The following is a 67,669-nucleotide window of genomic DNA, read 5'->3' on the forward strand; positions in this document are numbered from 1 at the left end:
GAGCAGTCCCTCGACTCAAAAATGGCTTAGGCGGCTCGATTTAGCAAATTGGACCTCTGATCCCTATGTTTTCTACCCTCTTAGAGCTGATTTTGACCCCGATTAAAGTAATTGAGGTCGTTTTAGGGCCGTATTTCACATTTACTAGTTGAATTATTATTAAGTTGTAAAATACTAACGAAAGGTGACAAACGGTGTGATAGAAAACGAACCCCGACAACATTTGGAATAGCTCTCGAGGAACGGGAGCTAATGTTAATAAGTAGGGAGAATTCTGGCTAAGGTCAACCAAGTAAGTGGCCTTACTATAGAATAGACTAGTAATTGTATGGGCTATGATGTATGATTGATTGTGATGACGTACGATGACGTATACAATATTTATGATTTATGATGTATGAGTTATATCATATGATGCCTTACGTGAGTCATATTACGATGTATGAGTTATGATGTATGATGATATATGAGCTATGATGCATGATGATATACGTGAGTCATATTACGATGCATTTAATGACATTATGATGAGTATGATGTTTTTGCATGACGTTTACCTTAATATGATGATATTTTCCATACTAAGCATGTTGTGCGATGATGAATGTCATATTGTATCATGTCGATAGATCGACGTAGGATACAACCCTAAGAGCATAAATAACGATATTAATATAAATATTTAATGAGTATGTGTTACTAAACGTAACAGATAGACGAGACTAGGGTTGTGTTAGAAGAGATGTTAATAGGAGTATTAGAGGGACCTCATGTATGTTGTGTGTACATAAGCATCGGGATACTTCCCCTTTATGACGATGAGTGCAGACGCGTATAGTTTGATGATGACGGTGATCATGGTGAGCATGACACTAGGGATCTGCTAATCTCTGGACATCGCTACGGACAGTTAGCTCGACCAGAGGGTCCAGCGGGTGTGCGAACCGTCTGCGGATTCACACTCGCACATGTGGGTTGTGTGTAGGAAAGTACTACACATCCATAGTAGTCGAGACTGGAGGCCGCCCCTAGTATGAGAAAGAGATAGACATAGGTCCCTAGAGCATATTTGCATGTGATTGCATTTAGAATAACCCATACAGTAGGGTCACTTACTGAATATTCTTCAAAATACTCAGGCCGTATGTCACATCATTTTTCAGGTAAAGGCAAGGTGCCCATGTATCGATGACAGTGGCATCGCGAGTAGGACCATGACACGTGCATAGGTAGATGCATATTTAAATTTCTAGTCTTAATAGGTTGTTTTGCATTTGATTGTTTTAAATTATTTTGTATTTTTTTTATTTCGAAATTTAGTATTTTGTATGAAACACCTAAGAGCATGATTGTGTTTTCGAGAGATGAAGTTGTTTAAATGTTTTTGACATTTATTTTAGAAATAATATTTCTTTTATATATTTGAATTTCTAATATACATTTGTGTCCATTGATTTAATCATTACAAGTCGATTCTTCACAAGTTATTCATAATTACTATTGGAACAAACGTTTGTTTTACCCATATACTTATATCTTACACCTTAAATACTACTAAATGAATAATTTGTTTATAATCCAACCATACACCAAGTCCCTCTCGGGCTATTGAGAGGGTGGGTTTCATTGTTCAAGTGTTGAATTAGCACTTAATGGAACTACATCTACTTACATTACATGAAAAGAAGTGAATTCTATCTCGTGAAATTATGTTACCAACTCCCTATTTAGTCGGTCATCAAAATGGTAGATATATTGAATCGACTATAAACGTTATTCTCACTCATGCAAATCAAAGGACAAACCCTCACATGTAGGATTTCATAACTCGTAATTAATGATCATTTTGTAAAATATTAATCTCCTCAATTAACGAATCTATAAGGAGAGATTAAGTATTTCATGGTCCAATGTTATACAAACTCATTATATAAGATACCACCACTCATGTCTCCATATAAACAATTTGTATTAAATCATTTGTAATAATTATAAAGTGCGTCATTTAAATTGTGTTACAAGGATAAAACGTAATTTTATCTATTACTATAGACTTTTTTAGATTATCACATACTATTCAAAATTATATTAATAACTTTAGATTTTTCATACGGTATGGTAAACAAAATAATCAAAATTATTATAAAAAAATTTAAATAATTAATTAACGGACTGCACAAATTCCAACCTCTTAAACTTTCAAAATATTAAAAAAAAAAAAAAAAACTAAGTTTGTTTTAGATAAAGAATATTAAAAAATATTATTAAACTTTAAAAAAGAATTTAAAAAATGCCTTGAGCTTTCAAAATTTTTATTAATGTTTTATTTATATTTTTTTTTCTAAACTTCAAAAGCACTTTTAAATTTTTTTGAAAACTTAATAAGTAATTTTATTATTAGTATACAGATCATAGTTGATGTCCCACGTTGGTCGGGAAGAAGAACAAAAGACCCTTTGCAAAAGAGTGGAAACCTTCCCTAACAGAAGTGTTTTAAAGCCTTGAGGGGAAGTCCAAAGAGGATAATATCTCCTAGCGATGAGGAGAACAAAACACCATCTTTTAAGGGAGTAGAAACCTTCCCCTAGCAGACGCGTTTCCCACCTTTGAGGGAAAGCCCAAAGAGGACAATATCTGCTAGTGGTAGGTCTAGCCCAAAGAGGACACTGAGTGGAAAAGCCTCGAGGGAAAGCCCAAAGCCCAAAGAGGACAATATCTGCTAGCGGTGAGAAGAACAAAACACCCTTTATAAGGGAGTGCTAGCGGTGAGAAGAACAAAACACCCTTTACAAGAGAGTGGAAATCTCCCCTAACACGTTTTAAAGTCTTGAGGGAAAGCCCACCCTTTTTATAAGGGAGTGGAAACCTTCCCCTGACAGACACGTTTTAAATCCTTGAGGGAAAGCCCAAAGAGAACAATATTTCGCTGTAGATCTAGATCGTTACAAATTGTATCAGAGAAAGCCGGAAAGCCCAAAGAGGACAATATCTGCTAGCAGTGAATCTAGCCCAAGCCCAAAGAGGACAATAGGACAATATCTAGCGGTAGATCTGGATCATTACAAATGGTATCAGAGAAAGCCGGAAAGCCCAAAGAGGACAATATCTACTAGCGGTGGATCTAGCCCAAAGAGGACAATATCTGCTAGCGGTGGAGCTGGACGTTACAAATGGTATCAGAGAAAGCCCAAAAAGGACGATATCTGCTAGCGGTGGATCTGAATCATTACAAATTGTATCAGAGCCACACACCGGATAATGTACCAGTGATTCTTTTTAAAATTAAAAAAAACGGTAAAATCTTGATTCTAATTTGTAATATAAAACATGCTAATTAGAGTATGATTATCTGAGGAATATTAAAATATTAAAATCATTCCAACTAAAAACTTCCATAATTCAGGAGTGGGGTCCACCGCGGGAAGGAACCCAATTTGAAAACCACACCAACTTCGAGGCCCATTAAATTTAAAACATTGTCAGACCAAATATCCACCGTCCGATCACCAAGTTTGCTTCATCTCGAGGAATCCAACAGCCCACGTTTAAATCTGACCATCTTCTCCTCTCCCTTCCAATTCCCTTTCAATAATTTACTTCTTCAAAATTTCAATATTTCTACTTCAACTCCAAATTTTTGTCCCAACAAATTCATTAATCTTCATTAACTAATTTAATTATGATTAATTTGTAAATTTACATAAATAAAAAATGGGAAATTTTTTAAAAATTCAAATTTGGAAAAAATTGAGAAGCTTAGGAAATATTATTATTATTATTATTATTATTATTATTATTATTCCTTGTTTCAAACTATGAGATCATTTATGATATTATTAATATTATTATTAGGGTTCCACGTAGGCGCAACCAAATAATTCGAAATCAGACTATTTATTTATTTCCATTTGAATAATTATTTTGAAAAAATCTGAACGGCCACATGGGGCGAAGCCGCGGAGTGCTGAGATAGTGAAATACTGCAAATACTTTGACAAACAGAGAGAATCCAAAGCAAACAAGATTCACTTCATCTCTCCATTCCCGTTTTCTCGATCTTCACTGCTCCACGCCGACGCAATCTTCCGATTCAAGCCCCACCGGAGCATCACCGGCGCTGATAAATGGTAATCCTTATTATTTGATTGCTATGATTCATGTTAAGTAATTAGTATATGCTTGTGGTTAAGCTTCTTGTATTCGGTTTGTTGATTTTTCGTTGGATCTGTTGGTCTCGTCAATGTTGAGGAGAGGACTGAGGACTGAGGATTGTTTTTTATACCTGCGGTTTTGTGTTGTTCTTCTTAACGGAAGATTTATGATCAATACTCAGATTCGGACCTGAGATTGAGAGAAAGGACCGGCGGAATCGTGCTTTGTTTCTTTTAGTTAGAATTTCTGGAATGTTCACGAACGGGACGGAGGGAGAGCTTGCAATGTTGCTCGATATGCGAACGATTGAGAAGGAGATGGATAGTCAGACTCTGCTACATCGGAGCTATTCGGAGGATCTTGATCCTAATTCAGAAACCGTTTCGTTTTCCAGTTCCGGTCCGTCATTTTTTCTTCCTACACTTTTTAGAAATTTCCAAGTTTATTATCGATCAGCTTTTTTAGAAGATTTTGACTCATTCTTTTTTTGGCCTTTTCTGATTCGTAAACTGCAGAACCTAACAATAATGGTGTTTGTTCACCCGTCTCCAAGAATGTTGTATCACCCGTTCCACCGCGGAAGATCAGAGCGGAGGATTTTATGGATTCAGAAAATGAAAAATCTGAGTACGAATGGTAAGTAAATCACATTTTCTCTGATTTCATACTTGTAGCAACTCATATCTCAGTGATGAATCGGCTTTTCTTTTCAATTTGCTGTACATGAATTTTGAATACGAACCATGAAATATCCAATTTAAGAGTAGCATTGACTGGTACAGTGGGGTCGAATGCTGTTCATCAACGGATGCTTTTTCAAATAATTTCAAGAATTCATGTAGCACTAGGATGTAAACAGTACCTCACTGAGTTTTCTGGTCCTACTCGAACCTAAACAACGCGCCTGGTTCTTGTTTTCTTCATCTACATGGGGTTCCAATACGTCGTCTTTGTCAGCGAGATTCCCTTTTATTTTACCCGTTAAAGCGGAATGATATATTTGAAAAGACAAAAGATGACTCGTGAAAGTCATTTTGTTCCTCAACGTTATCATTCATTCCCCTTTCTTCCTTTATCGTAGAATAAAACAAAGCTCTGTTATACTGTGTACTTCCCCCTTCCCTTTAACTTTATTCAAAGGTTTTCACAAAATCGATTTCATCAACCGCTTTGTTTTTTTAAAAAAACCTTGAACGTTTTCAAATCAAGAAAGTGATATTTGAATTTCTTCACTATTTTCATTGAATCCCTTGTTTTGGGAGTTTTATTTTTAGATTATTAGCACCCAAACCTGCCTTAACTTTCTCCTTTATATCCATATTGATATCATCATTCAAGGACCAAGGAACAAGGACCATCCCCTGCCCTGAAACACTTCAGTAGCAATTTTTGAATGTCTTAGAACATGAATAGAGCCATGTAATGATGTTGTTGTAGATGTGGTAAATATTTGGTTATTATTGTTGATATGGGCATAATTATTATCAATTTGGATGCTGATCCATTATTTGAGTTCATACTTTTAAAAAGTGTTACTTTGTTATCAAATTCACTATTCATTGTACTCTCTTTTGTTTCTCAGGCTCCTTACACCACCTGGCACCCCACTGTTTTCATCAATGGAGTCGGAATCAGAAAAAAATCCTACAAGTAAGAATGATATGCTGAATTCTCGTTCCACTGCTCTGAAACCGAGGGTAAGAGCTCTCAACAAGTTTGATTAACCGTTTGAATAACTGCAAATTGTATACTTTCCAATCAAAACTGTTGAATTTGAAATTATTCAAACTCAATATTCCCCATCTGTATTTGATTAGCCTTGCACCTTTTGGGGTTGCAGCTTGTAAACATCCAGGAAGAGTCTAACTCGGTGAGTAACATAGCGAATTTGCAATCTGGACAACTGAATTCTTCATGTGCTAGCAATAGAAAGCCCTCATCAAAGGCTTCTGCAGCTACTGCTTCCAGATCTGCGACACCAACTTCACGGCCTACTTTAACTAAAAGTACAAAGCCTACAAGATCAGCCACGCCAACTTTACGAGTCAATGTTAAAGCTTCAGTCCCTCCGGTGAGACCTTCGACGACGGCGAAAACCACTGCTCGGTCGTCAACACCGTCTGAAAGATCCGTGTCGACTACAAAGAAAATATCAAGGTCAGCAACGCCTAATCGTTGTCCATCAAATCCAACATGTTCGTCTATCACTTCACGTCCTAATGAACGATCATCTTCGACCTCGAAGTTTAATGCTAGAAGCTCTAGTAATCCAAGACCTTCGAGGGGCACCTTTCCATTGATTATGACCAGACCTTCAAAACCCTCTGAGGTGCTAAATTTCCCACTTGATGAAGCTGCACGTCCATTATCAGAAAGGCCAGCTTCAGCCACAAGGGGAAGGCCAGTTGCAGCCAGTAGTGCTAAATCATCATCCCTTAGGGCTATGTCAAATGGGAAAACTCGGCAGAAACCAAGCTCTCCTTCGAAGCAACTTGCCTCAAACAGAAGTAGTGCATACAACAGTGGCAAAGTATTTCCATTCAAGCCGAGAATACGTTCCTCTGATGAAAATGAGGTTAGCCCGGTGGTCATGGGAACAAAGATGGTTGAAAGGGTAGTAAACATGAGGAAGCTCGCCCCTCCGAAGCAAGGCAGCTACCGCTCGAGCAGTGGTGATCCTTCCAGCAAGTCGTCTATTGACGCCACTGGCTTCGGAAGGACACTTTCTAACAAATCACTAGATATGGCTTTGAGGCACATGGTATGCCTCTCCTCTCTTCCATGATGGTTAATTACTACCATAGATAAACATGATCTTTGTTCAACATAACATGGCAGCACCTGATGTGGACTTTTCTTCTTTTACAGGATATAACACTTAGCATTTCTGGTAAAGTACGTCCAGTGGTTACAAAAACTCAGGCCTCCTCCATCGACAGTGGCAGTTCGAGGTCTGCAAAAGTCGGAACGATTGGAGTTTCAGACTCTCCCCTTGCTACAAGCAGCAATGGCAGTTCTGCTCAGAGCGCATGGGGTAGTTCCATTCGTCTGGAGGGCAGTGAAACTGAAGATACCGACATTGCCACCGAGACATTGTCGTCGTAGGGAATCCTCTCCTGGCGAGCTATGTAGGCAACATTACCAGGTTCGTTCTCGGCTGCAAGTTTTTTTAGCAGTTTATATAACTCATGGATCCATTCTAAGGGAGGAGGTTGTAGGGAAGCAAATACATATTAGCGATGTAAAATCTATCAGTAGTGTTAGAATTTATAGTAATTGTCCGATAATTCTATGAGTTATCAGAGTGTTGTGAAGAAAAAGAAATTGTATTTTAAGATTTGGAATTTGAAGAGCTCCTTCATATGAAATTTGTTGCTGTGTTGTGTAGGAATCTCCATGTTATCAATTATGGCTTCAGTTACCCAACAAATTAACTTTCTGTTAATAATTTTGTTTTTATTTGAAAATTGATTCTATTAACATTCTCTATTTTTAGGTTCTCATTTCTCAAGAAACATTCTTAATTTATTATAGTCTTGAACAAAAATGCTATATATATATATATATAAATTGCTCAACAAAGATAAATTTTGTATTTTTCTTTTTTGTGGCTATTTTTCCATTTTTTAAAACCAAAATCTAGTCCAATTTAAATAAGAAGCAATCTTTTTTAATTGGATAACTTGTTGATTTTTTTTTATTGTTTTTACCCAAAAAAAAAAAGTTTGTTTTTCTCACCATTTCTTTATTTTCTTTATTTTGGATCTCATCTTTCTTGCAAAAAATATATATATATATAAATTCTTAATAAAAATACAAAGACAGACATTCTTCGCTCGTTATCATCAGACAATCACTTATTCACAAATCTGGCTAATAGCAAAAAAAATTCATTTACAAAAAAAAATAACAAAAAAAAAATCATAGCGGACAGCTCACATGTTTCATATTTTAAATATGAAGCAAATGAATATTTTATTTAAATTCACCTAACTTTCTCGACTATAATTAAACATATAGTAAAATCTACATTTGTTTTTTTTTTTCTTTTACTCAAAAAATCATCTCGTTCCTTCGATTTAAACTCTAATTTATTCGTCTTAATATAATACCTAATGCAATTTCTGAAATGATAATAATCAAATCGAAACTAAACTCAAAACACTAGAGGAATTAAAAAAAAATGGATGACTCGAGAATCGAACAATTTGGATTTTAAAAAATCTACTGAAAGCCCAAAAAATTATTAACTTTTTTTTTTCTTTCAAATTTTGGTTTCGTTCAAACTAGGAAACAAATATGATTTATAATTAAAAAAAATAAAAATAAACAAATTTTGTAGTACACACCAAAAATTATCTAGGCTCCATTGGTTGTATAGCATAGAAACACTATATATATATATATATATATATATTCACTGAACAAGAGAAAAACTAAGCAATATTCGTGCACGGATTATGATTTTCGAAGCCTTTTGTGTCTCTACCTACAAAGATCGCTACATTTCTGATGTGCTTTATTGACTATATATGACTGACCGTTACTAGACATCAAGATCCATGAGAGGTAGCTACTTGTTCTTGAACATACATAACAGGGAGTATGATATCTAATTTCAAGCAGCAGTTGTACCTTCAGAAGTTGCAACAGCAGCAGTCTTTGTTGAAGCTGCAGAAACCGACTTAGCAGTCGACGTTGCGCCAGCAGCGGAAGAGTCCCTTTCAGGGTCTGCTTTAGGCTTCATGTGAACTGGGGTGTTATGTTTGAGCTTCAAATGTATTTGGCGCATTCTCGAGAGATCGGTCGGTTTTCCGGGCTTGGGACCCTGAATAACAACAATACCAGGAGGCTTCTTCTCCTTGTCTTTCTTCCCCCTTTGTTCTATGGCTGCAACCTCATTGGGGATTAGTTCTGCAATTGCCTTCCAATAGTTCTTCTCAGCTTCGGCGTGGAACCGATCTCGGTTTGCTACATATTGCTGCCATATGATGTTCAAATCTGAGTTAGGATTCAAGAAACATGGATGAATGGGGATTTTGTAAATGTTTTTCATTCTATATGCACTAAACACACACAGAAAAAGTAATCATAGTTGAGCTGTTACAACAACAAAATCTTGTTCAACAACGAGTGACTTTAGGATTTGAACCGTTGAACTCGTGGTCGAGAATATTGTTCCTCAACCCCTGTTGGGCATGTAAATGTATTTCACACAGTAAAATCTCACACAATGATGTGAATATACACCTAATTAGTGATTCTAATATGATGTTGTGATAGCAAGTTTTGGGCTCAAATTCCTACAAACAACATTCCACAAAATCCATCATAGATTCAGAAGCCAAATGGATTCAACATCCCACAAAATGATACTAGTTTTTGTTTGATTCTATGTTAAAGAAGAACAAGAACAGTTTTCATTATAAGAATGGGGAGAAATTTAACCAAGTTGTAGGATTATAGCAAATTCACCTTCTCCTTATCCCGATTTGAAGCTTTTCTATTATCTAGAGCAATCTTTTGCCTTCTGTAGAAGTCAATTTTGTACTCATCAGCCTCATCAATTATGTCTTGCAAAAGCTCCTTCTCCATCTTCTCCTTTTCTTCCAATCGAATCGCATTCAATCTGCCATTCACAGCTTAAATTTACCAAAAAAAGAGAAAATACGAGTAACAATAAGAACAGAATTACTTGCAAAATTGCAGTTCAGTTCGCAGGGGATTTAATCTCAGAGAACATGCAACTCGACGATGCCGATGGCTCTCTAATTCACAGATTGACCTAAAAAACTTACGAAAATCTTCAAATCGCGAACAATTTCAAACTATTTCTCACCTGCGCCATTCTCTTAAAGGAAATCCTTCCTCCGGTTCCATCACCGTCGGAGAGGAGAGGATCGGGCGGTCCGATTCGCCAAAACCTCCATCGAAGCCCTCGCTGTTCTGCTCAGGCGACAAACTCGAGAGTCCTCCACCGGCCGAGAAATTCGTAGGCGGAGTCGGCGGAACGTCGTCTCCCTGGTTATACGACTGGTTCCCGAAGATCAGTGGCGAGTCGCCGGTCGAATCGGCAGCAGCGGACTCGGCTTCGAAGCTAGTAGAGGATTCGAATCGATGAGAAGAGAGGCCAGATTCGAATCCGATGGCGTCGTCGTCGTCGAACGGAGGAGTTCCGGCAATGGTTGACATGGCGTTGGCGTTTTCTGTTTCTCCCTCCGGCGGCCGGCAACAGTCAACCGCGCGAATCTTTCTCTCTGCAAGTCGACCGTTTCCAGTCGTTATTACAAGAAGCGAAGGAAAAAAATGACTTAACGGCGTTAATCTCCCGCTACAGCGACCAGCCAGTCCTTTAAAAAATATATATTTATTATTATTATTATTTATTCTTAAATTTCAAATTTGATGTCTATTAACTTTAATAAATTTATAATTTAGTTTTAGGACTAAATAAAACTATAATATAAAAAAAAAAATTATATAAATAATTTTATCAAATCATAACAAATTTTCACTTTTAAAAGCATTAAAATTCAATTTTTTAATTAAAAATTTGTAAAAACCAAATTTATAATTTAATTACTTTATTTATTTTTATTTTTACCGAACACTTAATTATGAATAGTAAAAGGACTTGCTTTATATAATTTGGCCAATATCCTAATTTATCATTTTCTTTATTTTTTTCTTGATAAGAATGGACAATTTTTTTTAAAATTTTTTTTAAAATTTTTTTTTCTTCCGAAAGAACGCGTAAAAATCAAACACAAAGGAATAAAATATATTTTCTGACTTTTACCAAAATCAAACATAAAGTTACCGCGTTTCTTCCATTTTTTTATCCATTTTTTTAATCATAAAATAGAAAAGTTACCGCCTCAAAAAATTTCAAAAGTTTCAAGAAAGGTAAGGATTTTAACTTTGTGTGATTTTTTTTTTTTTTGGCTAAATTTATTTACGATTCTACTTAGTTTAGTTTAGATGGCATGTTTAGAATCATTAAAACTTGATATGATCAATTTTACTTATGGAGTGATTCGAATCTCAAATAAATGTTTCAGTCTTAGATTTTGATCCATAAGTTAATTTAAATCTTACTTTCCCTTAGAGTGATTCCTTTGAGTAATCTTACCTTTCATTTAGTCGAGTGCTAAGTTTGTTTGCAATTTTATGCAGTTTAAGGTAAGAACACTAATCGTGCAACTTATCAATCCAGTGCAATTTATAACAACTTAATTCATTACTAACGTGCAAATATTCAATTCTAAAGCTCCAAATGGTTTTTTCTTAATCGAATCAGCCTGTAACACATGAAACAATGGTTGAACCGAGCCTATCCAATTTTGTAAATGAAGAATGAATACTTGTTTATTAGGAACAATATGATCCTTATCCGTTAAGATCATGTGCCTTTTTCTGGAATTCAACCTATTTGTTGTTCAAAACATTAGGAAATTCCAATAAGTTTTTAAAATAAATTTATTTGAATATATATATATATATTAGTGATAATTTTTTTTAAATAAATTTACATTACATTATTCAATTATTTATTATTTATATAATAATATATAATAATAATTTTTTATAATATAAAAAAAATCTTATTTAAATAATGAAAATTATAAACAAACTAGATTTTTTTTTTCTTTTTTTTTTCTTTTTTTTAAGTAAAAAGGATTCAAATTCTTCTGATCTTTTATTATTTATTTGATTTTTAAAAAAAAAAAAAATTGTGACTTCGTGGTTTAAATAGATTATGATGGCAAAAAAATCTTTCAATGCTGCCGGACGCCTTTTATTTTTCCATATCCATTTTTTTAATATAGAAATGCACTTTTTAGCATAATGGTCAAGTACATAAAAAGCACCAACAAAAGATCGATAGAGAATAGAATCAGATAAAGGAGAATCATCAACAACCACGTGTTGAGAAACAACCATGGAGTGTGGACTATAGAGACGGGAGATAGAGGTTATAGAACTAGAGCGACGATTCTATTCTAAGAAAAGAGCAAGAGGTAGCGAGAGAAGGTTTGATACAGAAGGAAGGGTGGATGTGGTGGCAGTCTTTGGCTATAACGTTAGAGCTAATACACAAGTCTTACGTTAATAGTTCTGGTTCTAGAAGATCCGTCATAACAAAAATTAAGTGCACAACCTCAGCACACGACGCTCTATATTGTTCTTGATTGCCCTATTTCAAAACATGCATATAAATTTTGTATCCCAAGTCTCATAATTAGATATTATGTAAAATTTCACGTTGTTTGGAGTTCATCTGAGGCATAAACATAACAGAATGTCTAATAGGGACATTTTCGTCATTTTAACCTTTATCATTGGTTTAAATCCTAAATAGGCACAACAAAATTCATTTCACTTCGGTTTAGTTTTTGTGGAAGAATTTAGTTTTTTAAGCCTCGAATTGAAATTCCAATTTTTACCTACGCTCACCCTCGAGAACTAAATTAGGTAAATAATAAGGCAACTCTAATCTTTAGCCCAACGATCCAAACTTTTGTTGAAGCAAGAACCCGTGAATTCAAGTAATTAACACATGCTTGTACAAAATTCGGATCAACCAAGAGATAATACTAGAATTAAATTATCTCTTACGATCGAAGATCTAGGAGCAAGATTTGGAAACTTTCTCCTAAATTGAGTCACTCAACAATCGAACTTGATTAAGACTTGATTGAATGACTCGGATGCAATTCTACCACAAGAATTGCTTCAAACTTATAAATGGCAAAGATGATGACGTCTCAATTTGAGATGAATTACATTCATCCACCAATCTAATTTTTACCTAACATATTATGGGTATTTATAGTCTCCCGATGTTTGTGGCTAAGATTTAATCCTGATCCCCTCTAATCTTCACCAAAGACAAAAGACGAAGTCAAATTGACCTTTTGGCCCTTACAAACTTTATACCATTAAAAATAAAACTTTCTAACAGATCCATTCTACAAAATATATGGGTAATCTCCGCGTAACTTGTATGAACAAGTTTTAAAGAGTTTAATGCTCCGTAGGTCCATTATTTGTCCAAAAAACAGTATGCTCGATATCTAGAAAATAGTAGCTTGGTACTCGAGTTTGGACAAGTCTTTTCTCAGATTGGAAACAGGGTTGGATAGCCCGCTACTTGCCTTAGAACTTTTTTAAAAATTAAAGGGTATTAATTTTTTTTTTAAGTCAAATATATATTTGAAATAAAGTCTAAATTCTTTTATTTTTTTCAAATTTTTTTTAGTATTTTAATTTAAGAAAAACAACAAAAATAGGAAGTCCTTACTGTGGCCGGGCAGGAGAAGGAAGGGTAGTCATTGTCGTAATTTCCACATTCCCTAACAACTTACAAATACGAGCTGGACCGTGGCGCCTATAAATACGAACCCGCTACCGATTTTCTCATTTGTTTGAAACCAAAGGGCTGAGGCCACGAAGAGAGAAAACTGGGAGGAGAGAGAGAAAGAGCGGAAGAGAGACTGGTGGTGGGGCTGAGATAGAGAGAGAGAGAGAGAGACTGACGAGAAGAGTAATAAGAAGAGACAGAGAAACTCCATGTTCAACCACTCTTTCTAACAATTTCTCACACATTTTTCTCTCCTCTTCTCTTTCTGATTTCTTTGCACGTTTTCCTTAATTTGTGTTGGAATGAGCCGGTTAGGGTTCAAATCGGTGGTCTATCATGGCGACGTGCGTCTTGGGGAACTCGACGCTATTCCGGCGACGGACCAGGATTTTCAGTTTCCGAACAACGAGATTAGAATCCACCGCATATCGCCGCCCAGTGAGAGATGCCCTCCCCTTTCAGTTCTTCAGACAATTTCTTCATTTTCTCTCAGGTGTAAGCTCCAATCTTCCTTACCTGTTGAACAGCCTCACTTGATCCAGCTTCATTACTCCTGCTTCCATGAATTGAAGGTCAAGTCACTTTCTTGATTTTTTTCCCCTTTTTGAATGTTTTGTTTTGATTCTGAGAGGAAATATATGTATGAAAGTGCATGTGTGATGTGAATACTGATTTCTGGTTCTGTTGATTTCTTTTAAATGATGAAACTGTGAATTTGGAGTAGAGGACGTATGAGAGTGAAGTTAGTTCGTAATTTGGATTCTGATGTTCTCGTCTGAACTTACAGACAGCAATTGTGATGGTTGGGGACGAAGAAATTCACCTGGTTGCAATGCCGAGCAAGCAGAAGAATTTTCCGTGCTTTTGGTGTTTTGCGGTGCCCTGTGGTCTATATGTATCCTGTTTAGGAATGCTAAATCTCAGGTGTCTTGCGATTGTTTTTGATCTAGACGAAACGCTTATTGTAGCAAACACTATGAAATCTTTTGAAGATAGAATTGAAGCTCTTCGAGTCTGGCTTACGCGGGAAACAGATCCCTTGCGTGTATCTGGAATGTCAGCTGAACTCAGGCGGTACCTGGAAGATCGGTTGCTGCTAAAACAGTATATTGAGAACGATACTGTAAATGATAATGGGAGGATTTATAAGGTGCAGCTGGAGGAGGTTCCTCCTCTAAATGGGACCTGCGAGAAAGTAGTTCGTCCTATAATTAGATTGCTGGACAAGAATATTGTTCTTACTCGCATCAATCCAGAGGTTGGCTCTATTCTCGTGTTGGGCCAATAGTTCCTATCTATTATCGTTATTGTTATTGTTTTCATTTCCTCCCCTTTTCTATAAACGTAATTATTATTTTTTGATCCATTTTGGCATTGCATTTCAATATATACTGATTTAAGATGAGAAGAATAGAACTGACAAATTTTGATTCTAAATAATGATTAGTTATCTTGGAAGCAATCTGAATAGAGGACATCTAGCTCAAATCTCCGAACAGTTGGAGGATACGTATCTGTAGCCTGTTTCGTCTTTGCGTCCTTTTTCTTTTTTGAATAGGCAAAACGCATACATGCTTTAACCTTTAACATCGGGTACCTAACTTAAATAGTTAGGAAGAACATGTGGACATAGTCTTTTCAATGAATCATGGGATGTGTTGCTCAAGTGGTGAAGGCATAAGTAGAGGTTTGAATCCCTACCTCCTCATGTTGTTGAAATTTTAAAAAAACGAACACAAGAAAACTGATATGATATGAGATTCACAGAGATAATGACTGGGATGAACCTATCCACCGTAATGACTCAAGGAAATATTTTGTCATTCTAAAGTCGTATTTTCATTTCAGATTCGTGATACCAGTGTTCTTGTGAGGTTACGGCCTGCATGGGAAGACTTAAGAAGCTATTTGACTGCTAGGGGACGTAAGCGATTTGAAGTTTATGTATGTACCATGGCTGAAAGAGATTATGCATTAGAAATGTGGAGGCTTCTTGATCCAGAAGCACACCTGATTGCAACAAAGCAGCTTCTTGACCGTGTTGTTTGTGTCAAATCAGGTAACAATTCTAATTAATCCTATTCTGAACCAGAAGTCACTGATTGTATAAGTAGGTAACTTGGAACATCCTACAGCATATGGGTTGTAGATTCACTTATGATACCTGATGGCTGATGCCAGCACTCATACCCGCCTTGTGAAGAAGACTTTTGCAATTTTTATGATGATGCTTTTAATATTATTGATTATTTAGAGATGTGAGAAATCCTTTTCTTAATAGCTAATGTTTTAATAAGGGTCTTGAGGTGTACGCCTAGGCATTAGGCACAGATCTGCCTCGCCTTAAGGTGCACTGAAGAAGGTGCTAGGCGCAGCAAGGCGAGGTGCACTTAAGAGGCGGGGCGTTAAGTGTGTGCCTTCCTATGAAGCCCTGAGGCGCAAAGTTCAGCACCTTTCTTCTTTATTAATTAAAAATAAATAAAATTTACTAATCCTTGCATTTATGTTTTTTTCCCTCATATTCCCACTTCCACCATGCTCTCTCTTTTCCTTACTAATCCTTGAAGTAGTATGAATCCTGCGAGTAGAAGAGAAGAGTGATCTTCATTTTTTCCTTACTTTCTTGGGGGAACCTAAGACCAATAACTTAGGTTGGGGGACTTGGCAGGTTCTAAGAAATCTTTGCTGAATGTTTTCCAATCCGGTACATGTCATCCAAAGATGGCGATGGTTATTGATGACCGTTCAAAGGTTTGGGAAGACAAAGACCAACCACGTGTACATGTAGTTCCAGCATTTACTCCTTACTATGCTCCTCAAGCAGAGGTGTGAAAATGTTCTCTCTTATTTCAAGTAAAGAAATTAAGATAAAGACCAATTGAGTGTTTAATAATGTGATATTTCTTTTGGATAGACAGCAAACGTGGTCCCTGTCCTCTGCGTGGCAAGGAATGTCGCATGTAATGTCAGGGGTTGTTACTTCAAGTAAGTGTAAATAGCTGTGCTAACCTACGAACACACGAACACCTGCCTTTATCGTTTGTTAAACCTAATCATATCTTATTGCCCTTATGCAGAGAATTCGATGAGAGTTTGTTGCGACGGATTCTTGAAATTTCATATGAAGATGATGTCATTGATCTACCTCCTGCTCTTGATGTGAGCAGTTATATGATGTCAGAGGTATTTGAGACGAAGAATATCCACCCTTACCGTTATAATCGTTGGTGGAATAAATTTTTATTAATTGCTTCATTGATGTATTATTGATAGGAAGCTGGTTTTCTATCCAATGAGATTGTGAACGCTCCAGTTGGTGAAGGAATGAATGGTGTTGAAGTGGAAAGGAGATTGAATCAGCCGGTGAGTTTTTCGTATGTGCGAGTCTATCAAACGTTTCATATTTTGAGAAATGAGTAATGAAGGGCTTTTTATATAACTCTTGACACTTCAGGATGATAAGCATGTAATAGACATGGCTAATAATCCTATTACAAGCCATACAGTTGTAAGAGCAGATACTTCTCAGTTGCTTACTCCAAATCCAAATGTTGTTGGACCAAAATCTTCAAGACCTCTACTGCCTTCTCAAAGTATGGGCCTCTAATATTTTTACTTTCTCTCAACGTTTTTCTTTTAAAGTGAAAAACCAAATTCCATTTTAGCATTCTGTGACGGTTTTACCTGACTCGCTTCTATCAAAAGAGCAGTAGAACTCATTTATTTTTGCATATTGTTTTAGAGCCTGGTTTGCTTGGAGCCCCTGTCAGACGAGATCTCTCTTCTGATTGTGATTATGACATGAAGAGAGGACTCCTTGCTACGAAACCTGGTGTTGATCTTCGGGCTCCAAACTTTGGTGAACCCCCTATACTCCCCAGAATGCCCGTACAACTATCAGCATCCGGATTACAGGTGCAAGGAAGTTCATTCGTGGATGATGACTCTAGTAAAGGACATCACAATAGTCGATCTTCAGGATTTATTCAAGAATCCGAAGCTTCAAAAGCTGATAAACATCGGTCTCATCAGATCCCATTCAGCAATAATCCACAAGGTTTTCTTCTACCAGTTTATATTCCACGATCTCGACTTATTTAATTTTTGTAGTCTTACTTGACTGAAGCTTTGGCAGGAAGTGCTATATCTCAAAATCGAGCATCTAGCAATAACAAAGAATCTCAACAACCTGAAGCAGGGAAAGTTACTATACCTCCGCCCTCTTTATACATTGGAGTTCTACAAGAAATTGGTCGTAGATGCGGCTCAAAGGTACAGGGTGTCGGTTTTTTAAACGGTTTTTGCTTCTCACCTTGTTTTTTCTCACTTTGCCTCATTGTGTAGGTGGAGTTCAAAACTGTTGTCAGTACCAGCAAGGATTTGCAATTTTCAGTTGAGGTTGGTGAAAAAATGCTCGTTATAGAAAATTTTCAACTGTACATGAACAAAATTGAATATATATTTTATATTTAAGTTGCTTTTTGCTACATTTAGCGTTAAAAGTAAAACAAATAATATTTTCCTGTATCAGAAAAGGAAAATCTTTGTGGATTGTCGATTTTCTAGAGATTGTGGACATAAATTGTGTTAGAATGTTGCAAATTTCATGTTTCTGAATGTTCGGTTCAGGTTTTGTTTACTGGCGAGAAGATTGGTGTTGGATTGGGTAAGACGAGGAAAGATGCTCGACAACAAGCTGCGGAGAATGCACTTCACAATTTAGCAGGTACAAATGCATTCTTTTTATTCCTTTAACATATTGCTCCACGGTTACGAAAACTCGTATATTTTGTACCTTCATGGAATTTCAGATAAGTATGCTGCACATATGAAGCCTCTTTTGGGACCCGGAGTAGACGCAGATCTCGACAAGCTTTCGATTGGAGGCGAAAATGGATTCTTATGGGACAATGTAGCTCCAGAAGTTAAGAAAGAAAGCAAGTGGGAGGTGTGAAATAGTAGTAATCCATTTGGATAGAGATAGATGATTTGTTTTTTGTGGTTCAAAAACATAGGTGGATGCTTGGATAAAGGGTATGAAGGAAAGTAATTTCCAGATGGGGGTGTTACTCTTCTCACAACCTCCTCCTCCGCCTCCTCGTCCTCCTCGTCCTCCTCGTCCTCCCCCCCTTCCTCTACTTCATCTCATTGCCATCCAAATGTGAACACCGAAACCGAAACACTGAATGCAATGCAAAGTGAGCTGGGCTTCATGTTTTCCCCAAGCTGCCTCTCAAAGTTGTTCCAAAAAAAGGTATGAGCTCGGTCGGTGGTCAATCCCCCCCCCCCCCCCCCCCCCCNAATCCCCAGTTTCTACCCCTTATCCAAGTGCCTCCCATGTAGTTGAGTTCATTTGATTTGATTTGATTAGTGGAGGATATAAGGATTTTGATTGATTTCTGTTTTTTGCTGTTTATGAAATATCTGAGATGAACTCTTTGATTCAACTCAATCTTGTTTGTGGAGGAACATTAGTTGAATAAAAAATTGAAGAGAATAGAAACATAGTTTTATTCCAGAAACTGACATAAATGCTTTCAGGCTTCTGATGAACCTGAGACTACTAACTCTGTTTCGGCAAATCAACAGAATGTTCAGAAGCGCCAGGGTTCCCCGAGGTAACACAGCCTTTAACACATTCCTTTTTGTCCATTTGTTTCCAAGCTTTCTTGTTTCCTTTTCTTTTTTGGGAACTAAATTCGCTTTGTTCTTACCATGTTTAACTATATATATAGATCATTTCCCAGTAAACGATCAAAGGAGGAAGAAGAAGAAGAGGAAGAAGAAGTAGGATCTTTGAGGCAGAAGAATGGGCATTCCATCACTTGAACTGAATAAAACACCCAAACCCCACACACGTAATGTTCATTTTTGGAGACAGATTTTGTTTTGTAACCCAGGCCCCTCCCACCCTATACAATGTACACTGCAACCGGAGCTTTCTGTGCCTCCTAACGGCCTTGAGGTGAAGAATAACCTTTTAATCTTTTTTTTTTTTTTTTTTTTTTTTTTGTGTGAGAAATATGGGCTGCAAATGTTTATTATTGGGTTCAGTCGCGCCCCTATTTCTTACTGCCTTTGTTACAATCACAGCCTTAATGTTGGCCATTAGTGTCTCTACTTCTTTTTTTACCTCCCCTCCTTAGGCTCACACTAATAATTTAAATCCTTCTCTCATTACACTCCTACTCATCAAAATAGTCTTTTAGCTTTATTTTTATTATTTTATTTCGGTGAATAAAATATTAACACTCTTACAACTATTTTATTATAAATTTGTGCAGGTGAAAATAACCTAATTATTCAAATTTTAGTGGGAAAAATTCCTTTATATAACAAAAAGAACAGAACAATTTGAAGAAGAGAATAATAAATGGTCAAATTCCACTTTACATTCAAGAAAAAAAAACATCAAAATAAGTTAAAAACAAAACATTCTGTTTTCTTGCTGGTGATTGGCATTTTAATCATTGAATTATGATGAAATTTTGGGAAGAAAAAAAACACTTAGTATTATGTTTGTTCTAATTATAGCGCTATTTCAGGAAATTTGACGATGGATTACAGGAGCAATATGAAAAGAAATATGATCCAGCAGAGCAAAACAGTTTTGAAAGCGGGTCAACTGCCAAAGTCGGACCGGATCTAATGCTGAAAGGAAAAGGATGGTATGTTTTTTTTTTTTTTTTTTTTTTTCCAAAANATGCTGAAAGGAAAAGGATGGTATGTTTTTTTTTTTTTTTTTCTTTTTCCAAAATCACCCGTTCTCAACACAGGTCAGGATCATCTAGGCAAGCTTTTTCCTAAATTTTCATTGATTTTTTTTTTATTTTAATTTTTATAACCTAACAAGGATTACTCATAACCTGAGAAAGTTTAATGGACGACCTAAATCCATAACCCCAGTCATCGACTTTTGCCAACCCTTATTGAGCTACTCATGTCATATAAATCTACTGAGAGAGGTGTTTCCTTCTTTCATCAAGTCTAGTAAACTAAACTACTGCTTCTTAAAGATGATGCAGAGGAGGAGGAACATGAAGATGATACAGAGGAGGAGGAGGAAGAACATGAAGATGCAGAAGAAGAGTAACTAACTGGGACTCAAGCATTTGTCGGATTCCTTCCTTTTTGGTCTTCTGGGCCAATAAACCTAGGTACCTCTTCTTCTTCCTCCTCCTCTTCAGTTACCCTTGGCATTGACAATAAAAGGCTTTGGTTGACATCAGGAGAAACTCTCTTTGTAGAGAGACGGTAGAACCTCCAAAACATTCAGAATAAAAGGCAACATAGGTGGCTGAAATTGAGTTAAGAAAAATAGTTTATTTTGTAGTAGAAAACAGCCTATCCAAGGACGCTACGCAACTACTTTTTGTCTATATTTCTGTAACTTTTTTTTGTTTTTAGTTCAATGATTGCGAAGTGAAGTGATCAACCATCGGATGAACAATGCTCCAATTGGAGCTTATATTTTTACGGTTATGTAGTCATTAAAGTAAGTGATCCGTATTAGCCTATTACAGAGAAAATTTTGGATAAATCTTCCCAAAGTCCGCTTAAAACTTTGTAGATAAACAAGCAATTGACGCTTCCATACAACGGCAACAATCGGAAAGAAATTCGTAAAACCAGAAAGGAGCTAGTAGATTCTTTTTGTATCTAACGTTGGTCTAGAATAGCTCAACTCTAGTGCCTTCGATAACATGGAGGAGGAAGCAAACATATATTTCAACAATTGCCTGCTAATGACGCAAAGATCACCTATGAAGCATCAATAGTCGGAGTTTAGCTCCGAAAAGGTCAAAAGCAAGAGAAAGGGAGAGAGTACATACTTCGAGTAGACTGAGAAAGCAAACAACTGAAGAATTCATACAAAAATATTGCGAATATAAGAAGCGGAGGTACCTTCTGGATTTAGAAAACAAATTTCAAACAAACAAACAGAACTAGGCTGCTCCTTGACTAGCGAGAGAAAAGAGACTCGTCGATTTCGATCTTGATTTTCTCATCGTCGTCAAACTTATCCTTTCTAGGCGGAGAAGGTGGAGTTGGTACTCTTGGTGTCCCTCTCCCTTTCGTCTTGTCCCGAGGCCTTGCCTGAACGTTTTTCCCCAAAAAAATCAAATGAGAACAAAGGAAAGTCGAACGAACAAAGAAAAGAGGGAGTAAAGACAAATACATTTCCGAATGAGTGTTTGAACCGCTTTCCTTTCTCCGTCTTCTTATCGCCTCTGCCACAATACACTAAAAAAGCAAAAATAGAACAAAAATCAATCGATTGAAGGTGAACAGTACAAAAGAAGGTAACAAATGCATACCGGCGGGAATTGAAGAAGGCGAGGAAGTTGCAGAGGTTCCAGTAGAAGTACGCAGAGAGGTTCCTAGGGTTTCGGATTTGGAGAAGGAGAAACAACGAGGAGAAAGAGTAGGAGATTGAAATGTTGCCTGAAGAAGTCCGAAAGGAAGTGAAGCCATGGACGGATGAAGATGAAGCAGAGTGAACGAGAGCGTCTGTGAGAGAATCACGAAGATAAGTTTCGAGTGGAGACCGTGACGGATTCTCTCTCTCTTTTATACCTCACCCGCCCGGACTTTCGGAGCTCCGATAAGATATAAGATTACCGCTCTTTATAAAAACGACATGTCGTTCATGAAGATAGAAGGAAGAAAGTAGCTATATAAAGTGGGCTCCACTCATTTGGATTCTGGGCCAACGGCCCATTGGACTTTTCGACACCCGTTTAAAAGCCCACACTCCATGTTTCTTTTCTTTATTTTATTATTTTTAATATATATATAAGTAGATGGTTATATACAGAGTAGCCGAAATATTATATATAATTTAGATAATTAATTATCGATGCTAAAAAATATAGATAAATTTAAATAAAATAGAACAAAAATCCGAGAGTTACACACATGAAAATTAAATTTTTTTTTTTTTTCAAGAGGAAAATATTACTATTTTTCCTCTACAGAATAGAGCGAGTCAGTGACGATGTGTCGGCGGAGGGGCGAGGGAGGGCTTGCATTGGTAGCACTTGGCGAAGAGGCCGAAGGAGTCGATCTGTCGAACGAAGTTAGTGACGCTGGCCCAGCCGCCGAACCCGAACCCAACGACCAAAATCCAGACCACTATGAAGCTGTTCAGTACGTACATAGCCGTCCAGCTTGGGAGGAAGAACGGCGGCTTCTCCGCCGCATTCTGCCGGAAATCAACCATAATTAGTACAACAAAATGGCGTTGAGAAAGAAGAATGAAAGAGAAAGAGCGGACCTGTCTGGCTGAGGGCTTCCTGTAAGTGAGCATATGGGCGGCGGCGGGGATGATGTAGACGGTGAAGCTGACCAAAAGGGCGCCGACGGCAGAGTTGATTGGCCCAAAGAAAGGGAAAATAATAGCCAAAAACCATATGGGAATAACCACAGGCAGCCTCACAAGAGCCCTCAAACACAGGCTTTTTGTGTCGTGCATTCCAATCACTTTCTCCCACACAAAGTACAGCGGCGTACACGCGAACCCAAACGTTATGAACTGCATGTTCAATTGATCCGGTCATAAATTTTCTCCCGGCGGATATTTCTTTTTCTAACCATACAATTACTAACTCAAATAAATAATGAACCCAACTTAACCCAATTGTAAATTTTTAACTCAAGTTCAAACCATATGTTCATCGAATTTTTTGAACACCCCTAGATTTTGGCGTCATTTCCTCGATTAAATTGACCAATACCCATGAAGTAAATTAATAAAAAATAAAATTATAACTATAACTATAATTTCACTATAGATCCAATAATTTAATAATTAAAAAGTATAATCAATAATTTAGCTAAATATGGAACACGCCTAAAATGTTTAATTGACAAAAATAAAAGTTTTGTTTAAAAAAAAAGTTTGTGATATTTTAAAAGTTTGAAAGCTAATTAGAAATAATTAGACTGAAAAATAAATAAATTTAAATTAAAAAATTAAAAAAAAAAAAAAAAAAAACCTGGTGAATGAGCATCAAGATAACGGCGGCGTCACGGTATCGGTTCTTGGGGAGGAGAGAGAAAGCGTTGGAATGGTTGAGAAGCTCGTCGCCAAAAGCCCAGTAAACGGCAGAAGCTGACGGAAGCGTTAAAGTGAAAACGTACAGCGTGGCCATCAAGTAAATAGCCTTGAACTTCTGGGGTTTCCACATCGCGTGCATTATTTCCCTTTAATAATAATAATAATAATAGAAATTAATTAATTAATTAAAGACTTTAAAAAATATATATAATTAAAAAAGAAAAGGAGGGGGGGCTTACACGGTGACAGCGTGGCCGCCGAATGTGTAAAGAATATTGGTGGCGCCAGTGAAGTAGAGCACCAGCTTTGTCGGCCCGGAATGGATAACACCGTCGACCTGCACCAGCAGCGGAGAGAAATGAGAAGGCAGAAGTTCAGAGAGAGAGAGGGGCGGAGAGATAGAAACCTGGCCGTGGACGAGGGCGGCGACGGCCAAGTACCAGGCGGTGTAAGTGGTCATTCCAAGGCCGAGAAAGGACCAAATCCGGTAGTTATGAAAGGAAGGGATGAAAACAGTGGTGGCGCAGCATGCTCCGAAAATGTAGGTCCATGTTCTTTTGTCCAAGTGGTCATTGATGTAATATATATTACTGGATCACAAATTAAAAAAAGATTTAATTTAATTCTTGTAATTTAATTTAATTATGGTTTTGATATGGTTACCTTGCGCATCCAATAAGCTGGATGACAGATCCAAAGAGAAGGAAAGTACAGTTGAAAGCGAGCCCCACGGCCTTCCATTGAGGTCCCAAAAGCCCATCAAGAACTTCGAACCACTGCCAAACCAAACACAACAACAACGACGTCGTTTCATATTGGAAAATGGAGAAGAGGAAGGAGGCTTTAATGGCGGCGGAACCTGAATGACATGGTTTTTAAAGCTAACGTTCTCCTTCTCCTTCCGGCTTCTGTATTCAATATACAGAACACTTATCAAATACGCCGTCCAACTTCCGAGCATCCCGTAGAATATTTGGAAGATGATTCCGGACAGCATTCCCAGCTGGGAAAATGAATACGGCAGTGTTAAAAGCACTTGAGCCACCTGCAAAACAGATACGCGGTAACATTCAGAGTGGTTTTCCGGCCAATTATGGGCGGTTTCCCGGTCAAATTTGGGGGGGAGGGGGGTTTTACTTGATTTGAGGCACAGCTAAACCAGGCATCCCAGGCGGAGCCGCCGTGCCAGAGTAGGTCTTTCATTTGGAAAACAGAGTTCTCTTCTTCTCCTTCCTCCTTTCCGCCGCTGTTTTCCGCCTCATTTGCGGCGGTCGGAACAATGGCTTCCTCTGCTTGTCTCTGTCCCAACATTTTTTTTTTTAAATTAAACGTCTAAATCTCTGCAGATCTGTTGGGAATGAACACAAACAAGACAGTAAATATAAGACAAAACCCATCTCATAATAATCAAATTAAATCAAAACCCACCTTAAATGAAACAGATCTGTTTCTTCACCTCCATTTTGAAGTTAAAAAACAGAGCAAGAAATCTCGAAAACAGAGGAAACCCCTCAAGAACCCTTAAATGACCTGAAATCCAGAAATCAACCCGAAAACGGCGGCCCACGGCGGCGACTGCCAGAGAATCTGAAAAGTGAAAAGGCTGCAAAACAGAGCGTAGGTTCTGCGAGTTTCGAAACGGCTTTTGTTTCAGAATAAATATATTTATATAGTGAATGAAAGGGGAGAAATTGGTGATATTGTTGGGAATCAACCACGCCCATTGCGCCTATTTATACCCCTAATTGTAATCATAAGCAGGACCTGTGAACTAATAATTATTTAATTCTTTATAATATTTTCACTTAATTATTTAATTCTTTTTTTTAATAACCTAAATTCTTGTATTAGATATTCAATTTTTTTATAAACAAAATAATTCATTTTATGTTTAAATAATGTACGATAATTATATCATTTCATAATATATATCTTATCTTCACTTACCATACCTCGATTATATCATCGGACGCATCATATCATATCATTCACATAATGTATCATCCACATCTCATATTATAACATATATTTTAACATATCATAGTCATATCGTTTTATAACATATATCTTATCCTCCTCGTATCATATCTCAAATATATCATCAAACGCATCATATCATGACAGTTATCATATCATAATCATATCGTTTTATAAATATTTTACACACGTCCAACATATGACACATGAAGATTCCACAGGGCATGCGCCATTACACAACATCAAATTTTAAACAAACCAATAATAAGGTCACTTATTTGGTTGGCCTTAGTCGACGTTCTATCCTATCTTCGAGATTGGCTTGACTTATCTCTCGTGAAGTGGATTGGGGCGAATTGTTGAACAACCCACTTACCAATTAAATTGAGAGAGCTCTTTGCCAAAATGAATGTTAATGATTCACTAATGGTATTAAAAGGTTCGAACTATGTATTAATGGTATTAAAAGTACTTTTTATTTTTTGAAAAATAATTAGAAATATTTTTAAGGAAGTACAAAGCTATTTTCCAAATAAAGAACGACCCTTTTAAAGTTTATGAATATATTTAAAGAAAGTACAAAATTTACAGATATTTTTATTAATTTAACTCTATTAATTTTTTTTTGTTCGTCTGTCACGTCATTTTTTCCAAGAACATAAACTTTATTCAATAATATTCCAACACTCAAAAATTATATACGACCTTTTAAATGTTAAAATTCATTAATATTTTTTATTTTTAAAAATTTTCGTATCTATAAACTACAAACTTTTCTTCTCGAACTATTCCAAAAGTTTAACTATATTCTTACGTTAAAATTTTAAAATGACTTTTACATCTTCGTTGAATTATTCATACTCTTTATTGATTTTAATCGTAGTAATTTTTCTTTACTACTATTTTCTCACCCCTCAATAACCAATTATTTTCTCTAAATTCATTTTATTCAAAATAAATGAAATATTTCCCAAATATTAAAATAAATAATTATTTATCAAATTTTTTATTAATTGGATCAAACTTCTCTTCTACAAGCTTATTAAAATTTCAAAGGAAACATTTTCATATTTTTATATATTAAATGGTAATAATGAAATTTTAAGATTTTTTTGGGTACAAAATTTAAATACTAAGCCGCTGATCAAGTCTTAAGCCGATAGTAACGACTCCTTAATAATCTCCCACGGCTCAGCTCAAGCCAAGTCGCCAAAGCCACAGCCACTCTGAAAACCCCACCCTCCGTCGCCCAATGAGTGGTCATAATTAAACTTCGGATCCCTTTTTTTGGTTTTGACGGCGGCGGCGAGGCCCATTGCTGGCCGCCAGCTCCACCACAATCCAAAATAACAATTATTTAAATTTAAATAAATAAATATATGACGTGTAATTTAACAACATTCAATTTAAAAATAAAAAAATGTCATTGAAATGGCATGCAAAGGGTGCCACGTAGCACCCGGCAAAGGCGGAATTTGTCGGGTTGGGAAGGCCCGCCACCCGGCCCAACACAGCCCGCACTTCGAAATTCCGGGTCCGGCCACTACTTGGACTTTCAACACTTTGTCAAATGGGTTCATTACAAAACAAATAAAAAATTAATAAAAATAAAATATCTTTAATTTCATATTATTTATTATTATTAATTTCGTTTTTCGGGGTGGCCAAAAACGTCTGTCATTTGACTGCTGCTAAAGTGCACTAGGTGAGGGGAGCCAACCAATAAAAAAAAGGGCCGTTAAGATTTCGTCAACACGCATAAATAAATAAATATCTTTCTTTATTTTTTTAAATTTAATTAATTTTTTTTGTTAATTAAACATTGGTTTTAGTGGAAGAAGTAATGATTAGGGAATGGATTATGACGTCACTAATTAAAAAAAAACCCCTAAACCACATAAAATTTAAGATGCACGTGGGACCCTCCATAAAAAAAATAATCCATTTAATATAAATTATTAATATAAAGTACCAAATACCTAAAGTTTTATCAAAGGTAAAAAAAAATTATATTGTTATGTTCGTAACAAATATTTGTTGTTATAAGATACTTCTATATAGATATAAATATTTTGATATGATTCGTAAACTTTATTATAAGATAAGATCAAAGTTTTAATGGAAAGAATGCATCATCTCTATTTAATAATTAAGCATGCCAAGATATGTACTTGTTACTATTTATTTACACTTTTAATTATAGAATAGCTTTTGAAACTCTAAAATAAAATGCCCTTTCTTGCTAAGAGGGCCACGCTATGATTTCAATATTTGATGCTATAATAATTAGATAATTATGCCTATTAATTAACTCTATACATTTTAATTATAAGATATAAATATAGGTAGGTTTTGAATAATTTATACATTTCAGTATGATGACATTCGTTATGATTGATTTGTATGATTTTCCTAAGATTAAAAAATGTTAAGAACAGGGTTCGAACTTAGCGGGCTAAATTTCAAATCTATCCATTAGACACTCAAACATATCAATGTTTGAAAATTTTTATTATTTTTAATCTCATAAATTATGTAAGGTTCAAATGGTCAAATTAAGTCCGTATTTTAGGAGATTAAATGGTAATTCCAGCCACAAAAGTTTTTTGTCGATAGATTATAAATACCCACCATTGTTATGTAAAAATCAGATTTGTGGATAAATGAAATTGAGATCTGAGATTCTAGTATCAATTTTGTCATTTCTAAGTTTTAATCAATTTTTGTGGTAGAATTGCATCCGAGTTATTCAATTAAATCTTGATCAAGTTCGATTGTGTTGCTTCTAGATCTTTGATCGTAAGAGGTAATTTAGTTCTACCCTCATCTATTGGTTGATCCAAATTTGGTATAAGAAGCGTTAATTTCTTTGATTAAAAATTTATTCTGGCGGAGGATCAGGGTTGACTTATCAGGCTGTTTAAATAATGAGCATATTAAGAAAGTCCTTATTTAATCTTTGCTTTTAAGAGCCAACACAAATCTTTTTAATTTTGTTTTCGCTTACATGCATCATAGGAAAATTCACAGAGGTCACCAAACATAAAATCACTCCAAGCAAAACGTGCTTGGTAACTTTATTTCTTTAAGTCTTTCTTAGACATTTTATTCTCATGATTGCTCCACTTCCCCTCAAGGTTTTTAAAATACGTCTGCTAGGGAGAAGTTTCCACGCTCTTATAAAAAATGTTTCATTCTCCTCCCCAACTATGCAGGATCTCACAATCCACCCTCCTTCGAAACCCAACGTTCTTTCTGACACTCGTTTCATTCTTCAATCAATGTAGGACCCCCAATCCACCCCTCTTTAGAGCCCAATGTCCTTGCTGGCACACCGTCTCGTGTCCACCCTCCTTTAGGGCTCAACTTCTTTGCTGACACATCGCCAGTGTCTAGCTCTGATACCATTTGTAACAATCTAAACCCACTACAAACTGATATTGTTCTCCTCGGGCTTCTCTCAAGATTTTTAAAACACATTTGCTAGAAAGAGGTTTCCACACTCTTATAAAGAATAGAATGTCCGTTCTCCTCTCTAATCGATGTGAGATCTGACACCTTAATTTTCTTGGATATCACAAAAACTATATAATAAATATATAACATAGTGTCATCGGTTAAAGTATATATTTATTTGAATAAAATAAAATGTCGGGATGTGTCTGGATGTTTTTATTTAGGGAGAAATAATATTAACACATGAAATCATAATAATTTATAGGATTTGAATCCGACAGAAGCATTGAATAGATACTTCTATTTGCGTTACCGCTGCTTCGGTACACCGCCTCCGCCTCCGGTTCCGGTGGTATCGGCGGCGGGAAATCCCCCGTGATTCTGTCCCAAATCCAACCTTGCTTGCCCGCTGCCCGCTGCCCACTACATTAAAACTGTAATTCTATATTCCTCGCCCTTCGATCATTATTATTATTATTATTTATTATTTTATTTTATTTTTTTGCTCGTTTCTTTCAATAATGTTTAACACATTGTAAGATTTTCATTGATTGCCTAATAGCTATTTGTAATTTTAGTTTTTAAAAGATTAAAATAAAATTTTTAAAATTTAGGGAACAAAATAAAAAAATAGAGGTCAAACTGACACTGTGAGAGCTTAGGGACGCCCGTGTTTTGAAATTTTTATAAAATTTAATTAACATGACAGAAGACATATAATTAAATATCGTTTTAACCCCTCGTTCAAATTTAACCTTGAAAAAATGAAATACATTTTAAAATAAATAATTAAATATTATAAAAGACATTAGGAATAAAAAAAGTGTTAGAGAAGAAGATTTTTAATTAAATTATTTAGGAGAATTGATGCTTTCAAAAAGGATATGGCAAAATCCGTAATTGTCACAATGGATCTGAAGATATTATGCTAAGCGGATTTCTTTTATTTATTTATTTATTTTATTTAATGTTCCTTATTAAACTTCATAATTAATAATTAATAGTTAATTTATGTCGTTGATGGTGAAATAATTATTTTATTTTATTTTATGGTGGTGGTGTGAATCTTTTAGCTTACTTGTTTGGAAAATAATATTATGATATTCGAATATTTAAAGAAAATAGAAAGCTTCATCATTTGATCCTAACGTTCTCGTTGGTACTCGTTCTCTCCTTCAATCGATGTGAGACCTCCTCAATCCATCTTCCTTCAGGACTCAACCTCTTCGTTGGTATGTTGCTCAGTGTCTGACTCTAATATTATTTATAACAGTCAAAACTTACTATTCCTTTTTGGGTTCTCTGGGATCTCACAGATAATAAAGTCTTTTGTGGTGGAGGAGGAGGGGGAAAAATAAAGGGTACACACTATAAATAATAATAATAATGGGGGAAATGGTAAGGCCACAAGGGGAACATTGGGGCCTTTGGTGCGTGCGATGCAGATGGGCACCCACGGCGACGGCCACGCACGCCCATCGCCCTCACCCGCTCTCCCATCCCATGCCTTTACCAACTCTCTTTTTTTTCTTTACTTTTTTCCTTGTAAATTTTCATACCATCAACCCATTATCCATTATTATCATTATTATTACTTTCTTCTCTTTCTCCTTCATGCATTGGCTTTGTTTGCATGCACATATGACCCACCTCTTCTTGTTTTTATTATTATTATTATTATTTATTATTTTTTTTTGTATGAACTCATTTTTGTTTTTATGCTGTGATTGAGATTCAAATGTTTCTATCAAACTGGTGGTTAGGTGATTTTGGACATTAGAATCAAAGGGAGATTCTACGAAATTCAGGGCAAGATTGGGTCCAAGTGAAGATGCTCTGGATCAAGAGGCTCGAATGTCTGTCTTAGCTCAAATCGAGCGTATGAGGGTGTGCATTTCACACACCCGCAACCTAATGAGTTCTAAGAGAAGCTCAAATCTGACCCTATTTGGAACAAGGAAACCCTAAGTATATATATATATATATCGTAGAGGAAGATATAATGACCTTAAGCTTACACATATGGCAAATCAAGCTCTTCCTCTTTTTCCACGCACACAGAGACGTCTACTTCGACTATACCATATTGAACTTTCCTCCCGACATTAGAATACGAATTGGGAAGGGAGGGTGGTTGAGACCTTTGAGTCGCGTCTCAACTATTAGAGTGAGTATAATTATATATATAATTGCCCAACACTTTTTTACTAAAATAATAATAATAATAATAAATAAATAACTAATAATGATAATAATATATACATATGTCAATATTTTGGTCATTTGTAATAAATTAAAAAAAATTAAATTGGTAGAAATTAAATTGTTACCGAAGAGATATGCAAGTAAAATTAGTTTTTATTTTTAGAAAATAATTTTTAAAAAAACATTTTAAATGGACTATTTTTTATTATTTTGTTTTTGTAACATACATGCCTTAAAATATTATTTTACGATGAATTATCATATTTTTTTAGAAGGAAAAAAAGAAAAAGAAAAGTGGTCTCTTATCTTAAAAAACTAGTTTTGAAAATACAATAAAATCTTAAAAAATCCGAATCTAATAACCGACTGTTCCTTGTCATGCAGCCATGTAGGGCATGACCATGTTTCCTTTCGTTTTTTTTTTTAATAATTAAAATTTTGAAATAACATTTATTGTTAACTTTTTATATTTACCTATTCAATATTATTTTGTACAATGAAAAAATTTACAAAATTATCCTTATTATTGGTTTGAATGATTTTCAATCTCAATAATAATATTCAAATTTTTTTGTCAAAAAAAAAATTGTGAGATCTGAGACTTCGGTTGGGGAGGAGAACGAAACATTTTATATAAGAGGTAGAAACCTTTCTAATAAGGCAATCCTAATCCGCAACCCAACAATCCAAGCTTTTGAAAGCAAAAACGGTTGAATGAAAGTAAGTAACACTTCTTATACAAAATTTGAATCAACCAGAGATAAGGGTAGAATTAGATTACCTCTTATGATTGAAGATCCCGAAGCAAGATTTGGAAACCTTGTTCTAAATTGAGTCACTCCTAAAATCGAACCTGATCAAGGCTTTGATTGAATGGCTCGAATGCATGATCAAGACTTGATTGAATGACTCAGATGCAATTCCAACACAAGAATGGCTTGAAAGTGATGCTCGGATTTATAAGAAAACGTTTCAATTTAAGATCTCAATTTCATCCATCCACCAATCTGATTTTTACCTAACATATTGGGGTATTTATAGTCTCCCAACAAAAGAGGTTTGTGGCCAGAATTCAATCCCGATCCCCTTTAATCTCCACAAAATACGAAGTCAATTTGACCATTTCACCGTTACATAATTTATGAGACTAAAAATAATAAAGTGTTCCTCCATATGTTTGAGTGGCTAAGAAGATAGACTTGAAATCTAGCCTGCAGAGCAAGCACAAAAGAGAAAATTTAAGGAGGACAATATATGCTAGCGGTGGACTTGAACGGTTACAAAAATGGTGTTAAATATATTTATGGAATCCAAATAATTAATTGGAAAATAAACATGGAAGTAAAAAACATTGGTGTACAAAGGTGGTAGTAGCTAAAGAAATTGATTCCTAGGCAATTGAATTTGGTCGTATTATTGGACTTCAAAAATTAATGCACACCCACACACACAAAATAACTCATTAAAAACTATACTATTCTCCATGTGACTGTGTTCCTTTAGGTCGGGAATATAATAAGTGTTCGAAATTTTACTTTCAAATATTCGTTATTAGATAGTATGATAAATAACCTTTGTTTATATTTGAGAAACTGGTCTAAAATATAAAAATTTAGGTTTTACGTCTTTCTACTTTATTACTCTATATAGATTCAGACACTATAAGTCTAAGAAGGCGTGACTTTCGAATATTACAAACGAAATGTGTTCGAAAAAGAGAGTCGGGAGGAGCTAGAATCCATAGCTCACTTTGGTAGGTTTGTGGTGGATACTTATAAGCCTTCGAGGGGGTGTATTGTGTGAGATCACATATCGATTGAATATGAGAACAAAACATTCCTCGTAAGGGTGTGAAAATCTCTCCATAACGAGCACGTTTTAAAACTTTAAGGGAAAACTCGGGAGAGAAAGGCCAAAGAAGATAATATATGCTAGCAATGGGTCTCGAGTTTTATTTATTTATTATTATTATTTTTTTAAAGGTGGTATTATCTCTTAGGTGTGGGTGTGTGGAGTGACTACCCCATCTTCCACACTAGGTCCCATGGCTATTACATTCTTAGGGGTGAAATTACCGACCCACCCTTCTCAAACCAGGTAAATTCCCCCTAAACTATAGGGTTGACAATGTAATTTGACGATTGAAGAGAGGGGTATTTTGGGGATACAAATGATAGTTCTTGTGAAAGCATTTAATGGCGACTCAATAAGTTAGAAGTGATTTTTGGAGGGATTGGGAGACAAACATTCTGATGGAGGGGCCCTCGTGCTTGTCACGTGCTTACAGTCCTATAGACCAAAAACACAGCTGCCAACAAAGCCAACCACTCCCTTATTGCTCGTTCTCCTGCCACGTAAGCTACCTATTATTTCTCCACGTGGCACCCCTACCCTTTTGGGAATTTTACATCATGCCATGCTTTTAGTTGTAGCTTTCAATTTTATTTTTATGAAATATAATGGAAATTCAACTTATTACCAATTATAATTCGTTTATATTAAGAATTCACATTCTTTTAAAAATAGTATTTTTTTCCGTTTTGAATTCACATTTTCTATACTCGAGTTTGAATTTTGCCGTACAAATTTTAAGGGGAATATTGATATCAATAAATTAATTGACGGACGATTTAAAGTCGAATCATATAATAAAAAATTACTACAAAAGAAAGTAAGATTCAGATTATGTTGATTAAATATAAACGCTTGTTTGAGATTTCGAGTCACTTCACAAGTAAGATCGATCATGTTTAGTATGAATGATTCTAACTCTGCAATCTAAACTACGTATAATTGCACACAAAAAACTTAACTTTTAACTTTTGGGTGGAGGATAGTAAAAATACTCTTTTTACTGCATTTTCTAAATCTACCTCACAAAGATAGCATACATGACTTTATATAGCTTCAAAATGAAACCCTTTACTTTTTCATGAGTATTTCTAGAGCTAACCATAGCTTTTCGGTGACTATTGATTTTTTTATTTATTTTTTCTTTTTCCACTAAACTCGTCGACAACCTCTTGGACTAAATACCCACCCAAATGAGATCTAGTAATCAAATCCTTCTTCCTTCTTTTTCTCCACTTTTGGCTACAAATGAATTACTTTTGGGTTTATAATCTAATGTTTAGTTTGAGTGGACCTTCAAAATATCTAGTTTGATTCATAAATTTTTCTAGAAGATTGTACGGTACGTGAAAATAAATATTAAGTTTAAACTCAAAATCTTTTGATATTGTATTAAATTATTAGTTAATGTTAAATTATGGTCAACACACCTTTAACTGCCGAAGTCCACCGCTAGCAGATATTGTCTTCTTTGGACTTTTCCTTTCAGGTTTTCCCTCAAAGTTTTTAAAATTCATCTGCTACGAGGAGATTTTTACACTCTTACAAAGGATGTTTCGTTTTTCTCCCAACCGATATGGGGTCTCACAACATCGCTACACTAACTAAGTTTCTTGAAATATAGCTGTATTGAAACCTAAGTTGAAAGATGATACGAATAAAATAGGAATATATTGGAAAGGCACTAGATTTTGAGTGGGTAATGGGGATTGGAGGGTTTATGGCAGACAAAGAGGGAACTCATAGTGATCAAATGTGTCTGTAAATGAAAGAGACGTTCCTATTTGCATATCTTAGTCAACATCTTACTTATGCAATGCAAGATTGGCCACCATTCTAAAGCCAACACACCTTTCTTTTCTACCCTCTTTCAATTTCTAGACCGTCTCGAAGTTCGTAGCTAGCAATGAGTGTTTTGCCTTTTTTTAAGTGCACGGGTATGAGGTTAGTGAGGTATGCTCGTGATATCGAATCATTCTTTTTCTATTTGTGTTATTATGCTTTATTCATCGTAACCGAAGTATACTGGTTATGTTGAATTTGATCTAATGAATATGATTTTATTATTTAATAGAAAGATTTTTCGATCGATGAATATATTTTAATCAGTTGAGTCATACTCAAGTAAACATGACAATGATTGGAAACGATGCAGTGAGAATGACAAAACTAACGGATTTATTATATATATTATTTTTAATATGTGTTGAAAATATATTTATATTGGGCCAAGAAATTGAAAAAACACCGATATTATTTAAAATAATATTGCACAAATTTCCGGATCAATAATATAATAGAAAAAAACAAAAAATACATGGGCCATGGCCCATGGGCCGATTGTTGGATGGCCCAAAAGATCCGGAACCTGGGCCGTGCGCCCAAAATCTTACACGCGTGAAACCGTGGGAGAGACACTGGGCCGGAGGCCCAAATGACACACGTGTGAGAGTGGCACGTGCGACAAAATAATATCTCTCTTTGTCATTGTCTGTATGGAATCGCTTCGGCGGCAATCATCATTTCCACAAAACCCAAAAGATAATTCCTTTGCGATCATATTCATATATTCTTTCTTTCTTTCTTATTTATTTATTTTAATTGTTTGTCGGTCACCGGGTATAGCCGGTAAGAGGTCGCTCTTGGTGGGTTCGTGTGGCGGCAATAGAGGCAAGTGTTACCGGTAGTTCAGGTTGCTCTAATCAATTTCCTCCTCTCCACGGGTTCGAATTCAACCCCTGGTTCTTTCTCAACTCTTCTTTCTCTCTCGGTCTTTGGAAAATCTCTGGTATTGATTCTCTGTTTCCTTTCCGATTCCTTTTGGATCGGACGGCTTGGTTCCTCGAAGGTAATCGATTCTCGTCTTCCTAGATCTCTTCTCTTTTCTTCTCTGTTTATACTTGGTTGTTCCACTTTTTTCATCTACTTCTACTTGTTTTGCCTGCAAAATTCGATTGAAACCGATTTGTTGCGTTCTCAAGGTTCATCTAATTTGTGGAAGATTGTCTTTGTTGAACTAATTTGTTGTGTTTTCTATTGTTTAGAGTCTTAATAATTGGTACTGGAGTAGTTTAACAACTTCAGCGAAAGAGTGAACTGAAGAAAGAGGTAGTAGAATTGAGGTAGTTGTGTTGACTCAATTACATTTTAGGTTTATTTTTCAGTATCTGCTCTGTTAGCGATTAAACTGTCGATTTTTCATGGCTGCAATACGCAGGAATCTGTTGAGTTCACTTTTCCTTGTTGTATGTAGTTTTAACTGTGAATTTCCTGTAGCTGGTTGATTATAGTTCATCAATTTTGGAGAGATGGCCTTTACAATTGAAATTTAGGATTCTAGTCTCTTTAAGGTCAAATATATACTTCTCGATTTGTTTGCTTCTGGATGTTCATCAATTATTACTTATCATATATGTATAGTGTTCCTTTGACTTTTGTAAGAATGGTTTCTAGAGGTTGCTTTCACTTCATTTCTGCACTTTTTGGCATGTATTTTATGTTAGATATCTTGTTTTATTGATCCTTGTCTGGACTGTTTGAGGTACTGATCTTTCTTATTTTGCCTCAAATTGTTCTTCTCGTGATTCTTATGCAAGTAGGTTGTTGTTGTTTTATGAACTATTGGACTTGTAATAACTTGGCGTATCATTAACACTGTAATTATTTTCAACAGGTATTTGCCTTGCAGAATGAAGGGGTCCAAGGGCAAGAGAACGTCAAAGGTCTCGAAAGAAGCTTTGAAACCAGTGGATGATAGGTAGTGTTTTGCTCATTGTTCCTCTACAAATCTCATATCTTATTGGTTTGATGAAATAAATCCTTGTATATTGTTAGGTTATGAAATAAGTGTTTTCCAGCTAGTTTAATGAGTTCTATTGATGTGTAATATCCACATACTTGGTGGTGTACACAGTGTTTACAGGAATTTTGTAGTGACGGATCATAAATATATCTAATTCTTTACAGAAAGGTTGGGAAGCGAAAGGCTGCTGTCAAGGCCGATAAGGGAATCAAACGACCAACAAAGAAAGATTTGAAGGCCAAGAAAGATCCCAACAAACCTAAGAGGCCTTCGAGTGCTTTCTTTGTTTTCCTGTTCGTATTCGTCGTTTACTGTTTTGTTTTCAGGCTAAAACCTATTTGTTTGATTTCTTATTTGTTAAAATTTTATGAACAGCGAGGACTTCAGAAAGGAATACAAAAGGGAAAATCCTAATGTGAAGTCTGTGTCTGCAGTATGTGATCACTGAAATTGTTCTTAAGATTTACACAACTTGAGATGCAAATATAGGATAAATTGTTAACATTTGCTCCACACTTGCAGGTCGGAAAAGCTGGAGGACAGAAGTGGAAATCCTTGAGTCAGTCTGTAAGTAATATTGTGTATTACATATAAATGGAAGCAGGCGAACTCTTTATCTTGCCTTTTGGATTTATCAGTTTTTTACTGGTTGGGTTTTTCTCATTTAATGCCTTACTCACGTAAAAGGAAAGAGCACCATATGAAGCCAAGGCGGCAAAGAGGAAGGCCGAATATGAAAAGCTTATGAAGGCATATGACAAGAAGGTAGGTGTGGTGCTCTGTTTTTTTGTGTATCGATCATGTTATAAGGCAACGTGACCACTAAGGTAGCGTGCTTATACTTATACACCCTTTTATCTGGGAATAGGCTAGCGCAGCAGAGGACGAAGAATCGGAGAGGTCGAAATCTGAAGTGAATGACGAGGATGAGGCCAGTGAGGAGGTATTTTTGACATATAATACGCAAATGGCTTCAGTGCCTGTATGAAGACTGTTTGCGTGCATTTCAATTCATAATAAGCAAATTAAGATTATAGGGTATTCTGTATGTGTACATTAATGAAATTATGAGTAGCAACCTGAGCAGAGAAGTTAAAGGTTAGAGGTCAGAGGTTCGACCTCCCACAGGTCACCTTCCTTTCCTGTATCTAAATTATGTTAATTACTCAATTATTTGCAGGAGCATGAAGAGGATGATGACAACACTGAGGAAGATGATGACGACAACGAGGAAGACGATGACTAAACTGAAAGCATCTTTCTGACAATTGGAAGGCCGATCGAGGGAGGGATCAGGTCAATGTATGTCCATATGTTTAGAATTTGCGTGCTTTCTGTTCTTTTGTGTGTGCAAAATGGGAAATGTCCTATGCCACTTCCGTGATATCTCTTCTTCCTTACTGTTTAAATGGTCTTCTCCACTCGCATCGCTTTTGTGATATACATTGTTAAAATCTTTCTGGGGTGTTCTGGCCTTTGATAACCAACATAAAATTGTCAAATACATCCTTTTGAAAGCTGTACTTAACTTTCATAAATAGTTCTTAAATCCTCATAATCAGTCTTATCATTGAGGCTATTTATTGTTATTACAACGGTTAAAACTAAATAAAATCATTCCAACTTCCTTTGCTAAATTTTTTAATTTAATCTAAATACTCTCTATATTAACAATTATTATTTATAGAAAATGATGTGTACTTCTCTTTAAACACATTTCAAAAGAGACTGCTCACTAAAATTTCTCAAAACATATATACATCATCTCTTACAATAAAAAAAATGAGACAAGAATGGTAAGTAATACCTAAACTTTTTGTACTTATTAGATGCATACAAAACAAAATGTTTGTCTAATAACTTGCGTATACATGGACAACAACAAAAGCAAGTATATATGGTAGGGGAAATCCCGTTTCCATCCTCAACTAGAATGCAAGAATTCTAATTTGTAGGTTAATGATATATGTTTTAATCAATTGAGTTTATGTTCAAGTCGGTGATATTAGATATTTTTAAATTTTAAAGGCTTATTAGACTCGACAATAAAGTTGATGCTATAAATTCGTAATTTAACAAAAAGAAAATGGGATGAGGCATCGAATTAGGTCACACAAAATTGGCCAAGACCATATTTCCAAGAAATAGGGTTCTGAAAAGATCTCAATACTGATATCGTTTCCTATCAAAATAGGGACATATATGGTCGGCACCTATGCCCCTAGTATTTCATCCATGGCACCTATGCCAATCCTAATTCTTCCTTCTAACCAATAATTCTTCCTTAGACTTGTTATTAAGAATTTGGTCGACGAAATTTAGAGGGGTAGAGGTAGGATCTTGATTTTAAGGGTAATAGTAGAGATGCAGAAACTTTTCAAATTTATGAACCCTTGAAACCTCAAAGGTCCAAGAAGTACAAGATTAATTAACAAAAATCGATTAAGACGTTGTTTGGTACCTTCAAACTCAATTGATGTGTATCCCATCCACCTCCCTCCAACAGTTGCATAAAGTCATTAAACTTGTCTTCCATTTCCGATAGGCTTCGTGCAAGCTGATCGACAACGCCCTCTGTGCTATCCCAGTGCTTGTCCAGCCAGTAAGTCTGCCAAATACTTCGTAAGACTGACATGCTAGAGGCACCCACCTGTAAAGAAGTTTTTAGGAGTTGGCCACTAGCCAGTACATTACAAGCAAATAATCCTCAAAATTTTCCATGAGAATTGGTTTCTTGAATACCTTAAAGGAAACAAATACTTTTAAGTCTTTGCCTTGTGAGTTCAGCATGAGGATGTATTTCTCATTGGCATATAATTTCAGAAGTTTCATAACCTACGCAGGGAAAATAGTTCAATTGATGCTTTTCTTGACAAATGATGGAATGGTAAATGCAGCTATCATCATAAACCAAACCAAACCAAACCAAACCACCCCACTTTTAAGACCTCAAGCAACATTTCAAGTTGCTTTCCATCTGTGTTGTACATTCTACAAAAGAAAATTTGGCACGAATAAACTGAAGCTAATCGATGTGGAAGGGGAGCGAGGAGTAGAAGAATACCGTGGAAGATGATCTTTCACCACCCATCATCACCTCCAATGATACACCAAAGATAATTGATGGCCTGGTAAACCTTTCCCACACTAATATGTTCTCTTGGCTGTTGCAGTCAACTGTTCCTGAAAGAAAGCTACTGACATGTCGATCATACTTGTGGTGTGTATAATAAATAACGTGCCGGTGCAGGAGAAAAAAAATGAGGCAACCAAAAAGCATTTGAAAACCAAATGTCGATGTCAACAATAGACTAGAAGAAAAGAAACAATGTGACAATTATAGAATTAATCATCGAAACAGCGAATATTACCAAATAGAAACGGTGAAAACAAGAGGGGGAAAAAAAAGAACGGGCATACTAAAGGGGAGGGGACAATTTCAAGGGTTTTCCAGAAAAATGGCACAGGCGTGTAAAGAAAGAGTCAATGATAAATTAACAAAAGCAAGATCCAGCCACAATGCATCATTCTTTCATATCATAATATATTCATACACAGCTAAAAGACCCCTCACCATCTGCCAATAAATAAATAACCATTATATTAAAAAAGATACCACAACAATCTCTATCACAAAATGACCAGGGTTTTTCAAAAGTGGGGGTTTTCTTACTTTTTTTAATGGTGGATTTTCCTCTTGATCCCTGCCTTAAAAATAACACCAAACCCCTAAAACGTCGAACTTTCAGCTTTTCCTCTCGAACAGTTCAGTAGCTATTCTTGCTCTCTACCCCTTTCAATTGTTCTTCATTGTTGCATTGCTTCTCCATCTTTGATGCAGGGTATATATTGTTCATACCGTCGATTCCATTTCTGAAATTTAGGAGGGTTTTGAAAACTAGGGTTGTAAGCTGAACCAACACGAACCATCTTTGAAATTTGATTAGTGTACAATAGTGAGGAAGTTGTCAAATGTTTGAAATACAACAAAAATAAAAACATGGCTAATCCATTGCTCAAACAATGACAAAAACCACTTATATATACAGATAAACAAAATTTGACAACTTCCCCATTTATTAGACAACAAACAAATTCGGAGACGATTCATGTTGGTTTGACTAACAACCCTAGTTTTCTAAACCCTCCTAAATTTTAGAAATGGAGTCGACAATATGAACATACCTTCAATCGAAGATGGAGAAGCAAAGAAACAACGAAGAATGGTTGAAACTGGTAGAAAGCAAGAACAGTTGCTGAAACATTTGAGAGAAAGACAGAGAGTAGAGAAAGTCTGAAGTCTGACGTTTTATGTTATTTTAAAAACAAGGGCAAAAGGGAAATTTCACCACTGAAAAAGAGAAGAAAAACCATTTTTGAAAAACCAGGTAATTTCTTTTATAGAGTTTTCTCTTTTCAGGTTAGTTTCAGCAATTTCCTCATTCTTATCTTTAATTAAACACTTGGTCAATTTATGCAAATCATGTCTCAAAATTTCTCTTAGACAACACTGACAGCCTGAATATCAATTACCTGGAACTTTGTTGTGCAAAATGTGAGCCCTTACTAGAATACGAGCACGCTTCAAATTTATCTGTTAGTAAAATAAAATAATAACTTAGTACTGAGATACACTTCAATGTATCAGGAGAATAATTTTGTTCCCATATACTTCCCAAACCAGAAACGAAACCTAACGAGTACATTTCTGTATGTACACAATATACAATGACTCTTGCCATGCCCTTACGGTGTTAAAATGCAAGACAGCAAGTGATTGGTATCGAAACCAAAGATGCAGAAGTCGCATGCTTAACCATGTCAATGATAACACTGAATGTGAATTTACAAGTCCTGGTGTATCCTAAGTAGACAACAAGAAAGCCAATTAGTTCAGAAAATCATGCAGTCGTTGGTTTCGAATGAGATTACATTCTGAAAGGTACAATTTTTTACAAGACATACCAAGATTAGGATGCCAAGGGCGAGACCGAGCAGCTGGGCAACTACTTCCCAAACTTCTTCCTGATACATTGAAGTAAGGAATGAGTAGCAAAACTTTGGGAAGAATATCTGAAAATAATATGGAACATCTCTATTCCTAATTCCATTCCTTGTAATTATAATATGCCAGGAATCAGGAAGTTGACTAATGTGAGTGATCTTTGAATTATACAGTTTATGCTTTTCCTAATTGGACTGCCAAATATGTCCTGAGAAAATCTCATCCACTACTTCCCTAGTCTCTATACCTTCTGTTACATCCTTAGCAAACTTTATAACAATGAAAACCGGATGTTTAAATTTAGGATTCCATGACTGAGATGTCGAATGCCTCCTTGTGCCTCTTTGTATAGATGTATAGATAAAATGTGAAGACTTTTGCATCCTAAATTATTTCGATAGCAAAAATATGCAGTTTATGTATAACATAATATTCAGATATGAATTTTGCATGATGAAGACATTAGAAAGGATTAGTGTATACCTTTGCTGCTATTTCTCCCAAATTTCCTGAAATTGCAAAATGGCTTTGAATAACTCGAAATGAAGGATCTTTCAGTCCTCTCGCAACAGCCTACATAGTTTCAGAATCAGAATGGACACCAATTATTACTGTTGGCAGATGTTTCAAACTCCAATCATCAAGAAGTTTCCTTCAGTTTAAGAAACTAATGATAAATGCATAATTATCAACAACATGGTCTTTTTATGATTTTCTACATAATTTGCAATCATAAAACAGAAACACCACTAGCACTGTAAAATACCTTGATAAGATTTCCAAGAGAAGCCAATGGTAGAAAATAGCTTGGATACAGTGGAGTAGCAAGATCAAAGATGCTGTGCATCACAGGCAATTACAATTGAAGGTTTTACAATTTTAATAGTAAATCAACAATTCCGTTGTCAAATAGAGCTTGGAAAATGGCACCTTCCCCCACTACCAATCAAGTCTGCGTACATGCGCCATTGTTTTGGATCATCATCAAAAAGATTACCAAACCGTCCACCTGGAAAGGATGGCAACACTCACTGAAAAATTCAATATAACCTTCCATATTTTTAGATCTCTTTATGATTCCAGACCAATGAATAAGCGCCCAACAGCTCCAATGCCATCCTTGGAGACCCATCTGCGTAGTCAATAAAATAACGTACATTAGAGCATATTACAAGACTATAGTGGCATACAATAGTTTGATTTTTTTTTTAAACAATAAACCAATGATTACATAGGGTACAATACATGCCAAAAGATTGTGCAAAGCGTCCATTATTACATAGACAAAGTTCAAAGACAAATTGCTCACGGAGGATGCCTAAAGAAATGTTATGGGAAAACTTAGAAACCTGATGGCAGCAGCAGATGCAGCTGCAGTAGTTCCAGAGAAGGAGCCTATACCAACTGCCTGCAAATAGTCAATAAAAGAGTGGAATAAATACTGTTAAGGACCTTTTCTTTTCCTTCTTGCTAAGAGAGCCACTATAATAGAATGAAACTGTACTTTTAGCAATATTTATCAATTAAGTTGAATTCTAGTTTCTTAATTATCTACCTTTAGTAGACTGGATGTGACCAACGTATGGCAGATCCATCCAGTAACATTAGTGGGGAACTGCAGTATTATGTACTGCAAGTAATCGTCAGACACTGATTCTGCAATGAAAACAATATAATTGTAAGAGAGCAGGTATAACGAAATACTGCCGGAATTTTTTTTTGAGATATTACATTTGTTAATCATATGCTCATAGTCTCTTAGGTCAGTGATATTTACCCATCCCAAATGTTCATCGGCCACATGATGTAACTAGGAAGACTAAAATCTAGTGGGTCGGTATTGTTGCAGCCTTGATTTGAATAATATGTACAGAAATGAAGAGATTTTAAAATATCTAGATTAATGCAAAAGATGGAGAGTTTAGAGTTCCTTTCCTAATTGGTGGGAATCCAGAGACGGATAAAGAGGAAAATTTATTGTTCTTATTTTATTACTTTATTAGGTAAGAAACCGTACTTTTATGGAGAGAAATGAATGAAAATACAAGGATATACAAAAACCAAGCCCCAACCAAATCGGAGTCCAAACCATAACTACAGAAACTACAATCCAAAAAAAAAAAGGAAAAACAAACAAGATCAATCTCATAATTACAGAACGGCCTAGCGACCAACACTCACACGGAGGCAATAAATCTAGCCGACTCCCACACCTCCTTCTCTCAAAAGATTATTTTGTTCCTCTCAAGCCAAATGCACCACAAAATGACAAAGAAACTCAAGAACAACACTTAACCCTTCTCCCAAAAATGCTGATTTGGAAGCACCTCCTCCATCATAGATCTACCATCTCTATTCCTAGCTCCACAAACATCAAACAATCTCATCCACGGACTCCAGAGGGATTGAGCAAACTGATAATTCTAATCTTTGCTAGATTGATGTACGTGATATAGAAACAAAGAAGGTTAAAAGAGAAAATAACCCAATTAGAAAAACGGAATACATCTAATTGAATGAATCGACGTAGAAACCAAATATTCTGGCTTGGAAACATCAATTAACAAAAAAGTTGAACGAAGAAATTATTAAGTGAGAAAGGAAAAGAATCTACGCATTATAGGTACCTGGGAATCCCGAAGGTAAGATAAAATCTTTTATCACATCTGGAAGCCAGGATAATTTTGTTTCTGAAAATTGAGATCCTTCGAACCCCTTGGATGTCGAAGATGTTTGTTCGTCAAGAAAAGTTTGCAACTGTAGGTTATCATCTAGACAATACCTGTTCATGGAATCAAAATTTCCCGAATTGAAAATCTTGTTGAAGCTCTTGGAAGTAGAAAACGATGCAGTTCTCAAAGTATATAAACAATGCTGATTACGTTTACAAGATCATTAATTATCTCTATTATTCCTTCTTCCGGCAGTAAGTAACTCTCAACTATCAGCTTTATCCTGAAAGAAACTCGAACCTCTATCCTCAGAAAGCTAATGGCGTAGTTTTTAATTCATATGAAATGAATCTAACATATAGATTGCCTCAATAGAGTGATATTAACAGAAGTACAAAACCATAGCAATAGGAATGTGAATATATTATCTCTACTAAAAATATTTTTAGGAATTAGATAAACAGATACACAAAAAGTGCATTCTAAGGCAAATATCACCGACTTCTTCACAGCGCTGTTTCCGTATTTCTCGACTAAGATTACTCGCCGCTGGCTGTGTCCTCTGCAACAAGATGAAAATAAAAATAATACAATCAGATGGAATATTACTGGTAGCATTATCACTGTCAGAGTAACAAAAAACCGCTTCCTCTAAATTGATATTTTCTTTCGCCACTTAGATAGCAAGACATATCATCTCGGACATTTTCCGCTCAGTAAAGAAGGAAATTGATCAAGACGTAAAGACATTTCAGGAAGCAAAGATAGATCAAATACAAAACTATGTTCCACATTTTTTCATCCATGAAATCCACCAGTTTACAAGATAACAAAACGGAAGAATGCAAAAGAAAAATCTCGTACCTGCCACAATCAACGCCGTTCTTTTCATCGTTTCCTCCACCACGAAAGTCAGTTTGGTTACAGAAAATCTGACTACGACTTCGCAGTCTTCCACTGTGAATCAAACTCGAAGGTTCAAACGCACAAGTAGGAAATGAGAGCTGCACAGCGCTAGACATGCGGAGAGAAAGCGCTTTCAGAAGGCAAGCGACGTGATAGAGCTTCTTTCTTCAACTCCGTAGGCGTAAACTACAAACAAACGATTGCACTGTGGCAGAGAGATTCTGTTGGTGGTTGTCTGGTTGGTCATTTGCCGCGCGGCCATTGAGGAAGACGACCTCTCTATCCTATTTCTCCGGGCCTATGGCCCATCTCCTAATTGGACAGCAACATAGCCCAAATGATATAATGGGCTCATAGATTTCCACTTTACGGCCCAATCTCTCTCTATAAAATGATTTTTTAATAACACTATTTTCTAAAAGTAAATTGAATATATCTATTAATTAATTGTTTTAAACTAACTATTCATAAAATAGAAATAAAAATAAATTATTGTAGCCAAATATATCCAGTTGTTTTGTCATGCGGATGTTCATTGTACTCAAAAGATCAATTACAAAGACCAAGACAAAAAAAGATTGAAATATCAAGTCAAGAATAGAACGATGTGACAATAAATATAACTTGACATTGGAATTGATTTGAAGACTTTCTTACCGTTTTAAATTCAAAATTTGGGAATAAATAAATATAATGTAAAAATTACAAATAAATAATTGAAAAGATATATTGCCAAATAATTATTTTATTCCTTCTCTTTCGTCATCAAAAGTTCAACAAAGATCCTGCTCCGATCTAAGGGAGGTGCTGTTCTTGGAATTTTGGATTCTCTCATTAAACTAAAGAAGTTGATTAAGGCCTGTTTTGATTATCTTTAATTTAAGCGTTTTTAAAACAGCATTTTCAATTAAGCAATCTGATAAATAAAATATATATATATATATATAAACTTACACAAAGAAGCTGAATTGTGATATCTCATATCGATTAGAGAGAAGAACGAGTGCCAGCGAAGACACTAAGCCACAAAGGGGTAGATTGTGAGACCTCTCTCTAACATATGCATTCTTGTTAAGGGGGTAGAAACCTCTCTCTAGCATATGCATTTTAAAAATCTTGAAGGGAAGTCTGAAAGAAAAAACTAAAAAAAAAACGATATTTGCTAATGGTGAATTTAAGCTGTTATAATATGACTAACCCGCCATATTCGACGGTGGTTGTTGGAGTGGTCGCCAGGCGGAGATGGGCTACTACGGCGATGGTGGTGGTCACTTTTATTAAAAAAAAAGTTCAAACTAAACCAAACCGACCCAAAATGCTCTAAAAAGTTCAATATGGCTTCTCTCAATTGACTATGCACCTGCATAAAGAACCCAAAACCACACATTCTTTTGAAAAACAATGGCAAGAAACATGATTTCCTGCATTGTAGAGGTGATTTAACACCACAAACTCCTTCATTTTAGGATTATATCTGCACATAGCCTCAAGTATGGAACTTCAACACAAGGCAACACTGAACTTGCTATTCCAAACATTTTCGTTTAAAACTATACTCAACTCGAGAACAGGTCAGTCTAAGTCGAAAGCCACGAGTTTCTCAGACTCCAGCAGTCAAAAGAAAAGATCAGGCCTATGAAAAGTTCTTGGAGAATAGGATTTCCAGCTTCTCAAATTTCATCTCATAGATGCAGAAATGAATGCTTAGTAGAACATGATGTACTTTATCATTGAAGACATCTAAAACTAAACCATATGTTGGAACGCAGGCCAAACTTGGGAAACTAAATTAAAACAAGTTACAATTAAAGAACACAGCTCAAGAACAGATACTAGTATCTCAAAAATTTCTAGCCTAATCCTTTAGCATACACCAAAAATATTAGCTTTTCCTAGAGACGCATTTCTCTCAAAAAATTGGATATGCAGTAAACGACTACAGACACTAAACTGAGACAAACTTCAGGATCGTTCAATTACTTGTTTGGGCTTTCTTCTCGCGATTATCTTCAACTATTTGCTCGAACTCCTTTTTACTGATAGCTATGAGACCCTTGAGATAGTCGAACACCGTAAGCCTGATGCTGCAGCATAAGAAATGAAGTAAAGAATCAATAGCTTGGACAGTACATACAGACGGACAATTACAAACGAGAAATTAATTCAATCAAGTTGCATAGGTGTATATGACCATCAAGGGAAGTAAAGGTTTACTAGCTCATAGCTGCATGTGATGGTAACGCCAGTAAAAAAGCTTAATCACTCCCAAAAAATTAATAATAATAACAATAATAAAGAAGAAAGAAAGAAAGAAAAGGAGAGGGAATCATATTAGTATTGATCATCAATGGTAATCAGTTCTCAAAACCTCGGTTCAAATGGGCTACAAGCAAGCTTTAAAAACAAGGCCCCTAGATCCATGCCTGACTTTGGCATGGAGCAAATCAGTGGTGGATTATACATCATGGAACCATTATCCCTTGAATAGAAATTATGTCATTCAACAGATTAAATCCTCATAACATGGACTTCCCATTCTCAGAAACAAAAAACAATATCAAATAAATACTCTGAACTTTCAAATATCAAAATCACGAAGAAAATAGAAGTTTAAAATTCATGGCAAAAATTTATTGTGAGTGCATACTGCACGTTCAATTCAAGGGAGACAATAAAATGCATACTGGGTATAAACATCCTTATATGGAGCGGTGGAAGCATTTATAAGTATACAATAGGAGAGAATGCCAACCTACTGGCTGGAAGGGTTTTCAAAGCATTTGCAACAAAACCCCTGTACAAGCCAACGACTCCATCTTGTTCAATGATACCTGCATCAGAGATGTCAACCAAGATGATTCTTTCCACCAAATTTCAACTCTTTATATTAACAAATCAATGTCTATGCAAAGCTTTAAAAGATAAGTTTTATTCCTGCCTTCCATTTAACTAATGCCCATTCCATTACCTGAGAGCGCTTCCAAAACTGTCTTGTAAGGTGTGCCCCTCATTTGCATCTGTCTTCTCACAGTGTCCAAAGGATAACACGTTAGTGTAGCACAGGAAGCTGATATCAAGGCACTTAGTAGAGATGTTTGAGGTCTCTTTTGAACATTCTCAGGTAAAGATTTCTTCAATCTGTATGTAAAAAAAAAAAAAAAAAAAAAAAAAAAGAACTATTTATATCAGGTCTTAAATTCCATGCAATGGTACATAAGGAAGCTCCGATGAACTCACAAGTCAAACATGCAGAAGTTTACAGCAATGTAAGGAGCTATGCTAATAAGGGAAGGTCCAAGACCATAGTAGAATGATGCAATGCCTTCCTCTTTTAGCATATTCAAGGCAACCTGAAAATGATACAGTTTTCATCTTGATATGGAATTTAACTCTAATAATTGGAACAGGTTAGTTTACCTCAGACATAGTTCGATAACCTGGTTCAACTGCCAACCGTAATCTTAGTACATCTAGTGGGTATGTAATCTACAAGAAAACAAATAGCACCATCTAGAAAAATTGTAATGATATATCACAATGAATGAGATAACAAAATGGAGAAGATAAATAAATCTATTTTTAACTCCGTAGGTTGAACTAATTAAAATTCTTATCTAATAATTATATCAATTAAAACCCTAAACTTTCATAAGTTAATTAACTTTAGACCTTTTATTACGATTTCATTTCATTTTAAAACTGTTAATGCTAATCTCCACATGTGTGTAAACTTTTGACAAAGATTAACATAATATTAGAGGAAAATGTTATCCAAATTGGTAGTAGCGGTTTTTATTAATATGAGCAATTTTTCATCTTCTCATTTTTTCTCTACTTATTTAGGAAGAATTACATGCTAACTTTTCTTCCTACCATCACAGGCTTTTGGGGAAAAATATTTTTATTTAGGCATTTTTTGAGTTAATTTTAAATGGAATCAAGTGAAAATAGTTATAAATAGTATTTTTTTTATCAATAAAAAAATGATAAATCTAATTTTAAGGATTTAATGGATACAATTATATTTAATAGTTTAGAATTTTAATTGTTCAACATGCAAAATTTAGGAGTATAAATTGATTTTCCCTTCATTTTATATGTATTACCAGAACATAGGCATTGATTTTTTTTTGGAATGCATGGATATCAACGTGAAGGATATTACTGATGTCCGAAAATACAAAAGCAGAGCATAATTGTGGGGCATTTCTTACAAAAGTAGATGTCATGCCAGCACAAGCACCTGCAGCAAGTCTTCCACGCACAGATAGCTCAACATCTTCCCCCTTAAAGAGTTTCTGTCAGTTCAGAAATTAGAAAGCGCATAAGAACCAAATGTAACGAAGTGGGTGTTATGCAACATTTAAAGCTTCCTTTTAGTGTAGGACATACCTTGTACATTTCATAAGAAAAAAGCTGGACAGCGCTATAAGGTATAACTCGTATGACCTGAAATATTCGAAAAGGAACTATGACAAAATCATGACTCAATATCTTCATCAGTACAGCAGAAGAAAGTCAAATTTTACACCACCAAGAACCAGCAGGTAATTTTAGAACAAATACCTGAGGGAGGTTGCCTTTCCAGTAACCTTTAACTCCTTCATTCTGACCTATAGCTGTTATAGCCTGCAGTTAAACGTAAGTTAGGACAAAACATGAAAACATGAGGATTTTTTCATAATGATAGAAGATAACATATGAACCTAGTGAACAACATAACTCCGAAATTAGTGTTTTTTTTTTTTTTTTTTTTTTTGTAGACTACCAATCTCATCAAAATTCTCTGTCATTACTATCAATTTATAATTGGAAATTTAGAATAAATTTGAGATAGTGTGCCTCTTCCCCATTCTCAACCGTGAACTAAAAGTGTTACCCTATAGAGTACTAGTCATCTGTCATAAAAGACTACTCATAAATATTCAAAACTACCATTTTCTCAACACATTGGCCTTGAAAAAGACCAACAACAAAAAATATAGATTCAAATAAAAATAAACATTTTTTTCCCTATCTATGCCACTGGTTTCTCCATTCTTAATCTTTCAATTGCCAGAATTTGGATCAAATATGTTCCAAGCCCACTGATTAAGATGTTGAAATCCTCTAAAACAAACGTCACAAGAGTCGATTTAACTAGGATTGAAAAGGGGTCTTCCATGCTCTCTTTAGGAGATAAGAATAGGACAATGGTCCTAAATGAGTTTCGTCACTGCAAATTGGCAATACCAAGTGGCAATAATCCACGGATTTCAACATGCAAATTGGCAAAAAGATCTTCATTTTCCAACTAACTACGTGACACCCTAAAATTATTCCTAATGTTCATCGTCTACTTGCTACGTTTTAGCCCGAGGTGCTCCCAGACAACATTAGGCTTGACTATTTGAAAGTTTTAAGCCATAAATTCTAGCAATCCCACAAGTATCGTCACGTTATAATGCTACAAGTCTACAACAGCTAATGGGGCAACGCAAGAGGATCAATAACGTGTGAGAAACTCTGCCTCCAAAGCTATAAACAACAACCATCCTTAACCATACCTCGATGAAACCAATTGCTTTCTTAGTGCCTTCTTGCGCTACTCGTACACCATGAGTCTGCAAGTAAGGAAAAAAAAAAAAAAAATCGAACTATCAAGTGAAAATTTAATATAAAATGATAGCACGGGGTTCTATGTTCAAGTAACCCATGCTCTTCTTATCTCACTACGCATTAGTAGCCCACATATTAAGATTCTAAGACCTCAAACATTTAACTCTATGTAACCCCAACTCAAATAAAATTATGTTCCACAAGAATGAACTCAACAAAAGCAAATAGTTTCGAATTGGTCAATTTTGCAAGACAGTAGAAAATTAGCAGTTCCGTTTCGTCATGCAAGAAGCAATTCCATAATCAGGTCAAACAGGCTCTGGAATTAAAAAAATTAGGCGTACAGGATACAATTGACGGTGCTAATATGAGACAAACCTTATTCAAGAACGAGCAAAAAGATGAACTAAACAAAGACAGAAAACAACGACGCCATTAGCCTCGAAGATAACCGCAAGCAAAACATAAAAACAGTTCATAAAAAACCTGCATAAGAAGCTTGATGCGGTCGAGAGGAGCCGTCATAGTCTTCGCAGAAGCACCGGCGATGGCGGCTGCGGTAAAGACCGCGGCCTTGTCGGGCACCAAACCAAGTAAAGCCTGTGGATGCGTCAGTAGCTGAGACAGAGACGGAGCGAACTCGTGTTGGTCTCTCTTTTCCACAACCGAAACGCACGCAAATTTGCATCGAAGGCGAGGGCAATCGGCCACCGGCATAGGGGAGAGCTGAGCGTTATTTCTCCATAATCCATCGGAGAAATCAGGCGGAGATTGAAGAGAGGCTCTGAGGGTCGGGATATTCCGCCATACCAATGCGGCTTTGCCTTCGTTTGTCGCGGGTTTCGCCATGGGAGAGAGATCTGTTTATTGAAGAGGGAGCATGAAAAGGATAAGGTACGCGGGAGGGACAACAAAATGGAAATTTGTTTTCAATTTTTTGGAGCGATTCAATTGATATATCTCCTTCCAAATAAAAATAAAATAATAATAAATTTAAAAATAATGATTATATATCCACCATTATTATTTCTTTTAATTGAATTAAAATTTAAATATGCTAAACTTAATAATAAAAAAATAATCCACAATTTTCAACTTTAATTTAAAAATATGAACTAATCTTTAAACAAAGAAATAAAAAAATTACCTACTAATATTTTGTTTAAATTTTTTTAAAAATTCAAAATATCATTTACCGTTAGAGTTAGTATTACGTTTAAAACAACATTAATAACCTTTACCTTTACAAAAATACAGTTAAAAAAGTTCTTACTGTCAATATATAGATGAAAATCGTGTATTGACATCTCATAGATTATCTACAAACATTTTAATGTTACTTTGAAAAGTTTATGAATATTTTTTAAACGAGGTATCAACCGTAAATATATATTTTTTTTAAATAAAAAATTTGAACAGATTTTAAAACAAAATATATATTTTTTTTTGTTCAAAATTAATAATAAAGACATTTTTGAAAGTTTAAAAGGATTTTTTTTAAGACAAAGTGCAAAATTGAATAGTATTTTGATTAAAAATTAAATTAATATAAAATTTTATGTTTTTGGAGGATGTTTTTATACCATAATAAATAATTAATTTTAAATAATTAGAAGCATATTTTGGAGTAATTTTAAATACGAAAAAGTGGTTTTAAACCATGGTGGTATTGAATTAGATATAAGATATCTAAGAATTCCACCCCAACCAACTCAAATAAGGATATATAATAGAGTCATCTTTTTATTAATTAAAATTACAATCATCTTTATCAACAATCTATCCAATAAATACACCTTTCCGGATGCATTTGTGCGCTATGAGTTTGCTTGTAAATTTTAAATGGTTCCATTTTGGCCAATTGATCACACTAAGGATCTCTAAATAATTATTCCCTCCAAAATAAGAATATTGGAACATTGAGTATATATATATATATATATGACACTAGTGCTCAACTAAATATAATACTTAAAAGATATAAAAACTAAAACTCAGTAGTTAAGTAATTTCCAACCTAGTTTATAACAGATCAAAATAAATAAATAAAAATTTGCACGAGGTCTGAAAATTCTGGCGACCGACAGAATTTTCGGATTCCCATGACCACGACCCATAGAATGCCCACATAGAGCAAGTATACGTTGTGTGTAGCTGTCACTACTGTTAGAAAAGAAATTCGAAAACCGAGTTTTTGAGAAAACGAGATCTACCTCCACGGACTTCCAAAAACTACGAAACTTCGAAAAATGCCGCGGAGAGGAGAGAGAAAACCCATAAGAAAAATGTGCATAATCGGGTGAAGAAGAAGGATCCATTGGAGCTGAGTCCACCCGAACCGAATACTCGAGGCCCAAACCACCCTTGGTCCAACCCGCATTTGCTGCAAACTCGAGGCTCAAGTCCAGCAGCCTACACTGATTCAGCCCGCAGACGCGACCTGCACCCACTCTCCAACCAAAACCCAATCTAGCCTAGTAGCTACAGTTCAGCTCAACCAATCTGAGACCAGATGATATGGAATGGAAATCACTACAAGAGGAGTAAGATTCAAATTACCTTGTTGATCGAATATCTCAAGGCAAAAACATTGTTTGAGATTCGAATCACTTCACAAGCAAGATCGATCATGTCTAACTTGAATGATTCTTGTTGATTTAATATCTCAACGCAAGAACACTTGTTTGAGATTCGAATCACTCCACAAACAAGATTGATCAAGTCAAGGTTGAATGATTCTGCATACAACCTAAACTACATAGAATTGCAAAGAAACTTAGTCATTGGCTAAAGAAAAGTACAAATGCTCCTGTTAATATATTTTCCAAATCTCCCTATAAATACAACATACATGTCTTTATATAGCCTCAAAATGAAACTACTAAAGGCCTTCCAAGAGTTTAATATTCATACTGGGCATAATTAACCATTATGTAATTGTAACCTAAAGTAAATTAAAAGTCTTAAAATACATGAATGAAATACAATAAATCTAAATTACTCTAAATTGTAATCCACCCAAAATTTATAGCATGAAACTTCATTCTTCTTCAATGTGGCATAAATTGAAATATCTTTTGATAATTTCAACAATATTTTCTTCACATCTTCATTAAAGTATATTGTATGATTGATATCTTTTGGTTCATATCATTCTCCATTTGTTCAAGAGGATTCGTCCTCGAATCTATTTATGAAACTTTGCTGCAAAAAATAAGTTATGGAAATACAAAGGACCTCACAACACTCTCTCACGAGTATACACTCAAGGAATTTTAGGCCACTCTATTTGTACTCATTTACACAGATGAAGCTCTCATTCTCACCTCTCAAATTTAGCTTGTGGCTTCTCATTAATCTCTTGATTTCTATGCTTATAATCAATGTTCTTACTGTCCTTTTTTCATGTAGAAGTAGAATTGGGAAAAGTTTTAGAAGAATACCGTTGTGACCTTCGTTGGATTTGTCTCTCGATCTTAATTGCAATGTGCAACAACTCCTCAATATTAGAATAAGGCTGTAAATCAGTCTTGTCTGCAATCTCTATGTTTAACCCATTAAGAAACCGCGCCATGAGAGCCTCCATGTCCTCATCGAGATCAAGTCGATCCATCAATGTATCCATCTCCTTGTAATAATCTTCTACAGATTTGCATCCTTGTTTCAATGCTTGAAGCTTTTGCGCCATGTCCCGTTGAAAATATTGTGGAACAAAACGCTTTCTCATGGACTCTTTGAACTCGTACCATGAATCAATTGGTGCTTCAAGGTTTCTTCTACTTGACATCAATTTATCCCACCAAATTTGAGCATATTGTTTGAATTGAGCAATGCATAACAGTACCTTTTTTTCATCACTAAAATTATGACAGTTGAACACTGACTCCACCGTTTTCTCCCATTCAAGGTACTCCTCTGGATCGGTTTTGCCATAAAACTTGGGAAGTTTTAATTTGATGCTCCCCACATTACGATCAATTCTATCATCATAAGGAACTCATTGTTGTAAATTATGATACCTTCTTCCATAGTCTCTCCCTCGCATCAAGCCATGACCAACCGCACGTGGATTATCCTCGTGGTGATCAAAATTGTCACCCTCGTATGTATCGGTTGAGGGCGTAGGTAGTGGAATCCTCTGTCGAGCTTGATTTTGAATCTCCAATCTTCCTATTCGATCAGTCAACTCTTCTATTCCTCGAATTAGTCTTTCCATGGTTCGTTGTTGTGCTTCTCTCAATCGTGCATCAGTAATGTCAGTATTGTCGTTTGGATTTTCCATACTACAAAAGAAAGGTAAAAGAAAAAAAAGGACCTCACAAGCGCTCCCTCACGTGTATTCACTCGTAAATTTAGTTCACTCGTGTTTGTACTCATTTACACAAATGAAGCTCTCATTCTCACCTCTCAATTTTTTTTTAGTAGAGCCCAGATTGGATTTTTTATTTTGGGTCGATTAAAAACTAAAAAGATAAAACAAATTGAAAAGAAACGCAAAGGAAATATATATCCGATCTTGAGCCTGAAACTCTGATACCAAATGATATGATAAGGAATCACTACAAGGGGAGTAAGATTCGGATTACCTTGTTGATCGAATATCTCAAGACAAGAACATTGTTTGAGATTCGAATCACTCCACAAGCAAGATCGATCATGTCTAGCTTGAATGATTCTTGTTGATCAAATATCTCAAGGCAAGAACACTTACTTGAGATTCGAATCACTCCACAAGCAAGATTGATCATGTCGAGCTTGAATGATTCTACATGCAACCTAAACTACATAGAATTGCAAAGAAACTTAGCCATTGGCTAAAGAAAGCACAAATGCTCATCTTACTATATTTTTCAAGTCCCCTACAAATACAACATACATGGCTTTATATAGCATTCCAAGAGTTGTAACATTCATATTTAATGGCCATAATTAACCATTATGTAATTGTAACCTAAAATAAATTAAAAGTCTTAAAATACATTAATAAAATACAATAAATCTAAATTACTCTAAATTGTAATCTACCTAAAATTTATAACATGAAACTTCATTCTTCTTCAATGTGGCATGAATTGAAATATCTTTTGATAATTTCAACAATATTTTCTTCACATCTTTATTGAAGTATATTGTATGATTGATGTCTTTTGGTTCATATCACTAGACCCACGGTCCAATCGAACCGTCCTGCAGCCAAGCGCCTTCGGACTTTGCATATACTGACTAATGACTCCAATTTCATTTCCGAATTTATTCGGTTGGTCCATGTAGAACTCTCTGTTTAACTCTCCGTCTAGTAAAACATTCTTCATATCGATCTGCCAAAATTTCGGAGGAACCTGTACGATAGTGATCTTCACCACTGGACTAAACGTTTCATCATAGTCTAGTCTATCGAGCTGCATATTGAGTCTTGTATCTTTTGATTGATCCATCCGAGAAACACATTATTTCGTAAGCCCGCTTGCAAGAGATTGATTTGATATATTCTGGTCTTGGTACTAGTTCCCAATTTTAATTTTGCTCCTGGGCTGTAATTTCTTCCTTCATCGCTTTCTGTCAAGTCGAGTTTTGTGATACTCCGTCTTCTACAATAGCTGCGTTAGCATACTCTGGATTTAACTTTTGGATTATTTATGGCTATCTAAGTTGTTGAGATGCCATTTTCTTTTCACCAAGTTCACTTGGTTGAGTCACTTCTTGCTCATCAACATTAGTGTCACTCAAATCTCTAGGCACATCAGCATCTAAGCAAATGTGTACAGTTTGCTCCCCGTCTTTTATGGAAGAATTTCTTTAGTGTTGTCCAAGCCTAGTACTACTTACTTCTCTGAGGGCTACCTCTCTTCCATTGCACCACTCTGATCCTCAATCATGTGGTTTAAGCATCTTGAATCAATCATCCAAGCATCATCCTAATCGATATGTTCTCCCATCATCACCATGAGTGCTAACTCGTCTTCTTCTATGGCACATATTGCCTCTGCATCTATTACTCCTCCATCTCTATGTTGGAGGATGCCACATTACTTTCGAGAGATTTTTTCTTGGACCAACAATCTCTGGACATGTGACCTTTCTTCTTGCAATTGTAGCAAATACCTTCAAATCTCTTCCCTTGAGAGTTATTGTTGTCGTTCTTCTGGGCTCTCCCTGGTTGTGCAGTTCTTTGGTGGTTTCTTCCTTTGTCACCATTTATGTATTCACGTTTGGTAGACGGTTTATTGTGGCTCCGACTTTTATTTGTGTAGAGTGCTTCTTCTACACCCTTTTGATTGGCTAAAAAATTTTCAAACCCTATAAGTGATGGTTGAGCAGGCCATCCGGCCTTGTACAGAAATAACAAGCTTCTATATTCTGGTCGCAATCCGTGAATAATGATTCTCTTCATTCGAGATTCTCCAATGGCAGACTTCGAGTCTAGTTTAGTAATCTCCCGGCAGATCGACTTGACCTTGTGGAAGTACTGAGTAATCGTCATGTCACGTTGTGAAATTGACAACAACTCGTTCTCCAGAAGTTGTAACCTTATATCGTTCTTCTTTGAGAACATCATCACAAACGTGTCCCATGCTTCTTTCGGTGTCTTGTCATTCCAAATGTGCTCTAACATCTCTTCTCTGATTGTGGTCTTCAAGGAAAACATTGTTTTGCCTGCTTTGGTTCTCCATTTGCGCAAGGCATCGTTAGAATCATCCTCTGGCGGCGTAGTTTCACTCAAACCAACGATCTCCCAAAGATCATGTATTTGTAAATAGGACATCATGCATGTTGCTCCCGTGTTGTAGTTGTTGTTGTTGAGTTTCTTGATTTCTTCAACGATTTGGAAATCACCCATCGTATTGGCAATACCTTAGTAATACAAAACAAACTCTTTCGACACAAGACATGTAGAGACACAGACAACTCACGACACAAAATAAATTCACTCACTAGTAATCTCAAAAAATCGTTTCTAACGTGGAAGATCAGACAGAGCTGCAACCACAAAGCATACTAAGAATTTCAAGAGATCACAACCTACACCAACCTCACTCTGATGCCAGATTGTTGAACACAACTCTACGTGGGAAACACTCGCACACTTTATTAAGACCAATCGACATATTACAAGACAGAATTACTTTGTATTTGTTGGGATAAAAACACAGGTTGAGTGGAGGGGAGTTATAGTGGAGGCCACACAATTTATTTGTGAAATTTCTCAACCTTTCATCTAAAATATTTTTTTTCTCGAAAATATATAAATCTTTTTATTAAAATATCTATATTTATTCCTAAAATACCTAAATCATTTTTCTAACATAAATTTAGAATGGGCTAATACTATTATTGGGTTTGACCCTTCCCCAGATATTTGAACATCCATCAGATAACTTTCCATGACAACACATAACATGACATTTCATTTCATTCATAGCATAGTGTAATGGATATCACAAACATACCTCACATGTCAATACAAAGAGCATATAAGCATCACATAAATAATATGGTACATGCAGGAACCACAAGGCATTCACCATCATACATCAATCAATCATCTAACTCCAACAGTAAGGTCATTTGCTCGGTTGGGCTTGACCGATGTTACTAATTACTCTGTAGCTGTACCGAGAACTATATTTCGACATTAAATCTCACCTATATGGATCCATATCTCGTACTTATGGCATATCAATGTTTAAAGATGATCATAATTTCTAATATAAGTAGTAAAACTATTTTAATCGAGTAAATGAGAGTTTTAGACCTCAATAGCCTTAAATAAGGTAAAAAGTGGGTTGTACAAGGTTGAAAACTAAGGCAATGGTATAAAATTTGTATATTGAGTCATTTAAGCCAAGCCATCGAGCCGAGACAAAAATGAGGCGTAAAGTCGAGCCAATTGTACTGTCAAGCTGAGCCGACGTGGGAATGAGGCGGGTCATCACTCGGGCCAAACCGCACTGGGTTGACATGTTGCGGGCTGGACTTATGAGCCATGGACGCAGCAGCAACATGGGTCACCCGTAACAAAGGCCCGAGGACGAAACGAGTGGCTAAAATTCACTCAATCTCACCACCCACCCGATTGTAGTTGATTTCTTAAGCCTTGATTCATGTTTAACCATGACTACCCAACTCATGAGCCAGACCTAGACGCAACCCAAGCTTAGACCATGCAACTCAGCTCAAACTCGTATTCAGCTCGTTTGACATGATTGGCTTGGTCGGCTCTCGAGCAGTACCTTCGATTTGTTGGCTTCACTGCAGTCGTCCAACTTCAATCGACTCAGATCACATTGTTTAGCTTTGGTTCACGCATGCACTAACCATAAGTCATACCTCAACAGTATTTTAACGAGCTCACCCAATAGGTTTATGTGACAATTCTATCATAGTAAACGAGATATATGATTAATGTTCCTTTCTTTTCTGTCGGTTTCAGCTAAGTGAGCATGCACTAACCTATAGTCTGACCTCATGAGTATTTTAACGAGCTCACCTAGTAGGTCTATGTGACAATTCTATTATAGTAACGAGATATATGAATAATGTTCCATTCTTATGATATACATGAAAATTCAAGACAACTTTACCATCGAGGCCAATTTTGAAATTCAAAAGAATTTAATTACAAGTCCCTCTTATTTTGGTTTTTGCAATTTGGTCCTTCATCTCAAGGAGACTTCAAGAGAATTCTTCTAGATTGGATTCCCAAATTGAGGATATTGTTATCATCTGTAAAAATAAAAAAAAATAAAAAAAATAAAAATTAGGAATATTGTTAATTTATTATAATTTCCGACCAAAAGATAATTCTAACTACTTGATCGATAAAAGTACTTAGAGTTCGAACACATGCTCGATCTCTATACAATCCAAATACGAGCGAGACAAATTCAAGTTTCGAAACAAGTTGTTCTAGGGGTGTGTTCGTGTTGATTGAGTTGAGTTGAGAAAATCTTTTGGACCAACTTGAAATTCACGTAAGTTGGGTTGGGTTGAGTTGGGTTATCGAGTTACCCTAAGCCCTAAACTCTAAACTAAAATCTCATAAAATTCAAATATCAAACGTTCACAACTCACAATATATCACTAACATAAGTTGTAAACGTCAAATATTCTTAATCTTCGTAAAAATTTAAAAAGTAAGTTTGAGTTGTAACCCTATTTTCTTATTGATCGCCCAAAAAAAACCCCACCTGCCAACCGACCTAAATTTTTCGATTTTCTAAAAATTTAATCCAACCCAACTTTATGGTTTGGGTCGGATAGTCTAGATTGGTCGAGTTCTCGAGCTATACGAACACCCATAAGTTCTATCTAATTCAAATAGAAACTGGACACATCGAGACTCCTTTCGAAGCCGAAAAAGAGAAAAAAAAAAAGTCACCTTGTTTTTGAGCGTTGGAGACATAGAAACAAGCCGCAATAATAACATAGCATAACAGAAGAACAAGGCCTTTAATATAGTGAGAGGTTCCATCTTGTAAGGCGAAGGCTGTGGTAATAATGGCTAATCCAAGCGACGCCGTTTCCATGAGGTTGAAATTTAGATCCATATCCACCCCCATTGTCCAAGCAACGATCACACACAGTGGAATCTGCAATTAATTAATTAATTAATTACCCATTTTTTGGGGTCAGTTCCTGATATTTCAACCTTTTCTAGGGTTCCAAATTGAATTTTTATAGGGGCTTCAAATCTTCATTAATTACACATTCTTACCACAAAAAGTGCAATTTGTGTTGCTGACCCCAAAGCAACCCCCAAACTTATGTCCTGAAACAAAACCAAACATTTATATCGATTTCTATTTGTTATGTCTTACGTTAATTTGATTGAAAAACGACGAGCTTACCAACTTATTTTTTAAGGCAAAGATGATAGCTCCGGCATGTTCGGCTGCATTCCCAACGATAGGGAGTAAGATTATGCTGAGGAAACTCACCGACAAATCCCAAGTAGTTGACGCTTCCTACGAAACAAAATGAAAATGTCAATTTTGAGTTGAAATATATCACTGGACACATACAGTCAAATTTAATAATTGTATGAACTCATTGTATATTTATTTTAAGAATAAAGTTTTTAGAAAATATCTTATAATTCTTATTGTGTTGAACTTAGGTTATAATATTTATAATATGTTACAATATTTCATAAAAACTTTAGGTTAAAAAAGGCTTTAAATATATAGATCTAAGTTTTACCTCAATTGTGTTGACAACGTATTCCGACAGCAAAGCAATCAGCAGTGTCATTCCAACGAGCCATGCAAATGCACTCCAGAATCCAATAACTGCCTCTTCTACTGGTACGTCGTCGTTTTCATCCTCCTAATTTTTCAAAAATCCAATTAAAAATAATTTTATTTTATTTTTAAGGTTTTTAATATATATTATAATCTGACCTGGGCTTCAAATAATTGGCGGTGCGTCCAGAGTTGGAAGACCAAGTAAGCAATGTAAGCTAAGAGCATAACGATGCTGCTGGCTCTGGACAGGTGGAGGGTGGAGGCGGCGGCTGCGACGGCGGAGGTGGTGGCGGCGGCGTACCCAAATAATAACGGCAATAAATGGCACAGAAATGACAGCATCAGCATCAGTGAGTTCACATCTGCCTGTCTCTGTTAAAATTACAAAAATAAATACATAATTATTCAATTAATTTTTAATTAAAGTCAAAACTATGACCATTGACTTTTTCTTTTTTATTTTAATAATATAATTTCTAGCTTTTTTAACCCAATATAAGCTCAAATTATACCTTTTTACATAAATACCTAAACAAAAAAAAAAACCTCAATAAATACACTACAAAACTTTTATTATCGATTCTACCCTTAGTCTACTCAAAAATTAAAACTTTTCTTATGGAGTCATAACATTAATAATTTTGAAAACCCGCTAACCCAAATCTTAATTTCATATTTCTTTTAGTTAAGAGATGGAACCGTCAACTTTTGATATGATAATTAGTGTCTTATTCACTCGAAGTTCAAATTGACATATTATTTAAATTATATTATTAAAAAAATAAAAATAAGAGAGAGAAAGTTAGAGAGAGAGAGATTACTCTGTCAAAAATTTGATGGGTTGATAGATTGGCAATGCCAGCAGAGAAGAGAGAGGTTCCAAGGACAAGAAGAAGGTTTGAAAGAACAGAGCCCAAGAGAGAATACTTCACCACTTCTATCTTTCCCTTTGTAAGTGCAAGAATTGCTATTATCATCTCTGTTGCATTCCCACACGTTGCATTCAAAAGCCCTCCAACTATATTCCAAACCAATATCAATATTTTTTTTTAAATTTTAATCATTAATTAACATTAACACGTTGCATTTGGTCTCAATAATCCTCCCCTCTAACAATAGAGCCCTTGAACAACTTTTTCTTAATCGAGGCTCGACTCTTCTTTGGAGCCCTCAAACAAAACATACTATTTGTTCGACACTTATGACTGTACCTTCCAAATTCATAACTTATAATTTAATTTCATAATAATGGAATAATAATTTACCTGTTGGACCAGTGAAATAAGCTATTTGCCTTTCACATCCGTATGGAAACAATAAGAAGAAAATAATAAATGAGTATAATATGGAAGAAAATTAATTTAAATTAATAAAATAAAATAAAATAAAATAAAAAGCTTACTCTGTCAGAAAGCTGACACGTTCAGCCAATGGCGTGAGGCCAAGCAAACTCAAAGCAAAAATCCAAGGCTAAATAATAATAATAATAAATGAATAATCAGTGTTTGTGATTAATGAAGAAACGACATGTAGTTTCACGGGATACTAACTCTTCCAAAGGCATAACTCTGAGCCAGAACGGCTAGCGGAATGGCAGGGAAGAGAACGGAAAGCTTAGTTCCCAAAAGGACCTCCTGAAGATGAGCGAGGAAGTTCCTAAGGCAGGGGAATTGGACTTTGGAGACGAGGGTCAAATCGGACTTTATGCGGAGGGAAGAGGACGACATGTTGTGAGCTGTCCGAAGGCTTCGGCCATGGCCTTGTCGGTTCTCTTTGGTTAAGCACTTAACGCTGCCGTTCTCCAGTAGCCAAGCCTCTGTTTGGGAAGCCATGCCTTTTGACCCTTATTATGGATCGGACACAACATTTATAGACTAATCATACAAACTACGAACCTTCCACGAACCTTCATACTACTCCATAAATTAGCTTCCTATTATGTAAGTGGGTCTCACGGGTCACAGGTCACGGGTCGGGGTCGGGGTCAGGTTTAGATTCATTTAATATTAGCCAAGCGTTCAACGAGAGTTCAACTAAGTCTTAATTTAATGAAAATATACCAAATATCAATATTTATAAATATTATTTTCATATTAGTTTTTACGATATTACAGATATATGGATGTCGTTACTATTTTTTTTATTTTGGTTTCTCAAAATTTAACTTATAAATATTATTATTATTATTATTTTGTTCTCGGGTCTATTTCTTACTAATGTTTTCGATAGCTTAAAGCTATTTTTTTCTCTTTATTATTATTATTATTTTACTTATGATGAATATTAGAAAGAAAAAACATTTAATATGATATATTTTACGTCATAAATTTATTTATTTATTTATTTGCAATACAAAATCAAAAATGGAAATGAACAACTACAAACATGATACAACTTTCCAAATTTGCAAGACCTATAAAAGAAATTCTCATTTTATTATGCCAATTTTTTTTTTTTCCATTTTCATGTGATGATAATGTTTTAATTATACAATAAATAAATATTTTTGCTTAATCACTGTCTTGACGGTGTTCGTCGAACTTATCGCTAGCAGTGTTCATCAAAATGGTACTCAAACTTGTGTTTGCCGGAGTGGTTGCTGGTGATGGTAGCTATTTATGTTGGCAATGGACAACAACAACATCCTATTACGATCGATGGTCATTGATATTGATAAGCGAAGTAGTGTAAGGATATTTTGGTAATTTTTATTATTCATAACATCATTACCAAATTGACTTGTCTTAAATAAATTTTAAGAACGTAACAAAATCGTTGAAAATATTTTATTTATATTAAATTCTATATCTTTCGTGCAAAATTTAACTCAGCGACATTATAAACTAAACCTTAACTAAGCAACTTTGGTTCTGTTTGCAGCAATGTACGATTACCAATCTAATTTGGACACTTGTCCAAATCTTACCCAAATTATAGAGGCTGGGTTAAGTTGAGTTAGTATTTAGAGTTGAATTGGATTAATTTTCTGAAACTAAATAGATTGGATTCATATTTCAGAGTTATTTTGGACAAAATTTGAGGTTGACCTGAACTATGTTAGAATGTTACCATTCGCTTGTTAATGAAAATTTTGTTTGTTTGAATTATTATCGAATGATTTATAAATGTTTGTGAGCTTTTTGATATCTTTTATTTAAGATTATATTGAATAAGTATGAATCGTGAATAAACAAAAAATTTTTTAATTTTTTTTTTTAACAATTCGACAACCCGACTCAATCCAATCAACTCGAACTTTTGGGTTGGTCTAAAAAATTACCTCAACCCAACCGGACGTACGTACACCATTAATTTCCAAATTATCACTGTAAACTATCTTCATATGGAAAAATATAGAGAGATATTAATGAAATTTAAAAGTTAAAACAAATAAATATAAATTAAAATGAGTGAAAATATTCAATAAAAAGTCCCGAATTTATTTTCTTATTTGGGAAAAGCTAATAAAAATAGAAAATCCACCTGCATTATACTAATTAAGAATGAGTTGAAGAATATTACTATCATACCCTGAAAATAAAAAAATAAAAAAATAATAATAATAAAATTTATAGAAAAAAATAAAGATTTGATACATTTGTCCAAATGTGTCACATTATCATGATCTCACTAATGGACATTATAAAGAAATTTCAAGGAAGCTTCTTTGGGCTTTCAAATCGACCCCTCAATACTGTCCCTTTGTTTCATTTCCTCTAATTTGTTTTTCATTAATCATATTGAATTAAATTTTTAATGTGTATTTCTTAATTGGTGTGAGACTGTGTTTAAATATCGTTAAAAAAAATATATGACATACTCGAATTATTACGATATTAAATACATTTTTTTTATATATAAAATAAGGTGTCTTAATCATACCTATTTTGTAATAACCTAAAAAATTAGAAAGGAAAAAAAAGGAAGGGAAATTGTCCGTTGAGGAGTGGGGAGTTGACCTCAATTGTAACACCCGAGCTTAGGAGGTATTAATGACCCTTGTTTTCTTTCCTAAGATTCAAAATACGTGCATATAATAAGATCATGCCATGAGATATTTTTGTAGGTCGAGGAGACTGAGACTCAAGTCGATGAAGAAGGAAATCATGTTCGGGATAGTTGTGAGAAAAAACGGTCAAGGTCGATATAATTTTGCCCCCTACTCCCACTTAAGGGGTATGAATAGTGGGAAGAAAGACTGAAAGGAGGAAGAGGAAAGGAGAGAAGAAGTTCGGGTTTTGAAAGAGGGAAGTCAGCCACCTCAAATCTGTAGTTGAAGGTCGTCGAAGGAAAGAAACTTCAAATCAAGACTCCTTTCGGTGTTGGAGGAAAAGTTTGGGTGGTGGATTCGTCCATTTCAACAAGAAAGCTCGAGAACGAAACAAGGTTTCTTGAGAAAAACTCAAACAAAAATTGGAGGATCTGAGTTCGAACCAGCTATCCACACGCAACTCGAATCACGCGAACTAAACCGCATCCAACAAATCGCCTTGACCCAACTACTCTGACCTAGCGACCCACAACTGCGCGTGGTACACGCGAATGGAAGACTCGCGTAGCCTTCCCCTGGCTCGTTGATATTTGATGCAGCGCGCGTGATTTGTCATTTTTTCTTTGTTTGGCCTCCGGTTGTTAGTTTTTCGCTCCAGTTTTGGTATTGACCTTACTTTTATGTGAATTAGTACCCATCAAGGAAATTTTAGAATTTTTGGAACCTTGTTCAGCAAGAAATTTGAGTTCAGGAAGGCACGCATCAACTGTGTAAGTAACAATTTGGATTTCCATGAGCAGTACTTGTAAGAACCGCGGAATAAGCATGCATGCTATCAAACTGATAAATCCTAGCTAGCTGAAACTAGCACATTAGTATACCAGCTATGAAAAATAATTAAATAATAAAATAAGTGGTACCTAGAATCGATTGACTAGAGGTTCACTTTAGAATGAGATTGTGATATCGTATGCATGTTAAAAGAGGAAGGAAAAATTTTGAAATCTACGCTACGAGTGAAGATGGATGCTAGCTTCCCGTTGAGCAAGTTTATATTAGTATTGCATGAACTGCTACATATTAACTCAACTGCATGCTTGCTTGTGGTCTTTCTTGTTGAGAATACGATGAAACGGCGAGCTTAGACTACGGCTTTTGTGACTAAGTAGGCTAGACAAAGACCTAGAACGAGATACCTCTAGGATACTTTGCATTCAGGTTCGCGAAAGAACGACTCGTAGACCCAGGCCCCAGTATTCTAGACCATGACAGTTTGAGAAACCTTGCGTGAGAGTCCTAGAGATGAATGAATCCATGTCTGAGCCACCATGATTCTCCCTAGAAAGACCTAGTCGGACACCACGGCAACTGTAGACAACCGAGATAGCCCACCAGACTTGAGCAATGTGGATAGTGTCACTAGAACCTCCACTTTCCTCTTTGCTCCAATACTGTATCGTCGAGACTATACTTCGATACTGAGATTGTTGAGCCAGGCAGCACCAGACAGAGTAGTGTGATTCGTGCCTCAACCTAGGGTGATAGCTAAGGGGTCACCTGAACAGTACATTTGAGCCGTAGAAACTCATCTATAAGTAGAGGAGCAATGTTGTTACAAGCTCATATGCGTGGGTGTGTCGGAGTGGTTATCGAGCATGACTAGAAATCATGTGGGTTTTGGCTGCGCAGGCGAACCTGCACTCACAATGAATTAGATATTCATTGTTGTGCATGATAGTATTGTTATCGAGCATTGCTAACAATTTGTGGGTCTTTATCTTTGTTTTTAAATATACAAATGCAATTTTTATTTTCGTAAAAATTATGGTAAATGTTTATACAAATTCATATGCTAGGGCGTGCGAATGGTTATCGAGCATGACTAAAAATCAACCCGGACTACACAAAATGAGGTTTTATTTAGACTTTTTACGTTTATATATAGAGCAAATTGAGGAATAGAGATTTGGACCCAATTCAGTTAATGAAAAATTGACATCTTGAATTTTTTTTTATTCTTTCCTATGATGAACTTTGTTGTTATTATTATTATTATATTGAGACCTTCATAATATTTTAAAATTTCCCGTAAAGTAAAATACTAAAAGTATCAATTCGCTGTTACTTAAAACTTTTATTTAAATATAGATTACATTTACTTTTAACTTTCATTATTTATCATTAAGGGGATGTAGCTCAGATGGTAGAGCGCTCGCTTAGCATGCGAGAGGTACGGGGATCGATACCCCGCATCTCCATCTTTTGTAATTATATTACCTAATATAATATAAATCTTAAATGATAACCTCGTATGCACAAATGTGGGCGTGCCGGAGTGGTTATCGGGCATGACTAGAAATCATGTGGGCTCTGCCCGCGCAGGTTC

The 67,669-nt window shown here is 35.5% G+C and overlaps 9 protein-coding genes and 2 non-coding genes across 17 annotated transcripts in view; 5 read left to right on the plus strand and 6 right to left on the minus strand.

The window, feature by feature from the left end:
• The first annotated feature begins 3,947 nt into the window (after window positions 1-3,947).
• On the plus strand, window positions 3,948-7,540 carry LOC111438122 (TRIO and F-actin-binding protein-like). The gene is made up of 6 exons (XM_023076059.1): window positions 3,948-4,127; window positions 4,334-4,551; window positions 4,668-4,788; window positions 5,735-5,849; window positions 5,993-6,913; window positions 7,021-7,540. The coding sequence occupies exons 2-6, from the start codon at window positions 4,404-4,406 to the stop codon at window positions 7,255-7,257; spliced, it is 1,542 nt and encodes a 513-aa protein (XP_022931827.1). The 5' UTR covers window positions 3,948-4,127; window positions 4,334-4,403; the 3' UTR covers window positions 7,258-7,540.
• Window positions 7,541-8,586: 1,046 nt separating this feature from the next.
• Window positions 8,587-10,456, minus strand: LOC111438236 (clathrin light chain 2-like). Its single transcript, XM_023076199.1, has 3 exons — window positions 9,992-10,456; window positions 9,628-9,781; window positions 8,587-9,133 (listed from the first exon to the last, which is right to left on the minus strand). The coding sequence occupies exons 1-3, from the start codon at window positions 10,342-10,344 to the stop codon at window positions 8,771-8,773; spliced, it is 870 nt and encodes a 289-aa protein (XP_022931967.1). The 5' UTR covers window positions 10,345-10,456; the 3' UTR covers window positions 8,587-8,770.
• A 3,362-nt stretch (window positions 10,457-13,818) lies between these two features.
• On the plus strand, window positions 13,819-19,728 carry LOC111438168 (RNA polymerase II C-terminal domain phosphatase-like 2). Of its 2 annotated transcripts, none has more exons than XM_023076120.1 (15): window positions 13,819-14,088; window positions 14,304-14,774; window positions 15,365-15,575; window positions 16,185-16,342; window positions 16,431-16,501; window positions 16,594-16,699; window positions 16,790-16,879; window positions 16,971-17,109; window positions 17,259-17,573; window positions 17,652-17,788; window positions 17,861-17,914; window positions 18,146-18,242; window positions 18,328-18,464; window positions 19,058-19,134; window positions 19,252-19,728. In XM_023076120.1, the coding sequence occupies exons 1-15, from the start codon at window positions 13,819-13,821 to the stop codon at window positions 19,343-19,345; spliced, it is 2,427 nt and encodes an 808-aa protein (XP_022931888.1). In that variant the 3' UTR covers window positions 19,346-19,728. The 2 variants fall into 2 exon arrangements, with proteins under 2 accessions (XP_022931888.1, XP_022931889.1); XM_023076121.1 differs by having other exon boundaries at window positions 17,676-17,788.
• Window positions 19,729-21,192: 1,464 nt separating this feature from the next.
• On the minus strand, window positions 21,193-22,097 carry LOC111438171 (30S ribosomal protein S31, chloroplastic-like). The gene is made up of 3 exons (XM_023076124.1): window positions 21,835-22,097; window positions 21,696-21,760; window positions 21,193-21,613 (listed from the first exon to the last, which is right to left on the minus strand). Exons 1-3 carry the CDS (start codon window positions 21,989-21,991, stop codon window positions 21,479-21,481), a joined length of 357 nt encoding a protein of 118 aa, XP_022931892.1. The 5' UTR covers window positions 21,992-22,097; the 3' UTR covers window positions 21,193-21,478.
• Window positions 22,098-22,462: 365 nt separating this feature from the next.
• LOC111438170 (auxin transporter-like protein 4) lies at window positions 22,463-25,265 on the minus strand. 2 transcript variants are annotated; one of them, XM_023076123.1, is made up of 9 exons: window positions 25,033-25,265; window positions 24,714-24,924; window positions 24,436-24,621; window positions 24,240-24,352; window positions 23,983-24,166; window positions 23,816-23,913; window positions 23,515-23,722; window positions 22,794-23,051; window positions 22,463-22,721 (listed from the first exon to the last, which is right to left on the minus strand). In XM_023076123.1, the coding sequence occupies exons 2-9, from the start codon at window positions 24,885-24,887 to the stop codon at window positions 22,506-22,508; spliced, it is 1,437 nt and encodes a 478-aa protein (XP_022931891.1). In that variant the 5' UTR covers window positions 24,888-24,924; window positions 25,033-25,265; the 3' UTR covers window positions 22,463-22,505. The 2 variants fall into 2 exon arrangements, with proteins under 2 accessions (XP_022931891.1, XP_022931890.1); XM_023076122.1 differs by having other exon boundaries at window positions 25,005-25,265.
• Window positions 25,266-35,713: 10,448 nt separating this feature from the next.
• On the plus strand, window positions 35,714-38,390 carry LOC111438214 (high mobility group B protein 1-like). Of its 3 annotated transcripts, none has more exons than XM_023076175.1 (9): window positions 35,714-35,913; window positions 36,110-36,187; window positions 36,739-36,822; window positions 37,032-37,160; window positions 37,243-37,300; window positions 37,390-37,434; window positions 37,555-37,632; window positions 37,736-37,810; window positions 38,048-38,390. In XM_023076175.1, exons 3-9 carry the CDS (start codon window positions 36,755-36,757, stop codon window positions 38,111-38,113), a joined length of 519 nt encoding a protein of 172 aa, XP_022931943.1. In that variant the 5' UTR covers window positions 35,714-35,913; window positions 36,110-36,187; window positions 36,739-36,754; the 3' UTR covers window positions 38,114-38,390. The 3 variants fall into 3 exon arrangements, with proteins under 3 accessions (XP_022931943.1, XP_022931942.1, XP_022931941.1); XM_023076174.1 differs by having other exon boundaries at window positions 36,110-36,173; XM_023076173.1 differs by lacking the exon at window positions 36,110-36,187 and having other exon boundaries at window positions 35,717-35,913.
• An 817-nt stretch (window positions 38,391-39,207) lies between these two features.
• LOC111438116 (protein root UVB sensitive 5) lies at window positions 39,208-45,693 on the minus strand. 2 transcript variants are annotated; one of them, XM_023076050.1, is made up of 15 exons: window positions 45,409-45,693; window positions 45,047-45,106; window positions 44,500-44,654; window positions 43,428-43,528; window positions 43,222-43,280; window positions 42,958-43,004; window positions 42,803-42,881; window positions 42,639-42,711; window positions 42,356-42,445; window positions 41,833-41,892; window positions 41,618-41,731; window positions 41,401-41,461; window positions 39,932-40,050; window positions 39,610-39,702; window positions 39,208-39,517 (listed from the first exon to the last, which is right to left on the minus strand). In XM_023076050.1, exons 1-15 carry the CDS (start codon window positions 45,564-45,566, stop codon window positions 39,296-39,298), a joined length of 1,491 nt encoding a protein of 496 aa, XP_022931818.1. In that variant the 5' UTR covers window positions 45,567-45,693; the 3' UTR covers window positions 39,208-39,295. The 2 variants fall into 2 exon arrangements, with proteins under 2 accessions (XP_022931818.1, XP_022931819.1); XM_023076051.1 differs by having other exon boundaries at window positions 44,500-44,827; window positions 45,409-45,426.
• Window positions 45,694-47,112: 1,419 nt separating this feature from the next.
• LOC111438231 (probable envelope ADP,ATP carrier protein, chloroplastic) lies at window positions 47,113-51,986 on the minus strand. Its single transcript, XM_023076195.1, has 10 exons — window positions 51,535-51,986; window positions 50,997-51,053; window positions 50,017-50,079; window positions 49,843-49,899; window positions 49,665-49,748; window positions 48,868-48,936; window positions 48,688-48,800; window positions 48,419-48,588; window positions 48,203-48,281; window positions 47,113-47,534 (listed from the first exon to the last, which is right to left on the minus strand). The coding sequence occupies exons 1-10, from the start codon at window positions 51,895-51,897 to the stop codon at window positions 47,423-47,425; spliced, it is 1,167 nt and encodes a 388-aa protein (XP_022931963.1). The 5' UTR covers window positions 51,898-51,986; the 3' UTR covers window positions 47,113-47,422.
• Window positions 51,987-59,575: 7,589 nt separating this feature from the next.
• On the minus strand, window positions 59,576-63,146 carry LOC111438123 (vacuolar cation/proton exchanger 3-like). Of its 2 annotated transcripts, none has more exons than XM_023076061.1 (10): window positions 62,843-63,146; window positions 62,695-62,762; window positions 62,558-62,586; window positions 62,114-62,271; window positions 61,449-61,664; window positions 61,249-61,374; window positions 60,897-61,013; window positions 60,764-60,817; window positions 60,428-60,638; window positions 59,576-59,772 (listed from the first exon to the last, which is right to left on the minus strand). In XM_023076061.1, exons 1-10 carry the CDS (start codon window positions 63,122-63,124, stop codon window positions 59,711-59,713), a joined length of 1,323 nt encoding a protein of 440 aa, XP_022931829.1. In that variant the 5' UTR covers window positions 63,125-63,146; the 3' UTR covers window positions 59,576-59,710. The 2 variants fall into 2 exon arrangements, with proteins under 2 accessions (XP_022931829.1, XP_022931828.1); XM_023076060.1 differs by having other exon boundaries at window positions 62,114-62,310.
• A 4,322-nt stretch (window positions 63,147-67,468) lies between these two features.
• TRNAA-AGC lies at window positions 67,469-67,541 on the plus strand. Its single transcript has one exon. It is a non-coding gene; the product is annotated as a tRNA-Ala (tRNA).
• A 63-nt stretch (window positions 67,542-67,604) lies between these two features.
• The window catches only part of TRNAS-AGA, an 82-nt gene continuing 17 nt past the window's right edge, over window positions 67,605-67,669 (plus strand). The window contains exon 1 of the tRNA in view: window positions 67,605-67,669. This exon is cut by the window's right edge and continues 17 nt beyond it. This is a non-coding gene — a tRNA (tRNA-Ser).

The sequence above is a fragment of the Cucurbita moschata genome, unplaced genomic scaffold (assembly GCF_002738365.1).
Source record: "Cucurbita moschata cultivar Rifu unplaced genomic scaffold, Cmos_1.0 Cmo_Scf00072, whole genome shotgun sequence".
Lineage (NCBI taxonomy): Eukaryota > Viridiplantae > Streptophyta > Magnoliopsida > Cucurbitales > Cucurbitaceae > Cucurbita > Cucurbita moschata.

Excerpts from the sequence above, each read along its gene's own strand:
- LOC111438170 (XM_023076123.1), bottom strand. The coding sequence starts at position 24,887 with ATGTTGGGACAGAGACAAGCAGAGGAAGCCATTGTTCCGACCGCCGCA. Across the intron at positions 24,622-24,713 it reads TTAGCTGTGCCTCAAATCAA|GTGGCTCAAGTGCTTTTAAC; the intron begins GTAAAACCCCCC and ends TCTGTTTTGCAG. Across the intron at positions 23,052-23,514 it reads TCTTGATGCTCATTCACCAG|TTCATAACGTTTGGGTTCGC; the intron begins GTTTTTTTTTTT and ends TTGAACATGCAG.
- LOC111438168 (XM_023076120.1), top strand. The coding sequence starts at position 13,819 with ATGAGCCGGTTAGGGTTCAAATCGGTGGTCTATCATGGCGACGTGCGT. Across the intron at positions 17,110-17,258 it reads ACCTCTACTGCCTTCTCAAA|AGCCTGGTTTGCTTGGAGCC; the intron begins GTATGGGCCTCT and ends ATATTGTTTTAG. Across the intron at positions 17,915-18,145 it reads ATTTGCAATTTTCAGTTGAG|GTTTTGTTTACTGGCGAGAA; the intron begins GTTGGTGAAAAA and ends TGTTCGGTTCAG.
- LOC111438214 (XM_023076175.1), top strand. The coding sequence starts at position 36,755 with ATGAAGGGGTCCAAGGGCAAGAGAACGTCAAAGGTCTCGAAAGAAGCT. Across the intron at positions 37,301-37,389 it reads ATGTGAAGTCTGTGTCTGCA|GTCGGAAAAGCTGGAGGACA; the intron begins GTATGTGATCAC and ends CCACACTTGCAG. Across the intron at positions 37,633-37,735 it reads TGAAGGCATATGACAAGAAG|GCTAGCGCAGCAGAGGACGA; the intron begins GTAGGTGTGGTG and ends ATCTGGGAATAG.
- LOC111438116 (XM_023076050.1), bottom strand. The coding sequence starts at position 45,566 with ATGTCTAGCGCTGTGCAGCTCTCATTTCCTACTTGTGCGTTTGAACCT. Across the intron at positions 43,281-43,427 it reads TCACATCCAGTCTACTAAAG|GCAGTTGGTATAGGCTCCTT; the intron begins GTAGATAATTAA and ends GACTATTTGCAG. Across the intron at positions 43,005-43,221 it reads GCATCTGCTGCTGCCATCAG|ATGGGTCTCCAAGGATGGCA; the intron begins GTTTCTAAGTTT and ends TTGACTACGCAG.
- LOC111438171 (XM_023076124.1), bottom strand. The coding sequence starts at position 21,991 with ATGGCTTCACTTCCTTTCGGACTTCTTCAGGCAACATTTCAATCTCCT. Across the intron at positions 21,761-21,834 it reads GCCTTCTTCAATTCCCGCCG|TGTATTGTGGCAGAGGCGAT; the intron begins GTATGCATTTGT and ends TTGCTTTTTTAG. Across the intron at positions 21,614-21,695 it reads TCAAACACTCATTCGGAAAT|GCAAGGCCTCGGGACAAGAC; the intron begins GTATTTGTCTTT and ends AAAAACGTTCAG.
- LOC111438231 (XM_023076195.1), bottom strand. The coding sequence starts at position 51,897 with ATGGCGAAACCCGCGACAAACGAAGGCAAAGCCGCATTGGTATGGCGG. Across the intron at positions 48,589-48,687 it reads AACTTCTGCATGTTTGACTT|ATTGAAGAAATCTTTACCTG; the intron begins GTGAGTTCATCG and ends TTTTACATACAG. Across the intron at positions 47,535-48,202 it reads AAAACCCTTCCAGCCAGTAG|CATCAGGCTTACGGTGTTCG; the intron begins GTTGGCATTCTC and ends CTTATGCTGCAG.
- LOC111438236 (XM_023076199.1), bottom strand. The coding sequence starts at position 10,344 with ATGTCAACCATTGCCGGAACTCCTCCGTTCGACGACGACGACGCCATC. Across the intron at positions 9,782-9,991 it reads CCTTTAAGAGAATGGCGCAG|ATTGAATGCGATTCGATTGG; the intron begins GTGAGAAATAGT and ends TGTGAATGGCAG. Across the intron at positions 9,134-9,627 it reads CAAATCGGGATAAGGAGAAG|CAATATGTAGCAAACCGAGA; the intron begins GTGAATTTGCTA and ends ATCATATGGCAG.
- LOC111438123 (XM_023076060.1), bottom strand. The coding sequence starts at position 63,124 with ATGGCTTCCCAAACAGAGGCTTGGCTACTGGAGAACGGCAGCGTTAAG. Across the intron at positions 61,375-61,448 it reads GCCAATTATTTGAAGCCCAG|GAGGATGAAAACGACGACGT; the intron begins GTCAGATTATAA and ends TTGAAAAATTAG. Across the intron at positions 59,773-60,427 it reads CTCCAACGCTCAAAAACAAG|ATGATAACAATATCCTCAAT; the intron begins GTGACTTTTTTT and ends TTATTTTTACAG.
- LOC111438122 (XM_023076059.1), top strand. The coding sequence starts at position 4,404 with ATGTTCACGAACGGGACGGAGGGAGAGCTTGCAATGTTGCTCGATATG. Across the intron at positions 4,552-4,667 it reads CGTTTCGTTTTCCAGTTCCG|AACCTAACAATAATGGTGTT; the intron begins GTCCGTCATTTT and ends CGTAAACTGCAG. Across the intron at positions 6,914-7,020 it reads ATATGGCTTTGAGGCACATG|GATATAACACTTAGCATTTC; the intron begins GTATGCCTCTCC and ends CTTCTTTTACAG.